We start from the raw sequence: 60,948 nt of genomic DNA on the forward strand, positions 1-60,948 counted from the left end.
AGAGAATAAAAAGTTAAACGAAGCACTGAAATAATGTATTGAATAAATAAAAAACAAACAAACAATATTTTCTGAAATGGAAATAGAAACTAATAAATGGAACTAGTTTCAAGTGAGCCCTGTGATTCAGAGGATGATCTTTTAGCTCTAGCCACTGATGAATAGGTTACAAATGTGTAAATTATTAAATTGTGCAGCAGAGAATGAGCTACAATGTTTAACTCTTATTCATATCTCTGTTCCACTGTAAATTGGAAAAATTACAAGAGAAACAGAAGGACAATAAAGCAATAAAACATAATATAAGTAAAAAAATCATATTGTTGAAATAAATAGAAGCAAATGGAAGATTATTACGAGGTCTGTGACTCAGAGATTGGTCTAATTGCGCTGGGAGTCATGGGAAGCCTCCAAATTCAGCAGCCAAAACCCACTGACCTGCTTCCAGACTGCCACGCATTGTTTTTCCCCTTGAAAAAAGTCTGTTAGCAAGCTCTGACCCACATTACAGTGATGACTGCGCTCTCTCTCTCTCTCTCACTCTCATGCTCTCTCTCTTTTTATCTATTTCGCTCTCTCTCTATTTCTATCTCTTCATTTTAAAGAGAAATTAAATTACATTTCAGCCACCGCTGTTGTTATCTTGTGAACCTCTCTGCAGGACATATTTATTGACATTTTATATCGAATGTCTTTGTTTGTTTCTAAAGCCCAGGCACGTACGTTTTTCCCTTCGCTTTTGAGTTCACAAAAACATTCTATCTTTCACCAGTGAATGAAAAAATAAAGAACCTCAGAGAAAGCAGGAACACGGTTGCTGACTGAATGTTTTAAAGTGTGAATTATTGATAATCCACTTATATCTGTGATTTATTCCACCTACATACTGATGGTTACTGAATGCTGAATGCAGAGTAATACAGGCAGAGGCAGGGCATTTAATACACCTTCAATTCAGTCAAACCTTCCGCCATGAACCTGAACTTATACTAAACTGTACACTGCCCTATTGCAGAGGTGTTAAATAACAAAGCACAAATACTTTGATTTGATTCGATTTATTTGTTTAAATAACCGGAACAGTACACATTAATTAACATTATTATTTCATAATGTAAATGTGCCAGATTTAGCCAGATGGCAAAATTTTTTATTTTCATTTGCTGTCCCTGGGCAAGTTGATGTTCTAAAGGAAACCACCTTAAACAGTAGAAGTAATGCATTAAAAACAATTTACACAATTTACATAAAATACACCTTAAAACAAAGGCAATCCTTATGCTGACAAATCTGTGTGCTCAATAACCAGGCTTTCAAACTCCTGCAGAACAAACCAACAGCTGATAACCCTTTTACTTTAGATGGGAGACAGTTCCAGTAATGTGAAGCACAGAAGGAAAAACATTATGGACAAAAACACTTTTCCCTGGTCGAATAGTAGATTCACCTCTTTGTTACCTTACTTAAGACTTAAGTAGATAAGTTGGTTATCTATACTCCACTGGAGTAATTATTTTTCAGACCACTTTTTACTTCTACTCTTTACATTTTCCCAAAATAATCTAAACTGTCTACTCCTTACATTTAAAAAAATAGCCTCGTTATTTAATTTCAGCTTGTTTTCATTCTGGATTCTCATCGTTCAGTAAAAACCCTATCCAGATAAATCTCTTTCTCCAGAATTTGAAACCGTATTGGTTTATTAATGATGCATTATAAACCTGCACACATCACATCCACACTCCAGCAAGAACATAGCAGACGTCTGTAGTCTAGTATGAAGATGATCTGTGCAGAGACTCAAGAGAACTCGAGATCTCGAAATGTCCCAACTAAGCTTCTTTATTATATTTGCATTGTACTAAAATAATAATTTGCAATGGGCATTTATGAAACACAGAGCCAAGTGCATCCCAACTTTATCAACATTAACATTTTAATATAACATTATAGTCATTATGACTTTTGTTGGGGGTGGGGGTATTGCACTACAGCACTCTGTGACTCAGCTTAAGCTTTTGTCCTTTACAGCTTTCTTTCCTTTACATTACTTTTACTTTTATACTTTAAGTAGTTTTAAAACCAGTATTTGATTTTGGTTTTGTTAAATATCAGACTCAGTTTTTCAACCATCAGCCTGAGACTGCAAAGAATATATAAGGATCTCTAAGAAACTGTTGCTTATTTAAGCCCTTCAAGGACATTCATGAACATTCAGCCTTGTACTGGCTTCTCTGTGGTCCAGAAAAACTAGGGAATCTCTAGTCTCTCTTTTCTCTGTGATTGAGGCCTTCTGCAAAACCAGGGCTTAAGGGTTACCAAACAACCTGGATCAAGTGTGCATGAAATAATATGTTTTGTCGTATATATAGAACTGCACTTCATAATCATGTGTAGAAATGGTTGATATAGTAAACATGTGCAGTGCTTTAGTAAAGGCTTCAGAAAGTATCTGCATCAACCTTCGGACATGTTTTTGATTTACAGAAAAGAGCTATTTTTTATTATTATGTTTATTTTGTATTATTAGTAGTAGGGGCAGCAGTGATATTTGTTCGGTATTGCCTCAGCAGCTACAGGTTAAAACCACATATAAAAGCAATCAAAATGCAGTTTTTTTTTTCTCCCACAGTGAGTGAGTGTGTGTGTGTGTTTGTGTGTGTGAGCGAACTATAGGTCTGTAGGCCTGCAATTTTCTATGAACCATCCCCTCCCTCATCTTTGTTCTTTGAGTATACTGTAGTGTAATCACACTCTGAACCTGCAGTTACAGTGTAAATACAGAGAAAATACAGAGGATTCCTGAAAATCCAGCCCAAGACCAGGTTTTGTTTGTAGTTGGTCTTAGATGGTCTATTATGGTCTTTGAGGGAGATTGAAGCTCTGATCATACAGATGAAAACACAGAAAAATCAGTGTTTTAGGCTATAAGAGCAAGTTGCTGTTGTTTTCTTTGTGGTTGAGTGTGACATCATGCTGTCTGTGCAGTGTTCACACTCACTGTCATTGTGTTGTGTTACATGATATGACGTATACTATATTATTATTACACCCTATATTATATTATACACACATCCTCTGGAAATACGTTATGTAGATATAAGCTTATAACGTACATGAAATACTGTCAGGATGCAGCAAAACATGGAGGCAGATAAAAATGCAAGTAATTTAATAATAGAAATAAACCAAAATTACCACAAAACAGGATAAATGAACAGACAAGCTAACTAGAATAAACACAGCATACATTCAGACTGAAAACAAAGATCTACAATCTAACAGACATAAAATGCACAAGAACTGACATGGGATTGTAGAAACAAAGGGGCTATATATACGGAAGTAGACAGGAAACAGGAAACACCTTGGGACAGGTAACAAGGGGCGGAGTTACAAATGAACACTGGTGGGAGCACTGAAGACAGAGGCAGAGACAAGGAGAACACAGAGCCACGTGCAAGAAAGCACATGGCTGGGAAAACAGGGAGATACACAGAGATAGACCGGGAGAGACATAAAACATGCAGGATGAGAATGTGACAAATAGCCATAATAAAATTTCTATATGAACAGTACCGGTCAAAAGTGCATGCTGAGAAGAGCTGGAGCCATCACCCCCATCATGACCACCTTCTACAGAGGGGCCATCGAGAGCATCCTGACCAGCTGTTTCACCGTGTGGTACGGGTCCTGCACAGCATCCTGCCGCAGGACCCTCCAGCGCATCGTGAGAGCAGCTGAGAAGATTGTTAGCACCTCTCTCCCCTCCCTTCAGGACCTGTACAGCTCCCGCCTCACACGGAAAGCCCTCCGTCTGGCAGGAGATCCCTCTCACCCACTACACAGCTTCTTCAGCCTGCTGCCATCAGGGAGGAGACTGAGGAGTCTCGGGGCGAGGACCAGAGACCAGAGCAGCCCCATCCATCAGGCTGTGAGGATGCTGAACTCTCTTCCTGCTCTACCCCCCATCCCAATCCTGCCCCCAGCACACACTCACTCAGCATCCTGACCCCCCCACTAATAAAGTACAGAAACTCTGCACTACAATGCACAAAGTACTGGTCCCTTTCCAACAGACTCGCACTACACAACACCTGCACTACTGATATACTTGCACTGTCAATACACACTTTAATTCCCCATAAACTGTGAACTTTTAAGAACTTTACGCACTCATTCACTTTACCAGCCTTAAGCTATATACCACATTTGCACTACTGATATATACTATTTATACTGTCATTCCATCCCAATCACCATCAATATTGCACTATTGTCTTACGTATGTTTATTGTGTCTTGTTGTAATGTACATATAGTGTCTCCCACTCTTTTAGATTATATATCTTATTTCTTTTTACTTATATTTATATATCTATTTCTCCCCACACTACTGCACCTTGTTTTTGTCTCATGTATGTCTATTTGTGTCCCTGCTGTATTGTACACATAGTGTCTCCCATTCTTTATATTATATCTATTATCTGTACCTGCTGTAAAATTGGGAAGGAGAGTAATGTAATTTCAATTCTCTGTATGTCCTGTACATATGCAGTATTGACAATAAAACTACTTGACTTGAAATCATCTACCAATATGCTGAAACAATACATCGTTCAAAAGTTGACCTGGCCATGTTTTGAAAATGGGTTTGACAAATGGGTTTGAAAATGAAGCATCGGTTTGGGCTGTGATGGTGTTGCTCTTGAATGATATCTACTGGCACTTCTAAGGGAATCCCTTTTTTCTATTAATGTATGAAACTAGTGTGTAACTGTTCTAGGTACCCCAGAAATGGTTAGCAAATTGTTTGATAAATGGCCAGTTAATGTTGCCACAAGCCAGCTTGACCTATTAATCTTGTTATATAAACCATATTTCAAGTGTTGGATAATGGATATTACAGCTGATTAAAATGACTACAGTGAGTACGGGTGGATCAGGGCTCTTCAAGTTCAAGGTGGTGGTGGTGGATCTACAACACCGTACTTAAAACCCATCCATTTAATGTAGAACATCACAGGGACGGTGGCGCCGGTAGAAAACCGCTTTGAAATGTCAAACATATTTGTGCTCAGGCCTCTATCATGACTCATCCGTCTGCATTTTCACCAGAGGTTGCATGTGCTTGTTTGTGTGTGTGTGTGAGTGTGTGTGTTGAATCTCAGTCCAGTATGAATAGCTCTCCAGGAAGCTGTGAAGCTGTGAAATTACAAAGGGCATTCTCTGAGAGAGAAAGAGAGAGAGATAAGAGAGATAGAGAGAGAGAGAAAGAGAGAGAGAGAGAGAAAGAGAGAGAGCAGAATGAGGATGTGGAGCACTAAAGACACAACTAGTGAAGGTCACTATCCTCCACTACAATCACCTGCATTGAAACTCAATGGAAAATCTACAAATGCAGAATGCCTATATAAAGACTGACAGCGGTTCATGGCCTGCGCTTCTTAATTTGTACCTATAAACAGAAATATTAACATTTATATCTGCATTAATACACACTTAAGCTCTTTATTTTGAAATAATAATAATAACAATAAGAAGAAGAAGCTTGAAGACCAGAACCAGATGGTTCTGAGACAGCTTCTTCCCCCAGGCGACCAGGCTGTGGAATAGCCAGTAAAAAAAGTGTTCTTCCCAATCCACCCCACTGACATTTATACAAACTCTTGCACCATGCACTTTACACAGCATATACAGCATTCTGTCCCCTGTACTTCCCACTCTACTCATTCCTTACCTGCACTTTACTCATAGTTATTCTGTCACACTTGAAAAGCCCTGATCCACCCGTACTCCTCCTAATCAGCTGTAATATCCATTATCCAACACTTGAAATATGGTTTATAGAACAAGATTATTAGGTTAAGCTAGCTTGTGGCAACATTAACTGGACTATTTCCTCACTTCCACACACTCTAGATATCTGCACATCTATAAAGCATCGTATATTTAAATATTCAGTCTTCCTTAGCATATTTTTGTGCATTAACTTTTGGCAGTATGTCTATAGTGTAAGTTATTGTGTGTATTGTTATCGTGAATATTGTGAATCAGACTTAATTTAAGGCACAAGTAAACTGATCAGTACCAGAAGGTGGTGAAGCTGTTTTGTGTTCCAGTAAATCTTCCTGTAGCATTGTTTGACTTTGCAGCAGATTTGAACCTGAACCTTAAACCTCCCACTAAACAAAGAGACGTTGAAACGACATCTTTTCTAGGTCATTTTTGCACGTTTAACTTTGTTCTCCTGAAGGTGCAGACTGTGACGCCAGATGACGTCTTTTTTCCGACATCTTCCGCACGTTCAATATTGACGTCCCCCAGACCTTCATTCTAGTCCAAATTAGGTCTTTGCAGGCATCTGCAAAGTAACGACCTGTAACGACCTAAGGCATCTTTTTTACGTAGAAAAGAGAGTTCTGCAATTACATAATTTGGTCTCTTTGTTTAGTGAGTTGAATAGCTTTCAGTCAAGAGCTCTGCTGAACTGCATCAGTTGTGTTGTGAAGAGGTAAAATTGGTGTACAGTGAATAGTCCTATTTGAGTAATGTTCTAACCTATATTATCTCAAAAACGTCTAAGATAAGATAAGATAAAACGTTTAAGAAATGAAGGTCAGTCAGTCAGAATTTTTTTTTTTAAACTTTGAAAGTCTCCTCAAGTGCAGTTAAAATGACCAGCAAAAACATTATGATGAAACTGGCTCTCATCAGGACCGCCAAGAAAGGGAAGTCCGAGAGTTACCTCTGTTGCACAGGATAATTTCATCAGAGTTACCAGCCTCAGAAACCGCAAGTTAACAGCACCACAGATAAGAGTCTCCTAAATGCTTCACAGAGTTTTTGGTTTGTTTAACACTTCTTTACTTGAAATCAGTTAAAACATGATTCCTGATCTGTTCCATCATAAATGAAAACAAGATGAAGTGAAATAGGATTAACAAGAATATTTTTAAAATATAAGGAGTAGAAAGATCAGATAATGATTCGAAAATGTGAGTAGAAGAAAAAAGTCGTCTGAACAATAATTTTTCCAGTAAAGTATAAATAACCAACATTTCTACTTAAGTAAGGTAAAATGTATTTGTACTTCGTAACTTGACACCTTTAGTTATGAGTCCCTCTTTTAATCTTTTAGGCTGTGCCTTGATGAATCAGACTCAGTTTAAGGCACAAGTAAACACTTGATCCAGTAACTTGGTCACACATAAAAGTTTATCCAATTAAAGTCTATTTAAAACCTCATCGACTGCAGATGGCTCAGTTCACACACTGTAATTGGTGTGATACACTGGTAAGTGAGTGATTTATTTTATATTTTGGGAATTGAATCTGCAGAAAGCAGATGCTTTAATTATTTGGGTAATTACTTAACAGATAATTTGAGCCTCTTTACACCACCTGGGTAAGTAAAATTAGGTTCTGTCAGAAAACACACACTGTAAACTGTTCCTGTAGTTCCTACAGTAAAATCATACAGTATCCACTGTAAACATGTTAAATGCTATGCATCTTGGGATGTTCTATGAAAACAGCTGTCACCTGTATATATAACAGTAATATTTGAGTGAAAATCAGGTGGTTAGATTTGTTTCATGTTTCACGGTGATTTTACTGCTTTGTTTTTACAAACTGACTAAACCAGACAAAAAAACATCAAATCTAGCACAAGCAGAAGTTCCTAAATTTGACCAAATTATAGACTATAAAAAGTAACATGCAATTTACCATTTTATTTACTGCAAAGCATGATTTTATGCAGAAAATTTGAAGTTTCTGCTGGTAGTATTTTACTATTTAAGTACAGGTCATTTTTTCAGTGTATTGGCAACTCTTTGCTGTTACCTAACTATACACTTTAAAAGTTTTTTTTTTTTTTTTACAGTGTGTGATAGCCATTAAGTCCAAATCTTTATACATTTAGAAAAAGAAAATAATACTATTTCATAACTAAGAGAAAAGTCAGAGTAAAAAAAATAACTTTTCAAAACTAGAGCTCAACATATTTTTTCAAAGATATGAAGAAAATTGGAACCCCAATAAACCCCTCTATCACCTAGACCAGCAACACTAGCCTCTATCAGATAAGCAGAATTTTCATCTTAAAACAAAAGAAAATCAAGCTCAACTAACTAACAAATCTCACAACATTTGCTTCAATCTTCCAAGTTTTTTTCCAATCTTCCACTGTGAGAAGTTGATTCTGTGCTGAGTGTTTAATGTGTATGTTTATGGAATTGGTAAAATCTAATTTTTAAATCATTTGGAATAACACTGGAAATACACTGTTAGGGTTAAAGTGGCCAGTAAATGAAAAGGCAAGTTAGATGTCTTTAATAAATTGGCTAGTGAGTCGATGCACAATTTGGGGGTTTCTATTAAAGTGGTCAGTCAGTGAAAAGCACAAGGTAAGCATTTCTAATAAAGTGGTCAGTGAGTGAAAGCACAAGGTAAGTGTTTCTAATAAAGTGGCCAGTGAGTGGATGTGCAAATTAGGGGTTTCTAATAAAGTGGCCAGTGAGTGGATGTGCAAATTAGGGGTTTCTAATAAAGTGGCCAGTGAGTGGATGTGCAAATTAGGGGTTTCTAATAAAGTGGCCAGTGAGTGGATGTGCAAATTAGGGGTTTCTAATAAAGTGGCCAGTGAGTGGATGTGCAAATTAGGGGTTTCTAATAAAGTGGCCAGTGAGTGAAAGCACAAGGTAAGTGTTTCTAATAAAGTGGCCAGTAAATGTATGCGCAAATAATGGGTTTCTAATAAAGTGGCCTATAAGTAGAGTTGCAAATTAGGGGTTTCTATTAAAGTGGCCAGAAAGTGGATGAGAAAGTTAGGTGTCTCTCACCAGTGAGAGATTAGATTAGCGTTTCTATTAAATTGGCCAGTAAGTGGTTACATTAGCGTTTCTAATAAAGTGGGCAGTGAGTGGCTAGATTAGCGTTTCTAATAAAGTGGCCAGTGAGTGGCAGTATAAGATTGTGTTTTTTTTTTCTTTATTATAGTTTAATAAATGTAAATACTGGACTCATTCAGACCCGATGGCTGTATGATGGGTCTGTTGTGTTTCCTGTAATCACTAAGATCTCTGTGGCATTTTTAATAGAGTCAGATGTTGAAAAATGTCCTGAAAGCGAGGCTGTGACGACTGAGGACTCATATGAGACATTAGATCATATCCTCTTCTTTCTTCTTTGGTCTTTTTCTGGCAGGCGGCCTCATTTCCTCACGGTCGATGCTGCAGTATAGATCTACATTTCACACATCCTTTATCCTTCACCTTCTCCGCAGTGTTAACCCCGGAGTCCACCAATTAGATTGCTCTTCATGTGGTCAGTGCAGTTACTCTGATTGCTTACAGAACTCCTGAAGGCTGAGATTGAAATGCTGCATGTTTGTGAATAAAAATGTCTGAAATGCAGTTTTCTCAGTTTTCAGTGATGATTTTTTGTAAGTGTTTATAGAGAGTTTGTGTTTGGCTGGAGTACAGAGAGCTCTCTAAAGGCACGGATGCTCTTGTTGGTAATCAGGTTCCTTTCTTTTTTGGTGACATACAGTATCATCTTTTAGACGATGATTAAAGTGATAATGAAACTATTCAACATTTATTTGCATAAAAATAATGCTATTCTTAAGACAACTGGTAAATTTACTGCTAGTTCCTGTGAAGAACAATTAGGCATTAATTAAAGCTCCACTTGTATTTGCTGTTGATGAATTGTCCTCAGTCCAGGCTAATGTATCATTGTTTTAGATAAAAGCAGTTGGCAACTTAGAAACTTAAGTTAACTCAACCTGCTGCCTTAAAGTTTGAAGTTAAATCAGTTGTATTTATTTTACTTTATTATTTACTTTAATTCAAGGTTTTATGTCTAGTTTCTGCAAGTAGATTTGACTACAAAATAAGTAAAGCCCTATTGGAGTGCACTGGTCAATTACAGATCACGCAGCTAGATATAGGGCGTGTTGGTGTGTGTTTTTGTATCGTGAGGGAGCAAAAAATACACCTTGCATGGCTCAAAATCGACAGAAGGCATGGACTAATTCTCTTAATTAATCATAGTTGTGTTTTAGGTGTAACGTAAAAAAACAAAAACAAAAACAATAAAAATAAAAACAATAAAAATCAGTGTGCTAGTCATCATTCCCTTTAAGAGACAGGTGCACTCTGACTTTGGCTGGTTGGTATCTTAACAGCGTGGTGCTTTCTGTTTCACAGCAGAGGAAACTGACCTGCGCATTCACACTGTGAAGATATGCCAGCTCTTTAATGGAACAGCAATGTTATTTTATTCTTTATTAGACAGTTAACGGGGTGTAAGATAGCAACAAGCATCTTGATGCACCTTGCGCAGGGTGTATGTTAGGGCACATATTGTTTCAACTTAGCTATGCAAGTTTACAATACAGATAACTTAACCTGTATCCACTTTCAGTTATTTGCTTACTTACAACTTAATATATTTTAAGAAGTTAGACCAGTACTGGTTCTGCAGATTCCTGTACAGTCTTGTGTTGTGTTGTGATTAAGCACACTGGATTCAACTCACATGTTAATTGTTAGGTTCAGCAACTCTATTAGACCAGGAATATCAGCAAACTGTGTTGGACCCCACCCCTTCCTTACGCTTGTGTTAAGAAAAGCTTATTGTAAGCTAAAGCCATGTGAAACATTTAAAAATCAAAGTTAAAACAACACACCACTTTTAAAGCTTTTAGAGTTTTTTTATACATAAGTAAAAATCATATATACAGCCATCAACACTGAGGACATGCAATCAACCATATTGTATAAAATATAACAGACTACATGAAGAGAAAGTTGTCTGAGAGAAACAACTACACACAGATGGTGAGTGAGAAAGCACGGGCAGACACACCCAGTATGTAATTCACACAAAACTGATGATGATTCATTAAACAAGCTCTAATGGCTCTTTATCTTTATAAAACTTTATTGTTTCATTGTTTTACAATTAGTATAGTAAAGAGGAAATGGGTTTTCATCCAGTTTTTTAATTTTCTAGTTTTTCATTTCAGCCTTTGGCAAACAGAATTTAGGAAAAATGAAAAAGGGAATTTCAGATTTTGTCAATTTTTGTATCATGTAACACAAATCTGATGGCATAATTGGTCAGTGCATTGTTTATTAATTTAATTTTCTGACCGTTTGAGGCTAAATGCAGAAATATAAAACTGGATGTAAAATGCAGTATGCACTATAGAAGAAATAAGTTTTCATTCCTTTTTCCAATTTTAGTTTTTTCATCTCTGCCCCTAAAAATTCTAATTTCAGTAATTTCATGTCTTTTATTTTCAGATTTTTCAAATTTTGCATTTTGCAAGTTGGATTATACCAGCAGATTTGTGTTACATGACACAAAAATGGAAAAAATCTGAAAATTGAGAGAAGATTCAACTTTTCATTAGGGTTCAAGCACCGAAGGTGCTAAGATTTTTTTTCTTCTTCTTCTTCTTATTATTATTATTCATCTTATCTATTATTCTATTATTATTATTATTATTATTCTGGACCATGCACTTCCGTCTATATAAATTTTTTGCTAATTTGCATAATATGCAAAACCTACTTTTGCAAACTAGTCCTAGGAATTTTGACCAATCCTGGCATGTTTGGTATCAAAACACTCGTGAGAGCATGCGCTTCAATATTCATTAAGAAAAAGTTGAAATATGTAAACAATATGGCCGCCATATGCAAATTAGTCCTTCCTGATATTTGCCCCATTCACTTCAAGAGGTAAATTTGGAGCACTGTTTCTCAGCAACCGTGCAACCTAGCAAGTTGAAACTTTGCATGCAGAATCTATCATACAGCCTCTAAAGGATGTTCAAAGGGCAACTTAATCAATCAACATGGCTGAACACCATCAGCCAATCAGCATTCAGCAGACATTTTGGCAGGCTGAATGTTGCCCAATCTGGATGATATTTGGCAGTTATGTTCAGGTGGAGACACTGTAGTGACCTGCAAAGTGCTGAAACAATCCGCCCACTGGGGGGCGCTGTTCCAAAAAAACGAGTATATGTCAATCATGCTGTACTATTTTGACATCTAATTGTTTTTGCCATATTTAGTACAGTGGCTCTGACAAATTTCTCAATACAACTATGTTTAAAAAGTGCTTTGTTCATTCATAATTGCTAATTGTTTGAAAAGAGCTATATTGAAACTACTCTCTGGATATTTGGCCTATCACCTCCATTTCAGTCTTGCTGCACACTGTAGAGTCTCTAGGTAAATGTTCATTAAAAACATTTGTGAAAATTTCACATACAATACTCTCCAGGCATCAAGCAATCTGTGCGTCCTTGGAATTTCTAACCTAAATTGCTGTAACTCTGCAGTATTTGCTGTAATCTCACAATGTTAAAGACCTCTGTACAATATCACTCTGATGAAGCGCCATTTAATACAGAACTAGATTAAGAATAACTTGACATTACATGTCATATCAGAACATTCACTCCTTTGTGCCTCTTCTCAACATTAATAACAGGTAAAAGACTTTTGATCATTTCTAAATGTGACAGAATGTCTCCAATTGTGTTAGACCTTCTTACACATCACCATCCTATGCTCTAGTAGGCACCATTGTGCTAGTTGGTGCTTGATGAAGCGCCATTTAATTCAGAACTAGATTTATAATAACTTCGTAATTACATGTCATATCAGAACATTCACTCCTTTGTGTTAATTCAAACTTGTTTAGTCAAACATTTCAGCTTGTTCTGCAAAGGTTCAAAGGTCAATCTGAATACCACTTTGTGAACATTCTGGTTGAAGCCACCTGATCAATACCAATAACATGTAGACACCTTTTGACTAGTTCTAACTCACTTAATGAATATCCTACAAACTTCACTAGATTTACATGTGAATTTAAGCACTGATCAGATGAAAAACTTGATAATTTCTAAATGCGACAGGGCATCTCCAATCATATTAGACCTTCTTACACATCACCATTCAATGCTCCAGTAGGCACCATTGTGCAAGTTGGTGCTTGAACCCGATGATTGCCGCTTGCGGCTATATTTTTTCTTGAAATTCTGTTTGCGAAAGACTGAAATGAAAAATTCGATAATTAAAAATTGGATGAAAATTCCTTCTTTGTTTCAAATCTAGCTTGATACAGTCAGAAAATAAAACTGCTAAAAGTTACACTGACTATAATCCAACCAACTTTTGTTACAAGATGCAAAAATGGAAAACTTTGATTTTTTTCCCCTAAAATTCTGATTGAAGGAAAAAAATAAATATTTTAAAAATTGGGTGAAAACTTTTTTCTTATACATTCAATTTTACATTTTTGCATTTAGCCTCAAAAGATCAGAATTTTAAGCTGCTAAAAGTTACACTAACCTGCAGCTAATGCTGCAGGCTGATGATAAGCCACTGTCCAGAGTTTAAACTGGAGTGAGAGAGGGGCAAGCTGTGGTGCTGTTGGTCGGTTTGTGTGTTTTTATTAAAGGTGAGGTGCTAGACTAGTACTGTCTGTATGCATATCAGCTAAATATTGTTACAGAATAAATTAAGATATGATGAGACAGGCCATGCCCCCTTCCTGATATGTCCTGAACAGGGTTTTGAGTAGCTTCCTGCTTTTAGCTGTTTAAACTAGACCAGATAACAGAGCATGCAGCTGTGGGAGGAATGTTTGATGAAAATAGTGCAAAAGTCTAAATAAATTTATTTTCCTCAATTTCAATTATATTTTTTAAGGTGGGTGGTGGGGCTGGTTTCTTAGGGTGTCCAGAACATCTAAACCTCCTAGTACCACCCACGTTTAACAATCAGATCTTTAGTCATCTGTGATGGTAACTGGTTTAGGTATTCCAGAGTTCACAAACACAGTGATCCACATGCTGGACCTGAAAGTGTGTCATTGTATTGGTTTAATTATGATTTGAGCCAGTTTGAGACCTTTTTTCCCCCAAAGCTGTCATTTTTAAGGCAATAGTGGAAAGTCTGAGGCCTGCTGAGGAGAGGAACATTCACTTTTGGCTGGACTCTCTCTCTCTCTCTCTCTCTTTTTCTCTCTTTGCTCCATCCCTCTTTCTCACTCCCACTCTCAGCCTGCACATCTGAAAGGTACCAGAAGGGACATGGTCTCTCCAGCTGTGGCTGCTGCTCTTGCTATGGGCCAGGGCTGAGTGCAGTCTCTGGTTTGGGGCAGTTGGACTTTCACTGCATCTCAGGACGTCTGCTGGTTGGACATACAGTCACTGGAGGAAGAGGTAAGGAAGCCCTATAGGTCTCTCCTTATATACACCCATCCTCTCTTATCTCTCTCTCTCTCTTACTGTTACTCCCTTGTATCCATTTCACTTTTCCAGACACACTCTCTCAGAGCATGTGGACGTCCTCCAGCTGCTGCTGTTGGTGTTTTATTGTGAATAACATGTTTATAGCTGCTATATTAAATCATATATTGTGGAGCATTTGCTTTACTGTGCATGGCCTTCAATGTTACCACATAAAAAAACTCAAGAAATAGATGCTTCTACAGTGTAAAAGCACTCACACATACTTGCACAATCAGTCACAGCTCAGTGCTGGCAGAAAGTATCCGTTTGAGTTCATATTTATATTTCCTTTTTTTTCCAGAGACACGCCCTCTTTTTGGGATGTAAAAAGTGCATCCGGTCAGCATTTCTAAATTGTGTAAAATGTGGAAGATTTTGCATGGATTTCATGTCAGTTTCTACAGTTCTTTAGATGTATACAGTTTTGAATCTGTTTAAGGCTACTTATTATCCTAACTATCAGTCTACATCAGGGGTATTAATTAATAAGAATTAATAGTAAAAAAAAGTGTTCAAACAACTGATCATGTGTACTTCTGATTGGCTGGAATGAAAAGTTTTCATTAGGATACGTTTGACATCTTTGGTCTACATTGTAAAACTGTAGAATGTATTGCTTCTTGGGGTGCCCTATTCAAAAAAAAAATAGCTGTCACCTATATATTTAACAGTACATTTAAAGGAAAAAAAGGTTGTTAGATTTTAGATGTTTTACAGAACTTTAATCACTAGACAAAACACAAAATTTTATACAATTCTGCCGAGTTGTACTGCCTTGCCTTATGTATAATTAGGTCTTGGTAAAGCGCGAAATCCACCAGAGATCCGATGTAAACCTACAGTTACTTACACAACATAGCTAACATTAACTAGCTCTGTAAACAGAGCTGTAAGCTCCATCTCGAATCAGGACTGTCACACAAAAGCTACATCTTTTCTATTGGCCTCTGTCATCCTTTATTTGCAAAATGGCCATGTCACCCTTATCTCATCATCAGTTTAGACTCTTGCCTACTAGAGCTCCCTTTGTTTGGGTATTCAGTTATATTTTATATTATGTTTGACTGCCTGTCTACAGTGTAGTGGGCAATAAGAGCAAGTTACCACTTTATTTATTGCAAAGCATGTGACAAAGCAATGTGTTGTCTTTCAGAAGCGAAACCCAATGTATGTAAAAGCATACTGAGCTGCAAATTGGGTAATTCTAAAACCACAAAACTGTCATGCAACATTTTTGATTCATTTTATTTACATACACTCAGGCCACTAAAGAAAGCCTTTTAAACAGAACAGAGGGGAGAATTACAGACCAGGGGCCTCATATACTAAGACTTGCGTGAACTTCCTACTTAAATGTTCCATACGCTCAGACGTGAAAAGTTCCGTACGCCCAAAAAAATGATTTATCAAAACGTGCATAGGCAGAATCCCACATACTTTCTCTTAGTACATCGCAATCAAATTGAAATCAAGCGCAAATGCACGAAAACATCACACCTGCCATGTCTCCTCCATCAATTACGCAGAGTATAATGTTATATTAATAATAATAATAATAATAATAATAATAATAATAATAATAATAATAATAATAATAATATGCTAGAGTATAATATGCAAGTCAAGAAGGAAAAGTGTTGCAAGACGCGTAGCTTAATAACTAATAATTACCCATGTTTAAATGGATAATAAATGCTTTCATTTAAATGCTTTAAATTAGTTGATTACCAAGAAGCCACACGTCACAAGTTTTCTTATCCTCATCTTGTTTTCTTATCCTCTTATGCTCTTGGAAATCTGAAAAGGCTTATAAGCCAGTCATCATCATAGGCCAAAAAAACATAATTTTCACAGAAATTGCGCTCTCAATGAATTCGGCCACTAGTAATATTTTCCAATAATGCCAACTCTGCCATCTCCAACAACTCCAGGGCAAACTTTTATGCATGTTTATATAATCTAGGCTAAGTGGAAACACGTTAAACGATTATTTCTGTAAGCCAATTAAATTGTCTGATTAATTTACTTTATTTTACCCAATAATGATTAACTACAATGTGTGCATAAAGGATATCTTAATAGTTGTTATTTCAATGCATCGCCTCTAAGTGTCGCCAAATGACAAAAACACAATACATACGCACAAAAAAAAAGACGTACGCCCGAAACAAAAGTGCCGTGGGGGAACGCACTTTCTCACGTTCAAGTCAAATTTAGTACATTTGACCGTGAGCGTGAAATATGGCGTACATAAGGCCCCAGATCCTGAACACTAATATTAGCCCCCTGAGAGGCTGACCAGAGGCTACAAGCTAACAGAATTACTAATCAGACACTAAGGATGCAACTCAATTGTGGATTAATTACTAATACTAAATAAAAGTGTGACAAATTGTTGATGTGAGAATACATTGCATTGTTTTTATGTACAATAGATTGTCAGTATGTGGCATCAAGTAATAATAATGTATTTTTCGCACTATAAGGCGCACTTTAAACCTTTTAACTTTCCCAAAAATTGTCAGTTTGCCTTTATAGTCCAGTGCACCTTGTGTATGAATTTTAACAGTCAGGTTGAAAGGAACAGTAAAGCCACTCCACTAAAGTGCAACATAATACCGGAGTTTTAGTTAAGTTTTCCAGCATTATTAGAATTAAGTGCTAGCTTTTTGCCCATCCAGAGGTGAGTATTATTGGCCTGTAGCCTGCTGCTAACCCTGGATAGCACTGCTGAAGCAGCATTAGCATTACTTGCTAACCACGCTAAGCGCTAGCTCCTTCACTCTTCAGAGGTGAGCAGTATCAGCCTGTAGCCTGCTGCTAACCCTGGCTAGCACTGCTAAAGCAGCATTAGCATTACCCGCTATCGGTTAGCCACTAATGCTAATGCTCCAGCTTCAGTAGAAATCAGGAAATCTAAGCTTACTGTAAATAAACAGAAGCACTTAACTCATCCAAATAAACAGTTTTCAGGAGAGAAATCTGTGTAGATAAACATCCAGCACTCGTTTAACTTATCTGACTAATTTATAGCAGTTTTTGACTATTTTACAACATTGTAATATAATGTGATTCCCACCTCTAATATTAATTATTATTAGTTTTTAAACATGAGTTATGTAGCATAGATATAAGTTTATAAGTTGAGCACTGAACCAGTTGGTTTTTGAGTGTGGTTACAATAGCCATTTTTATCCCACAATGCAGTGGGAATTCATTTTGGTCGCGCTTGGTGTCGCTAGCTATGCTGGTTCACAAGCTTGGTGATGCTGTTAATACTTGTATTTTAGCTTCATCAGTTTGCTTATGATTTTACACAAAACTAAACCAATAAAACTCTAAATCTAACAGCGCTGGTCAAGAGCTAAGCTGGTAAAGCTGGTTTGAGCTGGCCAGGCTTTGTTTCTGAGCAGGGATGTGTGGATTATCTATGTGTGGTTAAAAGACTTTCCTTCAGTTTCTCTGTGGTTTACTTGGCTAAACCAATTCATATAAACAACACATCTACTCAGAGACTTGAAATTTGTCTTTCTGTTCCCACAACAACATTTTTTTTTATGTGGGAAGCTGTACTGATCCTCACTCCAAAATGATGCAACAATTTGAAAATCTTGAGAAATGATAAATAAGTGTTTGTTGAGATGAGCCTATTATTTCTTAGTATGTCCTGCAAAAAGTGCATCTTTTTCCCTGGTTCCTGGCATCGTTTGTTTAAATAATAGTTGTGCTCCCCGACCCCTTACTCAGCACAGCATCAGTGTATATTCTTGATCCAATGTATGTAAAACTGAGCTGCAAAATGGGGCAATCCCAAATCAATGGCGGTTCTAGGGGCTGTGCAACAGTTTCATTGGCCCTAGTTGAAATCTTATAGGCTCCCTGAACTGCCCCTGTCCTGTCACTCATCTGTCCTTTGCCCAATGATCGGACCAATGTAGGTGGATGCAATTCCATGTGATAACACTAGTGGTGCTAATGAGCCAAATAGGAATGTCCAGCGTTATTAAAGCTTATGTGAGAAAATGCAAAAAGGTTTCAAAAATATATAAATTGCTGGATTTTCTCTTATGCTGTGTGTGTTTGAGAGTAGTACAGTCTATGTACAGTAAAAATGTAGGTACAATTGGGAAGGATTTTTTTTATGGAATTAATTTTGTGCAACAAACAAAAATAATCTGCAAATCCGCAGCTTAAATACATAAAGCAAAGCAGAAGCAATGAATTGATTCCAGAAGACGCTACCTGCAAAATCCACAAAAAAAAAACCCACAGACTGTTAAAAACCAAACATATCATTTTCACTGCACAGAATAATAAGGTAAACATGTATATTTAAAAATATATACTTTATATTTTATTTTTTCCAGTTATCAATTAGCAACATACACTTTTTTCTTCCGATTTTTTTGAAGTTTTTGTTTGCAGATTTTATTTCTTTGTGTAAAACTTTTGGCATAACAATAACAGTAATGATTGTACTCTGTAAGCTTTTTAAAATTACACTCAAGTGTTGTTCAAGTGAATCTGTCTATTAAATAATAGCTGGCCTTGCTGTGACTATTGTGGCCTTAATACAGCCTACAATACAGTGGGAACGGAAAAGAGAGCTGCTATTCATGCCTGGAACAATATTAGAAGTAGCAGTAGGAACATTAGCCAGAGAACTCACAGTGGTGTATAATAGCAGAGCAATACTTCATGATTTCCTGTTAGTACAAAATAGGTAAGTGCTTTAATGTTGTGTACTATTTCCCAAACCCACCCTATTAAGATTAATGTATAGTATATACATAAGAGCAGTTCTTCTTCAGTTGTACAGGAGCGGGCGGGGGGGAGGGGGGCTTGTGGGGGGCGGATGCATGCTTTTCTTCTTCAGTAGTTCAACGTGGGGGAGGGCGGCAGGTGTTGGCCGGTGTTAATCTATATTCTGATTGGCTCAACGAGAGTACATTATAATATACAGCCGATGGATTAGCAAGCGTGAGAAACACCATGTGTGGCGTGTGAACTCGTGTGAGAACACTGCATAAGAGTATTAGTGTGCTGTATGCAATTGGGATGCAGCTAGTCAAATCACAGCTGCTGTTATTCCCTTCATACTGCACTTAGATACCTCTGGAGTGTCTAAAAAAAAAGGAAAAAAAACACTATGCTATCTAGATGCAGAGGGGACCCAGACAGGCAGGGCCGGCACTAGCCATTTGGAAGCCCTAACCGCAAAGGCTTTGTGGTGCCACCCCTTCTTTAATAATTTAATAGTGTCATTTGATAACAGTATGATTTGCTGGTTTAATATGGCAGTTTAATACTCCAAAATATGGTTTATGCAAATGCGAATAGACCTTTTCCTTGGCTCGACCTCCAATGACTCCAACATGCTACAGCAATATCATTTGATATTTATATCATTAAATCCAGGAAAGGGTTCTTCAAGGATTTAATGATGTCATTTAATAAACTATTTGATTTTCTCATTTTATAGGAGTCTAAATTCTGGTCAATATACAACTAAATAGGCCATTCTCCTACATTTCTCATCACATTAATTCAAATTCTTACAGTATTATTACATCAAACATACAGAATGAATCCTATTACTACAATGAGTGAAAGTGTTCTTCAACACTTCAGTGGTGTCAATGGAAAATCCTTTGATTTTTTTTTTCATTTTATAGGAGTCTAAATTCTGGTCTATATACAACCTACATCCTGCTGCTCCAAATGTATACAGTAATAGCATTTAAAACATACATGATTAATAATATGGAAAGTGCTTTTAAATACACCAGTGGTTTCATTTGATTGCACTTTAATTTTATTATTTATTAATACTTTTAATTGTGTTTTGTACATGACACAATGTTTAAAATATAGTGAACTTAACCTACAAAACAGGTCTATTTTATGTTTAATAAGAGCAACTCCTATAGGTGTATATTTGTTGATTAGACCTGGTTAAATTGGTTAAAAATGTTTATTAGGCTGTTAAACTCTTTTGAGAAGCGCAGACACTTTCTCCCCCAGCTCCGCTGTGTAGGCTGCTACCGTAAAACAAAGTTTAGCTGAGCACTCGCACTTTCACACAGATTCATTTTTTCTCATCTTACATTTGTATTGTTTATGTGATGGCACCCCTGGGAATATGAGTGTGGCTACCATGACCTGGTACTCCTACTTATTTGAATTATGCTCAATCAGTCCAATGAGGCCCAGCTGGGACCAACCGGGGCTGCATGTCCTTTGCTTGGAATATATCTAATAAATCATGTGCAAGTGCTTCTCTGGACTTATTTATTTTCATCCATATGAGCCATTTATAGAAACACACTCCAACTATTGTGAAGATTGCTGTCAAGCAGCTCTATTTTGCTGTGTCAGATTGAATCAGATAATCTCTACCCACTCAAGAGTCAACAGACACCCAATTACAGTCAGTGATCAGAGGAGTATTTACTACAGATCTTTTACAGTTGAGTTGTAGTGTTTATACTGCATGTGTGGGAGAAAAGAGAGCTGTCTGCAGGAACATGCTAACACGCTTTCATAAATACAGTGCTGTTAACTTACAGTAACAACCCAGACATTAACAGCCTACAGAGAATTCTCCCAGTTCTACTGATTGCCCACAGCAGTGCCTTAAACTTACAATTCTACTATACAAACATAAAATCCAGGTTTTGCTAGTAGATTTTTTCCGATGCTCTGAGCTGGCCTTAGATGGTGGTAAAAATAATACCTGCTCATCCAATGGAAAAATAATTCCACATTGTTAAGCAAGCTGTTTATCTAACGTTTCACATAGTAAACATAGTATATGTTGCATTTAATTTGATGTTTAAGTTTGTTGATGCTAGTCATACATATTATTTAACTTGGGTCATGCCAAAAAAAAATTGGTACCACATTTCTCCAAACGTTTTCCCAATTATTACAATAATAAGTTAGACTGACTGATGTTTTTGTGTCAGTCCTAAAAACATATTTAGTTGAGCTAACATCTTCTTTTGCAATATTTTAATGTAATATTTTTTAAATATCAACGACACACCGTACAGCTTGATTAAGGGCATGTTATTGTGTCTGTTTGGTATTGTAAGAATGGGAAATGTATAGATTGAGCAACTCGACATACACAAAAGTCACATACTAATTATCTTAATTAACCACTAATTAGGGTGTGTTTTAGGCGTAACGTGAAATAAACCAATCAGTGTGTCACTTGCTATTCCCTTTAAGAGCCAGATGCACTCTGAATTTGGCAGACTGGTATTTTAACAGCACAGCACTTCTGCACTTCTCAGCAGAGGAAACTGACCATGTGCACGCATGGTGCACCTGCATTGCCAAGATAGCAATGATCGTCTGACTCGTCGTTGACTGTCAGGGTTCTAATCAGTCAATGACGCACCTGTGTTTTCCGCTGCCAAGATAAGAACACGGCAGAAATGTTCCTATAAAAAAAACCACCTAATTTTTATGCCACCACACCCATCGGCATATAAATATTTATTAACTCACAATGTAGGAGCAAGATGTGAAAACAGACATGTACAGGGTACAAGACAGATAATATTTAATATAGACAAAAATATTATTTATTAAAACCCAGTGCCTAGGGAGCAGTGGAGAAGAGGATAATACCATATTCTTTTGCTTCCATGCCTCCAAATCAAACCAGCAAACTTCCAGTCACTAGCTATCCTTATGTTATGTAATATAATATAATATGCTATAATATAATAACAGACTTGCTCATATATTTTTCATTTAATTTAATGTCTCTTAGTGTTGCATAAACATTTAAAAATGAAGAAACCTATAGCAGTTGGTTCAAAATAACTCTTCACATTGACACATGGTACCATTTACAAATAGCTCCAGAAAAGTTACTATTTTGGAGATATAAAACTTTGCTCCAACACTGACAAACAGTTTCATTTTTAATTGTTCATTTCTTACTTGATTGTTTGATTGAGTCGGACCTGAAACATTACATTCCACTACAAATTACATTTCACACCACAAACATTAGACGCCTATCAGTGGAAAAAAGGATTTTACAGAGAATTTGGGGGCTTTTCTTGGACCTTCCCCTTTTGTGCCCCCATGGTGGAAAAATGTTGCAAAAGTGCTCTTTGGTGTGGCCCAAACAAGACAAAGTGGCCTATTAGCTGACTTTTACATAAGTGGAAAAATAACTAAATTGTGGAAACTTGCTCTCATGGCCTACAACAACAATAACAACATTTACTATTTACAAACACTTTTATTTTTTTTTATTTGATTGAGCAATTGATCTTTCACATCCAAAGCATTTTGTAGCTTTTATGGCACCTCCCATTCTTGAGCCCCATGCTCGAAAAATGTTGAAAAAATACCCTTTGAAGTGGCAAAAACAAGACCAAGTGCCCCATTAACTGACTTTCACATAAGAGGAAAAATAATCAAATAGTAACTTGCTCTTATGGCAAGTTACAACACTGCTCCAACACTGACAAACACTTTTATTTTTGATCTGATTGAGCTGAACCTGAAACACAACACTTCACATCTTCCCACACCAAAAAACTTAGATGCGTATCAGTGGAAAGAAGGATTTTACAGAGCATTTGGGGCTTTTCTTGCAGCTGCGGAACTTCTTGCCTTGATATGGACGCCTTAGAAAGGATTTTTCCTTGTGTTCTCATTCCCCTGTTCTGACGCCAGCATTTTATAACTCTAATCCAGACTTTTGTTTGTCTGAAGGCATCCACATGCTGAAAGAACAGGAGCTGAAGAGTGTTTGTGTGTTGAGAGCTGCTTTCGTTGTTGGCCTTGATTCCAGAATGTTTTCCACATCCAGCCCAACTTGACCTTCATGTTCAGCTCCTTTTCTGGGCATTGGAAGGCCTGCAGGCCGGGCTGGAACATCACTGCGTGTCGGAGTAGTCTGCTGTCTAGAGGTCAATATGGAAATTCATAACTGGTTCAGAACTGAAAGTGGAATAACATCCAATGGCTGTTTCCACACTGCGGATAGAGAGAGAGAGCTCTGGAAACACACCTCCCATCTGGATACTGGAGAAGACCTTTTCCAGAAGTTACTGTAACACACACACACACACACACACATTCACATTTGCTCAATGCCAAACTTCTCTGAGGTTGTTTAAAGTCCTCTGTGACTTTACTCATATGCCTTTGGTACAGTCCATGTCTTTGGGGCTTAAGACCGTAACATGTGTTTACTTCTTTTAGCAGGTGGGACATGATAAAAATGATTTATGCAAACAAAAAGATATGAGACACTTTTAAGATGTATCTGAGAATAAACAAAGCAAAGAGTTGTGAAATTGTTGAAGCTAAAGAGCTAAGCAGCTGAGGTACAGCACATCACTGGTGGACTTTGGGGTTGGGGGGTTAGGGAGGTAGGTTGGGCAACCTCCCTATCTTGTGCCCCCATGTCCTCTGGAGACAAAGTGCCCTATTTACTGACTTTCACATGGTGGGGAAAAAAATAACTAAATAGTAGCTTGCTCTTATGGCCTACAGCAACAACAACAACGTGGCCTGACAGTCAGTCATTATTATTAACAGAAAAATCCAATATCTTGATGGTGTTTCCACTCATCGATGGTGAATAAGAATTGGGTGGACTGTTTCAGTTCAATTTAGATAATATTTACTCAAAATGTGAGGGACATGTAGAGATAAGAAGCTGAGGTTGAGCACATCACTGGTGGACTATGGGTTGGGAGGGCAAGGGGGGGCAACCTCCTCCTCTTGTGCTCCCATGGTGGAAATTATGTTGCAAAAGAGTTGGTAAAAAGCGATGTCACATTTTATTGGTCATTCAATATACTTAACCATTTCTTACTCTGGTATTTGTTTCTTAATTCAGACTAAATGGCCTTGGTTTCCATCTGCCAGACATATAATTTACTAATTACACAAGGTAATTACACACGAAATTTAACACAGCGATTCTGTGATACAAATAAAGTAAATAGTAACCTGCACTAATGGCCTACAACACCAACAAAGCGGCCAGGCAGTCAGTCATTGCTTTAAACAAAAACTGACTAGAAAAAGGAACTTGGTGGGCTGGAGGGACACACAGATTATGCAAATAAATGATGCCAGAAGCCTACTCAGCTTACTCAGTTATTTTTGTTACACATGGTAGCTGAAGATGCTTCCTTTCCCCTGCACCTGTCTACTAGTTATCTCCCAGCTCTGGACTCCATTCCCCAGAATGCACCACACACACATCACACATTCACTGCCTCACATGACCGATCACATGTCAACTCCCATACCGACTGATCACCTGAGTATTGAATTCACCTGTTCCCCTCTCTATATATACCCCTGAACTTTACTCACTCAACTGCTCTACTATAACTATTAGATTTGGTTTTATCTGACTATACAAAGTGTTTACCTTAACCATTTAGTGTTCATTCTGTTTTTGAACTATTTTTGTATTTTGACTATAATATTGCTTTGCCCTTTAAACTGCCCTGCCTTGTTATTGACCTGAACTGTCTCACCATTATGTATGGTATATTCTCTGCCCTTTGTGTTTTCGGGTTTTGACCTTGCCTGTTTTTGACCAAGATTTTGGATTACCCTTACTTAACAAAAATACCCTTTTAATGTATCTGCACTTGTCTCACCCCTGTCTGGCTTTAAAAAAATTTAAACTGTTGACCCAATGACAAATTATATTTGTGATCTGCATGAAACATTTTTTTTTAAGTTTGACATCTTAACAGAAATAGTATTATGCTTTTTTTATTGTCAACAATCTGTACATCTCTATTGCCAAAACTTTTAAGCAGCCCTCTTCAATAAGACTGAATTGAATTGTTTTAGTTTGAATGTGCAAAATAATGTATTTGTGTTGTTTTTTGATGTATAATAGCTAGGATATTGTTTTTTAGCAACCCATTCAGAAGTCATCATTAACTTCTGAAAGCTAGGACCTGAACATTTCAAGCTATTGCACAATTTATGAGGACAAGTACAAATAATGATTACTATAATTTTCTCTTATTTGTACTTTTTTATATTTGTCTCAGTTTTCACTCATGTGAATCCAGTATCCAGTTTTTGAATCTTTCCAAAGAAAAAGCTTTTTTAAAATGGCTCCACTAGCTATAGCTTGCCAGCTAAATTGTTAAAGTAACAACCTTTCAACACTTGGGCTTCATGCTGAGAAGTGAACAGCTTGACCACTGTAGACAAAGAATTGTGAATTTCTAAAACTCAGCATTCCCACAGTGTTGGATCCACTTTAAGACTTTTCTAAGGCACGAAGCTTTGGCAGCATTTATTTGTTCACTTGAACTTTGGATTTTTGGATTCCGACTGATCTTTTTTCATGAAAGGAACAGGACATTTCTGAATTCCGGGCATGTGCAGAGAGTGTGCTGATCTATAGACAGCTTCTGAGTGTTCTACCCACCTTATTTTGAGTTTGTTTGTCTGCATTTGTGTTGAAATTCTCAGAAAGTTCATATTACGTATTTTCCCACTACAGGGCGCACCAGATTCTAAGGTGCACTATCAACCTGATGCTTCACATCAGAACGAGACACACTGATTTATTTTCTTTTTACAACGGCCTTGTAAAAATAAAATGATGAGCTCTGTTCTGATTGGCTAGTTTACAGCACCGCAACAGCTCACAGGAGAGACATGGTATAGCATAGCATGGATTAGCTTTGTTTTTAGCACAGTGACAAGTAACATTGTTTTACTAGATAACTTTTTTTCTTTTTGTTAGAGTAAACTTTTAATCCAATTTTGAATTCAATTTTTTTTTAATAAAGCTCAGATTTGTGAAATTATTATGTAGTAACCACTACAGGAGGCATTATAAAGTTATAGGAAGGAGGACTGAAAGCCAGGACCTGGCCATGTAAGTGATTACACAATTCAAATTATAATAATTATAATTATAATTGTATCATTCTTTCTCAGTATTTAACTTAGACTTGTATTTGAGGATTTGAACGATTTTTCCCCTGAGACTCCTGTTTCCAGTTATTGGACCTTTAACAATGCCTCCTCTAGCTTTAGATTGACAGGCTAAATTGTTATAATTTCGGTCTTTAAACACTTGGGTTCCATGCTGAAAAGGGAACTACTCGACCTGTGCAGACAAAGAATGCCAATTTTCTAAAACTCAGCATTCCCACAGTGTTGGACCCGTGTTAAGACTTCTCTAAAGGGAAAAGGCTTTGGCTGCATTTATTCTGGGACTGAAACACTTTTGTTAAAGAGCCACTAAACCCTAATCCATATTTTTTCCATTAAGAGCTGAAATGTGTTTCTTTGAAGTAATACAACATACCAGACCTGCTTAAAATTTTAAAAAACCTTTCATAACCTTTAAACAACGCTTTTATAATGGTTATTCCTGTGGCATAGCTTCCCTGCAGCATAGCTAGCGTAAAAGCCCAGCGGCGCAGCTTACCAGCAGCGTAGCAAGCACCAGATAATGGCAGCTAGCAAGCTTTAGTTTAACTGACAGATAAATAAAGTTGTTAGCTAGCTAGTTAGCTATCAGACAAACCAAGTCTCCCTGAAGCTGCGGGAGTCTCCCGCATTTCGGTAGTGGCTCCCTGATGCCCGCGAGTCACATATAACACGATAATCGCGTGTGGGAAGGAGAGAGAGAAAACAGAGAGGGTTCTGATTGGCCTGTTCTCTGCAAAGAGTCTGTGAGACAGTTTTTAGTGTGGGTGGGCAGTGTTTCCCCCTCCCCCCCCTCCCGGACGGGATTTGTTCAGTGAGTGAGAGAAAGCAGATCATGGGAGGCAATATTAATAATTATTGTAATATGATATGAAATGTTTTTGATGTTGTGCAATTTTTTGTGATATTGTAACTGTCAAATAAAGGCTTTTTTTCCAAAAAAAAAAGGAAAGCAGAGGCAGGGCCTTCCAAAAAGAAAAAAGATAAAACCTATTTCACGTCTGAATACTCTAAATTTAATTTTGTAAAAAGTAAAATTAATTAATATGAAAGTAAAGTTTCGTTATCCTTTGGTGTGTGTGCAAGTTTTTTTTGTTTCGTTTTTTTTGGCGTGGGGGAGTTAACCTCCCTGAAATCAACTTTTGCAACTTGGGATGTCTGAGCTATGTTAGCTAATGTTAACTACTTTATTTCAGTGGGGAATGTTTATAGATTAGATAATGGTAACTATTTTATGTTAACTACTTCATTTTAGTGGGGAATGTTTTAGCTAGGTTGCTACAGGTCGCTTTAAGCCCAGAGCTAACGATAGCCTGCTACCTTATTAGACGTGCACAAGGCAGGAGGTATCATTTTGTAGAAAAAGCTTTTGGGCCCATACACACACACACACACACACACACACACACACACACACACATACACAAACCAAACACAGATGCTACTTTCAGCCAAGCCAACCATATATTGTACAGTGAGCAATGCAAGCATTCTAAGCTAAGCTAACTTCGCTAGCGTTAGGTTAGCTAGCTAGATCTTTGCAAAAGCAGCCTACATTAGATCACAAATGGTAGCTAAAAATTAAGAGACCACTTCAGTTTCTGAATCAGTTTGTCTGATTTTGCTATTTATAGGTAGATGTTTGAGTAAAATGAATTATAAACTACAGACAACATTTCTCCAAATTCCAAATAAAAATATTGTCATTTAGAGAATTTCTTTGCAGAAATTAAATATGGCTGAAATAATACAAAAAAGCAGAGCTTTCAGACCTCAAACAATGCAAAGTTTTCAGAAATCAATATTTGGTGGAATAACCCTGGTTTTTAATCACAGTTTTCATGCACCTTGGCATGTTCTCCTCCACCAGGCTTACACACTGCTTTTGGATAACTTTATGCCACTCCTGGTGCAAAAATGTAAGCCGTAAGCTTGGTTTAATGGCTTCTGATCATCCATCTTCCCATCTCTCCCAACTCATTGTCAGTGTTGGGCACGTTACTTTGAAAAAGTAATCAGATATAGTTACTTGTTACTTCTCCAAAAAAGTAACTGAGTTACTAACGGAGTTACTCCACTATAAAAGTAATTAGTTACCAGTAAAAGTAACTATCGCGTTACTTTTATTATTTGCCCGTCAAAAAAAGGAAATCAATTATGTATTTACTATTATTATTAGAAAAATAACAAACGAAAATAAACCCAAAATGTTGACAAGAATATAATCTAACGAATTAAAAAAAAACAAAACGAAATTCTCCACACAACCAAAGAAAATTACTAAAACTTGTAATACTGAAAAAAACGGAAAAACGCGTCTGGGGATGAAATTAAACAAACCAAGCCACACTCAAAGGAAATATGTATATATAAACAAAACAAAATAATGGACAAAAACAACAATCTAATGCCCGTTAAAATGGTATTAATATAACAGCTTCTCCAAAAGGGAATAGAGCTTAGATCGGGCGCAAAAAATCCAACCCGACCCAGCCCCAGCCCTTGCACGTTCTGCCCGAGCCCGACCCAACCAGAACCATAAACTGTCTGTTTTCGGGCTGTTTCAATGAGCGAAATATAATCAGAATTATGTTAATTTACACTGTAACATAGAAGCATAGAACTATTATTTAATTAAAATGATTTTTAAAAACAGCTACACACAGTGCTGCAAGTCAAACGCGGAGACATTCACGTGCGCCCAGAGCTAGTTTAATTTTATTTTGTTTTTTTCTGTTCAGTAAGTTTTAATTTGTTTTTAGGGTGGGCTTGCTAGTTTTTATTATTCACACATCTCATCAGAGAGATCAATCTAAAAAACGAGAGAGAGAGAGAGAGGGTGAGAGAGATTTCTGGTATAAGCTACTCACAGGTAAATGTTCTCACACACTGTATCTCCTGTTTCTCTTTCATCTGCCTCGGGCTCATATTGTAATCCCATACATAATTCTGCAGTTTCTCAGTGTTTTTGTCGTATTTTGCGGCTAGCGCGAGCGCTTTAAAGGAGAACTAATGCCACGACCACGAGGCGCCGTGCGCTGCAGCTGCTGTGCCATATCTGACTCCGCTTTGCAAACAGAATCGGCACAACACCGCCCGCTGAAACAGCGCTTATAAATAAATTAAACACTAAAATTAGGGTATTCTATCAGTAATTTCAGTTCGTTTTAGTTAGTTTTATAAACACAATTACCGTTTTTATTAGATTCAGTTAACACAATTTTTTTTTTCACTTTAAGTTTTCGTTATTTGTTCGCTAGTGGAAAATAATAATTGGTTACTTAGCAACATTGTGATTATCACATCAGAGCTTTATATAAAATAAAAATAGGAACCCGATTTCGGGTCGGTCCTCGGGTCTGGTCGGGTTCGGGCAGAGAATCTAAGCTCTAAAAGAGAAAGCAGCAGCACCACAAAAACCGGAGCAGCTAAAAAGAGCTTAACGTCCTTTATTCGGAACTTGGCCTGTCCACGGCAATCACTGAATTGATTAGAGCAGCAAATCGACACAATTGTGGCTCACTTCACCACGCCAAACCACGTAAACCTACAGGTTCACCGGACAGAGGAGGGGTTAACCAGGGCAAAGCGAAGTTAAAAAAAAAAAGTTCATAGAGCGCTAAAGTAACGTGCAGTAACGGGGTGTTGGAAATGGTAACGGCGTTATAGTTACAGCCATAGTAATTAGTTAGATTACTCATTACTGAAAAAAAGTAACGGCGTTAGTAACTCCCAACACTGCTCATTGTTTTAAAGGGTCTCTTATTTTTTTTGCAAAGCTGTATGTATTTTGTTTACTATATTTTTTCTCTACCCCTCTGAACCTGGGACGCTCTCCAATTGACTGGTGGTGGTTTCTAGACTCTGACAGATACTTTAGTGATTAGAACTGGGTTACACTGGCACATCCGGATCTTTGTATTATTTACTACTAAAAATATAATCCTGAATGGTCCTTTAAGGATAAGTCAGGTGTCTATAGTGCACCTAAGAGTCCTATTCAAACACAGTAACCCATAATATATTTCTTGCTAAAAGAAAACAGAAGAAAGCCAGACAGCAAACAAACTCACTGTTGTTTTATCTCCCTGTCTCCAGCAGGTATTTGCTGGTGTGTTCCTTGTCTGGAGGCCCTGCTGTGTTTTGGAAGTGCTGCTAGACCAAGCTGTGGTGGAGGCATACCTCCTAATACTGAAGCACAGCTACAGAGGCCTGAGAGACAGTAGTGGATCTGTGGGACAGCTTCAGGCTCAGGAGATAAACTGACTGTGTGAGTGTGTGAGCGATGAGGCGGCGCTGGCTGCTGCTGTGTGTGGCTCTGCTGGGCTGGACTCTGGTTCTCGGGCAGCGAGGGGCTGAGCCTGAACGCAGGGATGCAGAGGTTCAGGAGGAGCCAGACGGGGAGGTGAGCACAGGTTCAGGGTCGAAGCCTGAGGGGGCGTGTCCAGAGCAGTGCAGCTGTGCGGCCGATGGCGTGGTGGACTGCGCTGGAGTGGACCTGACCGAGTTCCCGCAGGATCTACCGGAGAGCACACGCCAACTTTCTCTGCAGGTGTGTGTTTATTAGCAGACTTCCTGGGTATTATCCTAACACCCATCAGTGTTAAAACATCTACAGAGCTAGGGTTACAATGGCTTAAAAAAAGTATTTATACCCCTTGAACTTTTTCACATTTTGTCACCTTACAACCACAAACTCAAATGTATTTTATTAAGATTTTAAGTAATGGACCAACACAAAGTTGCACATCAAAAGTGTAACATGCAAAAGAACTCATCCTCCCATGTTTGCCCACTCGTCAACCAAGTTGGATGGAGAGTGTCGGTGAACAGCAATTTTCGTGTCTTTCGTGTCACAAAAGCACAATGGGATTAAAGTTTTAAAGGATTAAAGTGAATCTTCTTCCCAGTCTCAATACTTTTGTAGCCTCCAACAGGTTTTTTTCCAGGATTGTCCTGTATCCATCTTCCCATCAACTCTGACCAGCTTCCCTGTCCCGGCTTAGAAAAAAAGTATCCCCACAGCATCCCCATGATGCTGCCACCACCATGTTTCACAGTTTGGATGGTGTGTTCAGAGTGTTGAGCAGTGTTACTTTATTGCCACACATAGAGCTATGCATTTAGGACAGAAAGTTAAACTTTGGTCTTATCTGACCACTCATCTTCCACATGTTTGCTGTGTCCCCTGCATGGCTTGTGGCAAACTGCAGATGGCACTCCTTATGTCTTTCTTTCTTTCTTTCTTTCTTTCTTTCTTTCAACAATGTTTTTCTTCTTGCCACTCTTCCATAAAGACCTGATTTGTGGAGTGCACAACTTTTAGTTGTCTTGTGGAAGGATTCTCCCACCTGGGCTGTGGATTTCTGCAGCTCCTCCAGAGTGGCCATGGGCATCATGGGTACCTTTTTTTCATTTTTGGATGCTGGATTGAACAGTGCTCCTTGAGATGCTCAAAGCTTGGAATATGTTTTTAGAACCTAACCCTGCTTTATTATTCTCCCCACCAATATCTCTGACCTGTCTGGAGATTCTTGGTTTTCATGATGCTGTTTGTTCACTAGTGTTGTCTAACAAACCACTGAGATCTTCACAGAACAGGTGTAGTTATACTCAGACTAAATTATGCACAGCTGGACTCTGAAGAGAAGACTTACGAAGACATCATTCCACTTCACATTATGTGCTACTTTGTGTTGGTGTATCACTTAAAATCTCAATAAAATACATTTAAGTTTGTGGTTGTAAGGTGACAAAATGTGAAAGATTTTAAAGGGGTATGAACACTTTTTCAAGCCACTGTATTTGTCAGAGTTAACAAATCATGGACAGTTTCCACTCCTCACATTGTATTCTCTGTAGTCTCACAGGCCACGCCCCTTTTTTAAACTTAATTTTTTTATTTCTCCATCATTTATTTTAGTTTAGGATTTTTAGGGATGTGTGAGGGTTTAGGTGTGTGTGTTTATGTGTTATATTTGTTTATTTAGATAAGTAATTTTGCGGATGGAGTGTTATTTACTCTTTTGGTGTTGGGTTGGAGGGTGGATAAGGGTTTTCACCAGAAAGCAGACTTTTTACGAGAAAGTCCCTTCTTGGTTGATGGTAGTTCACACTCTCCCCTGGAGGTTTAAAATGAATTCTGGGTGTAAGTAACTTTATATAAGAACATTGTGTCATGTTGCATTTTTCAACCCCCTTATTATTTTCTGTGCACTGTCAACCCACAGTTAGTTTGAACTTAATAAATAAATTTAGACTGTTTTATATGAATTAAATATTTCCAAACATTACTCAACTAATTTGTGTAAGTTGGACATTTGTGGCCAAACATACATGTAAACAGATAATTCTAAGATTAATTAACTTATAATATTAATAATAGTTAATCTGTTGCCATTGACTTCTTTTTTATTGGCTTTTTTAATCTATTTTTGCATCCCCAGTTTCTGACATTAACAATCCATGTGTAGTCATTCCCCAGGCTACCTTCAGTAAATTTGTGGTTAATATATTATGATTAACAGACTGGTCTGTATGTTGTAGGCTGTAAGAGCAAGCTTCATTTTCTGAATGCTATATTTTACTTAAATTAAATTAAAAAATAGACCACTATTTTCTTCAAATATGTTCTGTGATAATATTTCTATTTGGAATTTGGGGGAAATGTTGTCTGTAGTTTATAGAATAAAACAACAATGTTCATTTTACTTAAACATATACCTATAAATAGTTAAATCAGAGAAACTGATTCAGAAACTGAAGTGGTCTCTTAAAATGTTCCAGAGCTGTACATATCATTTTTGGTTTTGGTTTATTCATCTTCTCACACAACATTCAGTGGAGAGTGAAACTGATTTCATGCTTTATTTTCATGAATTACTTTCAGAGTGCATTGCTCTCAGCAGAGACAGTTAATGCTGACTGCTTCAGATTGACCATATTCGAAAAATGATTTCCAAACTTATCCCTAAAATCTCAACAGCTGTCCACAGTTTTAACCAGCGAATATTAATATTTTAATCATGTCTATAAGTTACTGCCTTAGTCTATTTTACATTTAAAGCATGTTTTCTTGGACGTAATCCGATGTGAGATCTAGGACGCTGGATATAATTAAGTTGTTATGCCTGTGAATCTCCATTCTGTTTATTAAATCCTAATGTCAATAAAGTCCAATACAGTGTAGATCAAGAGATAAACTCAAGCAGTGGAATGACAACGTGACCTAAAAAATTAAGAAAACTGTCAATAGATTACACACTGGCTTATTCTTAATTATAGCTCACTCTCCAGCCACATGCCAGCATATACTGGATCTCTTCCATTATTTATGTTAAGGCCCCCTTTACCTCTACCTCTATTACCTGTCAGTTTCCTGGAGAAGCGAATAAAATATATGTTTCTAACTGTTTTTGTTGACTTTTTTTCTCATTTACATTTTTTTTACCAACTTAACCTATATTTTTTGTATCTAATTACTTACATTAATTACCTTTGTTCATAATCTTTAAATTTGACTGCTTCCTGTTGGAGCCATTCCTAAGATTAGTCCTTCTATATGTGGGCGAGCATTACCCTGCTGAATAAAAATATCAATTGGAAGCTCTGCCATTAAAGGCAACACATGTGGCCCCATGATGTTCTTTACATATTGCAAAGCTGTTAGTGTCCCTTGTATCACTAAAAAGGACAATTGTGGCCCCTAGAAGACCTCCATGCTTGAACCGAACTGTCATCAGAGCCCCAACAGAAAGTTTTGTGTTTGTTTATTTGTTCATTATTAATTCTGCCTAATTGACACTAGTTGTATTTCTATTAGTATCTATTAGTATCATTTTATTTCAACCTCTATCAATCTCTTTAATTTGTAAATGCTCGGCTGCACTGAAAATGAGGAATTCCCTCAACATATTTCCAAGTAAAAGGATTCATTGATTGATACTGGTAACTATTTTTTATTTTAAGAACTTTAAATTTACTTCATCTAATGTTATCACATGCCACCCATCTCTTAAACCCATCTCTCTATTTTTTTCTGTATCTGCTTTAGAATAATCAAATTACTGAAGTGACTGTGGAGGACCTCTCAGGACTCCTTCAGCTGGAGACCCTCAACCTGCAGAACAATCGTCTCACAACACAAGGTGAGAAAGACTGGAAGATTGCCAATTTAGGTCTGTCTGACTGACCAACAAAGCTCAGTCTGAACCAACTGCAGACCAGAACATTCTTTCTTACTTGTTCATAGCAAAATCAATTTTGACTGAACCGTTTTATTCTGTGTGAAAACAATATGTCTAAGCTGACTTATAATTCTGCCTGAACTGATTGTTGACCAACATGATTGGGTCTATATTTATTGTATTGTAAATAAATTTAAAAATCTGTCTAAACTGTCTGCAGACTAACAAAACTGTACTATCTAAATTGATAGTAGCCCAAAAGAATTCAGTCTGAACTCACTATAGCCCAACTAATTGACTTGTAGTCCAAAAATAATGTCTGAACCAATTGTAGGCCAACATAATTATGTCTAAACTCACCATAGCCCAAATCAATTCTGACCAAATTTACTTGTACCAACAGAAGTCTGTCTATGTTTATCATACGCAAAGAAAATCTATATTAACTGGCTGCAGACCAACAAAGTTCTATCTAACTTGATAGCAGTCCAATAGAATTCTGTCTGAACTATAACCCAACACAATTCTGTCCAAATCGACTTGTAGACCAAAAATAATGTCTGAAACAATTGTAGACCAACATAATTCCGTCTGAACTTACCATAGCCTAAAAATTACCCCTAAACAAAAGGTAGACCAACAGAAGTCTATCTAAATTGATATTAGCCCAAAAGAATTCAGTCTGAACTCACTATAGCTAATTGACTTGTAGTCCAAAAATAATGTCTGAACCAATTGTAGACCAACATAATTCTGTCTAAACCACCCTAGCTCAACACAATTCTGACCACATTTACGTGTAGACCAACAATAATGTCTGAACCAATTGTAGACCAACAGAAGTCAATATGAACTCACCATGGCCCAAAACAATTCTGTCAAAATTGATTTGTAGTCAAAAATAATGTCTTAACCACTTGTAGACCAACATAATTCCTTCTGAACTTACCATGGCCTAAAAAATATGTCTAAACGAAAGGTAGACCAACAGAAGTCTGTCTAAATTGACTGTATCCTGACTAAATTCTGTTCAGAGTAACTGTAGTGGTAAAAAAAAATGTCTGAATTGAGTGCAGACGAACATAATTCTGTGTAAATTCACCGCAGACCAAATTAATTCTGTTTAAACCATCTGAAGCCCGAGAACATTTTGTGTAAAACAATTGCTGACCAATCGTATTTGGTAAAAGCCAACTGTAGACTGACCATTTTTTTTCTGAACTGACTGTAGCTTCATAAAATTCTGGCCTAGCCCAACTATAGCCTGTCAGATTTATCTCTGAACCTGAAATGCAGTGGTGACATCCCAGCCTGAACAACCTGCGGTGGATAAAACCCTGTGATGACAAATCTGATTGGTTTCCATCTGCAGTTCTCAATCTCAATTCTGCACATTTTGCTCGAAGGAGAACAGAGTGTCCTGTGCTTTTTCACAGCTGAAGGGATGAGGAATTATCTACAGAGTGTTTTGCAGAAGGGACAGTGATCAGTGCTTACATGAACACTGAACCTCCTGAACTAGAATTAGAAATTATAGAAACAATAATTTTTCTGTTTTGTTAAAGAGGTATAGAGAGGAAATGACTGGTAATACCTTTGTGTGTGTGTGTGTGTGTGTGTGTGTGTTCCCAGGCCTTGAAGATGAGGGATTTGAAGTTCTGGAGCAGCTGGGTTACTTGTACTTGGCAAATAACAAGGTGAGTCATATCTACATTCATACAATTGGAGATCCTCTGACTCTCAGATGTACAGCAATCCCCGTCTTCTGATCACTGCTGCCAATTTTAGATGCAGATCACAGTTGGATAAAAGGAAAAAGATCTCTTAATGCTCTACGTCTGGCTTTCAACATCCTAAAGCCTTGAACCTCAAAGGCAGACTTGCATACCTTTAGTGCTACTGTGAATAATAAGCATATTTGAGGCTGCTAGATTATTCATATTTTGTACATGTCTCTATGCACTCATGCAGCTATTTGATTGTGTTTTCGTGCTGTTTTCAACTCTCTGAGCTGAAGTCAAGTCTTCCAGCCCTTTTGAAATTTTAATTTGCAGTTCTGTGTCATTTAAAAGTCTCATTCTGCTAAAATCCACTTTTTCTTGTTCTTTGTGAAATACTATAGGTCTCTCTGAGTTGTATATTCATGCTGCATATGAAACTGTTCTTCAGCCTTCATTGTCTGCAGTAGCTAGAAAAATAAAATCCTCAGAAATACGAGTTGATCAGAGATGTTAGGGTGTCTACGTCAACCAGTGACTTCATGGCCTCGCCCACCTCGGCTCAGGACCGCCCACAGACAGAGCTAAACTCGGGCTACAGCATTAGGAGCTATAGCTAAGGAGGAGCTAACAGCTCTGTTTCTGTTCTGAAGTTAGCGTTAGCTACCTTGTCTAAGTAACTCTAGGTTTACACTATGGAAGCACGGTTTGACAAAGCAGCTCAACTCAACAGAACACCAGTCAAAGCAGGCGGCATTCACATCGGATTTTATGATAAAGAGCGAACTCTGGGGCTTTGACGTGGTGAAACTGCACAAGCACAAGCACCGAATCTCCAAGTCTGAGGTAAGAGTTTAGTAGCCTTAGTTTAGCTGAAAGAAACGTTATCAATGGGAGAGGGGAGGGGGAAGTGTGGCGGGGGGAATCGCGCTGCCGGCGGCATAGTGGTGTCACGGCCGTGGGTAAAGGTGCGCGTCCACTGGCACTTAAACACTTACGCATTCCAATAATTTCAAGGTTAGTTTAAGGGTTAACTTTATCTAGCACTCCGTGCTGTATGTGCTTTATAACTAATCTCTGAAAACATTTTGTAGAGTTTTGGAGCTGTAAAAATGACGGAGGGGGAAGGCCGCTAGGCGTTCTCTGCTGCAGTGCTGTTAGCCAATCAGAGGCGATATATTTGCATGTGCGAGCAAGAGTCAAAACCTGTCCTTATTCAAAGACCCCTATTTCAGTGATCTAAAGCAGGGCTAAATAGAAACACCTGAGCACCTTTTTTTTCCTTTTTAAAAAAACGGCTCACATTCCATTCATTCATACTAGAGACCAGAACTAGACTATTTAAATTGTATTTAAAAACGATGGAATGAGACCTTTAAACATTTCGTTGTAATGCAACCTATGTGTTAATTTGAAGAATAGCCATTTAAAAATGTTAATACGTATATGACAAATATTGAAATACATAATGAAATGAATGTGATCTGTGTTCTGTCTTCTGACATTTTTTAACATGGAACAGATATTTCACCCTGCACAGTTGATGTTGGTCATCCTGTAGTTTTTTTATCAGTGGTCACTGGACGCTGCGCACAGGATGCTGCGGGTGGACCATTCTTAGTCTAGCAGTGATATTAAAGGCCCTATTTTAGTAATCTATAGTGCATTGGTCAATTGCGCCTTATGCAGCTTTTTTTTTTTTGAAATTTAAAATAAGCCAATCAGTGTGCCAGATTCCTCTTCCTTTTAAGAGCCAGAAGTGCTCAGACTTTGGCACGTTGATATGTTAACAGTGCAGTGCTTTTGTGTGTCTCAGCAGAGGAAACTAACCTGTGCAGTCATGCTGTGAAGGCACGCCAGCAGCTCAATTGCAGTTGTTGCCGCCAAGGGTGGCCCAACCAGTTATTAGGTTTAGGGGGCAAACACTTTTTAAAAAGCAAGGTTGGTTTGAACAGATTTTTTTACCCTTAATAAATGAAATTATCATTTACAAACTGATTTTTATATGTACTCAGGATATTGCTGTCTGATGTTAAAATGTATGTGTTAAGCACAGGCTCCCCACAGGGATGTGTTCTCAGCCCCCTACTACCCTGATGACCCATGACTGTTGTGCAAAGCCCAGCAAAAATTACATCATAAAATATGCGGATGATACAACATTGGTGGGTCTCATTCAGGATGGCAAGGAGGAACATTTTTGCAGACTGGTGCAGTAAGAACAACTTGATCCCGAATGTAAAGAAAAAAAACAAAGAATTGATGATTGACTTCAGGAAGAAAACGTCCATGCATACCCCAGTCTACATTGGGGACACCGATGTAGAGATTGTCCCTGATATGAAATTTTTAGGGGTTCACATGGCAAATAATCTCACCTGGTCCTTACACATCTCTTCTATTGTCAAAAAGGCACATCAGTGCCTGCACTTCCTGCGGAGGCTAAAGAGGTCTAATCTCAGTCCATCAGTCCTCTCTACCTTCTACAGGGGGCCATTGAGAGGGTGCTAACCAGCGGCATCTCTCTGTGGCGTTAGAGCAGCAGCACCTCTGATAAAAAGGCACTGAGGAGAGTGGTAATGATAGCAGAGAGGATTATTGGGTCCACGCTGCGACCCCTTGGAGACCTGGCAACACAGCGCTGCCTGATGAGAGCAACTAACATCATTAAAGACCAAACCCACCCCTCCCACGGACTGTTCTCTCTTCTGCCCTCAGGTAGAAGATACCGTAGCCTGACATGTAGAACCACAAGATTCCAGGACAGTTTTTATCCTATGGTCATTAGGCTGCTGAACACCACTAAACTTTAAGCACTACCTAAGGTGCAATATATTAGTGCATATAAGAAGGTGCAATATGATGTGTACGTGTGTGTTTTCTCTCACTCTCCTTCTTCTTCTCTCTCTCTCGTGTCTATTTATTTATCCAGTGTCCTTGTATTGTGTTTTATGTCCGTGACTTCACGATGCAACGTAATTTCGTTCTGCAATGCATCTTGATGTGGTGCTAAATGACAATAAATATTGAATTTAAAATACTTCACGGCACTGTACGTCACCTCTGTTTAAAGTCAAAGCTCCAAAAAACACTTTATAGATTTGGCATTGAAGAGTTTGAAGTAACGTAAGGTGCAAAACTCATTTCTTTGTAGCTCATCACAAAGGCAGTGCCAAAAGGCTTTAACTACACTGAGTTGCTGTACCGCTGAGTGAGTTTGTGAAAGAAAAAACGTTAAGGTCACGGCCTTGAAATAGGAGCTCGAACAAGGACATGATGAATGCTTTGCAGAGCACGCTAAACCTCTGAACGTGTTCCCACGTTTGTTTTAAATTTGACTGATGGGAAATGGAGCTTGATGTTTTTGTTGGGCATTAGACAGCATAGTTTTCCTTCCCGCTCACATCTGCCAGCAGGTCTGCTGTGTACTGCAGCCAAATCGCTTCAGTTCCTCTCAGAGCTCTAAACACATCCAGGCTCTTTTGTAAGGGGCAGGATAATGGTCGGATTTAAAACGATTGTTCAGCCAAAAAATCTAACTTTTAGGTTTTCACCTTATCTCCCCAAACCATGTAGAGGTGTTCAGTAATCGCTGATAGACTTGCTTTATACCGTACATGTGCTTTCTGACACAGCGTGACTCACTGTTCTAGAACATCCCAGCTGAAAAATCAAGCTTATTGCCAAGCATAGACTCTCACATTTTGTACTTCTTTTTTTTTTCTTTTTTTGTCATACTTACATTTTTAGGTTATCGAACAAACTTTAAAACAGTATTAGACAAAGACAAAGAGTAAATACAAAAAACTTTACTTGGATGGTCCATTTAATGATGCTCAACTGACATTCAGCTAACATTCAATGGCATGTCTATTAAATGCAATTGAACTGAATAGTAAGGGTTAGATTTTAGGGTTGATTAAGGGTTAAGGTTAAGTGTAGGGTTAGATTTTAGGGTTGATTAATGGTTAAGGTTAGGGTTAGGTGTAGGGTTAGATTTTAGGGTTAATTAATGGTTAAGGTTAGGGTTAAGTGTAGGGTTAGATTTTAGGGTTAATTAATGGTTAAGGTTAGGGTTAAGTGTAGGGTTAGATTTTAGGGTTGTTTAAGAGTTAAGGTTAAGTGTAGGGTTAGATTTTAGGGTTGATTAATGGTTAAGGTTAGGGTTAGGTGTAGGGTTAGATTTTAGGGTTAATTAATGGTTAAGGTTAGGGTTAAGTGTAGGGTTAGATTTTAGGGTTAATTAATGGTTAAGGTTAGGGTTAAGTGTAGGGTTAGATTTTAGGGTTAATTAATGGTTAAGGTTAGGGTTAAGTGAAGGGTTAGATTTTAGGGTTAATTAATGATTAAGGGTTAGGGTTAAGTGTAGGGTTAGATTTTAGGGTTAATTAATGATTAAGAGTTAGGGTTAGTGTAAGGGTTAGATTCTAGGGTTAATTAAGGGTTAAGGTTATGGTTAAGTGTAGGGTTAGATTTTAGGGTTAATTAATGGTTAAAGTTAGGGTTAGGTGTAGGGTTAGATTTTAGGGTTGATTAAGGGTTAAGGTTAGGGTTAGGTGTAGGGTTAGATTTTAGGGTTAATTAATGGTTAAGGTTAGGGTTAAGTGAAGGGTTAGATTTAGGGTTAATTAATGATTAAGGGTTAAGGTTAAGTGTAGGGTTAGATTTTAGGGTTAATTAATGGTTAAGGGTTAGGGTTAAGTGTCGGGTTAGATTCTAGGGTTAATTAAGGGTTAAGGTTATGGTTAGGTGTAGGGTTAGATTTTAGGGTTGATTAAGGGTTAAGGTTAGGGTAAGGTGTAGGGTTAGATTCTATTTTGAATCATTTACATTCAACATGTAGTTAAGTTGCAGTTAATAGACACTCAGTTAAATGTCAGTTGAGCATCAACGAGGCCATCAAATGGACCATCCAAGTGAAGTGTTACCCAGCTTTTAAATAATGATTTCATTCATTAATGGAAAAAAACTTGATGATCTCCAGGACAGGAAACATATTTTGTGGACTGAAAGGACAAAAAGGTAACATTTTGGGGGGTGTCTGGTGTAAAACTAACATATAATTTAAGGAAAAATAACATCATATTGATGAGACAAACATGGCGGTGGTACTGTGATGGTCTGAGGCTGCTTTGCTGTTTCAGGACCTAAACAACAAGGAGAATATCCGGCCATCAGTTCTCGACCTCAAGCTGAACGGAACTTGGGTTCTGCAGCAGGACAATGATCCAACAAAAAAAAAACCCTGCAAATCCACCTCTAAATGGTTTAAAAGAACAACAAAATGATCTTATTTAGGCAATTTGTGTAGTCACACTTGTAAGCAAACTGATGACTAAATTAACTCTTGGGTAGCATAATATACATTTTCTTTTGGGTTAGATGAATTAGCTGGCATTAGAAATCTGAAAACTGGCCAACCACCTATATCATCCTGGCCCTAATGGTTGACGTGTGTTCAGGACAGTCATGCTGGAATTTACTGTGGACAAAATGAGGACTTAATAAAGGCTGCTACTGCTTTTTTCCCGCTATTTCACATTAATAGCTATAATTCTTTTATTATTAATTATAAATTTAAAATAAATATTTAATGTATTTTTTATATTTTATTTTATATTTTATAAATGTATATACATTTATATATAAAATCTAAACATTTTGTAACACAAAAATACACAAAAAGCTCTACAAACATTTTTAATCTAGGAGATTATAAAAAATAAACGTTTTCTCCTAACAAATTTAATTATTTATATTTTTTGTTTATTTTTTACTTTAATCCATTAGTATTTTTTGTTCTTTGAATGGCCATATATAATATTTATATTGGTAATACTACTGTACATAATGTAATACAAAGTCATTCATTCGACTTTAAAAATTTAAAAATTTAACATCCTGAATAATCAAACCAGAATAGTCTACCAAAATAAGCTAAACCCCATGCACTGATAGCTTATGGCAAAAGCACAACCAGACAGGAAATCAATCATTATTGATCATTATTGTTGGATATACAGTAGAGTTGAACTGTCTGCATGTATTTGAAATTTATGGAAATACAAACAGGATGCAACAATTCAGTTAATTGTCAATAAAGGACATTTCCTTATTTTTATGGAACAGGTGGCAACCTAGACTAGGTCATACAGGCAGTTAGCATGATGCTAACTAAAGGCTACTGGCTTCTATTACTTACTAGCTATGTTATCTCTGTAACTTTAGTTAAAAACAACAGGGGGATGGCTATTTTTGGGACAAGGGCAACTCCTTTTTACAGAATTAATGCTTTAACATGCACACACACACACCCACTCACCCACAAACACAGCACACACACAAACCCTATGGCTGCTAAAATGCCTCATGCCAGCTCTCTCTGTTAATCGCTGTGCTGTTTGTGCCAGGCTGCTGCTGGCTCTGACGCTTGTTTCCTCTTGCCAGATTTATGGCTGGCCGACTTTTAAAGGGTAGCAGCGAGGGGAAAAAGATCCCGCAGGATCTTTGGGGGATTTGCAGAGTGCTAGCTAAAGCCTCACAGACACCCGCTGAGGGGGTAATCCCACACACAGACAGACTCAACAGGGTAGACAGGAAAGGCTATAGAGTAAAGAGAACTGTCTATACTTCTACAGAACTCTCTCTCTCTCTCTCTCTCAGTACAGCCTCTGCAAACATCAGGGCATTGGAATCAGAAAGGGTTTATAAGGAAAAAGCAGTTAAAGAAGTTATAGAAGTGAGGGGATCTGGTAGTCTTGGAAAGAAGGGGTGGGCTTATAGCAGCAATTAAACTGACGTAAACGGTGACGTCATACAAAATCATGCTTTTTTTTTTTATAATACCATAATGTGCTATGCTATATGCTAGGCTGATAAATAGGAGAGTGCTGCCTTTTAAAAGATAATCAGAACAGAAAGATTTTACACATGTCTGTCTTATGTCTATGTCTATATTATGTATACATATACACAAATATCATGCCAGATTACAGATTTATAAAAAAAAAATTATATATATATATATATATTTTTTTTTCACATTAATTAACAAGATTGAAGATTTAAGATTTTTATTGTCACGTCACAGAGTACAGGTGTACATGTGAGTGAAAAACTTTCCCTCCAATTCCCACCAATGTGCAGAGAACAATATTTACAAGAAGAAGAACAAAATATAATATAATATAAAATAAGATATACAGTATCATATAGTACATAAACAGTAACTTTAAAGTTTAAACAATACACACAATACACTCTACAACAATACACATAATAATATGTCATGTGACTAAGAATGTAAAGCATTAAAGTTTCCAGATTAACTTCATGCATTAATGCTTATTTTTTTAGGCAAATATAAAAAAAAAAATTATAAAAATTTATGATGACAAAATGAATGACATTAAGTAAGTTAACGCATGCAGTTAATGTGAAAACTTTAACACCTCTTTTTTTGTAACGTGAATTAATCACATGACAACATAAACAAAATTATGTACGTTAACGCATGCAGTTAATATGAAGTTGAACACAAGTTATACACGTTACAAAATGAACAAAATTAAGTAAATTAACACATGCAGTAAATCTAAAACTTTAGTGTGTTCATTTTTTTCATGCTAAATAATTCAGTAAGTTAATGCATGCAGATAACTGGGAAATTTTATTGTGTTAATTTTTTGAGCGTGAATTATTAAACATGAGAAAATAATCAAAATTGAGTAAGTTAACCCATGCAGTTAATCTGGAAACTTTATCAATTTAATTTTTTTTTAAAGTTTGCTCAGCAGTGGTTTTCATCTTGGCACTCTTTCTTATCGTGGAGTCATGAACGCTGATTTTTGGATGTTGTTGTGGGTTTGACCTCTTGGATGAGTCGTCACTGCGCTCTTGGGGTAAATTTGGTCCATTCCTGGAAAGGTTCAGCATTGTTTAAATTTTTCACCACTTTTTTGTGGTTTGATTTTCCAGACTGATATATCTCAATTACTTACTTTCTCATTTGTTCCTGAATTGATATCGGCATGATGTCTAGCTTTTGAGTATCTTTTGCTCTACTTTGCTTTGTCAGGCAGTGGCTAGAGTTGAGAGTGGCTGTAGTTTCACATTTATTGGAACTGAGAGCTATTTCCTGGGATACTGTGAGGAAACTTGTCTAATTATGTGCAACATTGCTCTTGTGCAGCTCACAGCAGCCCCCAAGCACCTCCCTCCTGCACTGGTCAGCGCCGACTTTGCAGCCAATCAACTCACCAAGATCTTCCCCTACACCTTCGGTCAGAAACCTGTGCTGAAGTATGACAATCACTTAATACCTTCCAGTTATTAAAGAATTTTTACTGTTTTAGATTTATCTCTGCTTTTACATAAGTATTTTTACACACTGTTAAAAAGTGAATTTACAGTATATTAATAAGGATGTTTGTGTGTGGTAAATAGAGGCATGCCTAATTTGTTGTCTGTTCTCAGGTCAGTGTATCTCCATAACAACAAGCTGACGGATGCAGGTTTACCTGAGGGAATGTTTAATGGTTCAGACAACCTGGAGGTGCTCATCATGTCCAGCAACTTCCTGCGCCTCGTCCCCAGGGGCCTGCCCTCTGCTCTCTACCGTCTACATATGAAGGTAACCTCTCGGAACTAGTCTCCCACCTAGAGCTGCAGTAACTTGGTGCTTACGCTCATTTGTCCAATTATTTTAGCTTTTCGCTGAAATGGAAAAGCTGAAAAAACTGCACATTTTTCTGGCAGCTGGGAAAAAAACACAAAAATACTTAACGGAAGAATCAGTAATAAATGTGAGTGTGTGAAGAAGCTACAGGAGTCCAATTTACAAACACTGGATAGAGTTTATAAAGTTTTCTGCCCCACCTGCTCCTCCCCAGACACAAGGCTCATACAGGATGCCAGATTGGCACGCAGTGGCAGGCGACGACGAATGTTACTCTGTAGCTGATCAGTGAAAATATACGTTTCAGTGTCCAAAAATGCCTATAAGTGGGTGGAGTTTAATTAAATCCTTGTGGAGTTGGGCTGTATTTATTGTGTTTTGTATTTAGTATTTTCATCTCATTTGTTTAATTTCAAATCCAAATAAATTCAAATAATGAAGATGTGTCACTGTCCAAACATTAATAGGTCTAACTTTTTTATTTCAAATTTTTCCCATTTTCTCCCCAATTAACACGACCAATTACCCAACCCACTCCTTAGGACTCTTAGGCTAGTGATGCCCCAACACACCAGGAGGGTGAAGACTAACACATGCCTCCTCCGATACATGTGAAGTCATCCACCGCTTCTTTTCGAGCTGCCGCTGATGCAGCATTGCCGAGTAGCATCACAGCGCACTCGGAGGAAAGCGCAGCGGCTCGGTTCCGGTACATCAGCTCACAGACGCCCTGTGCTGCAGACATCACCCTAGGTGATGTGGGGAGAGAGCGCCATCTACCCACCCGGAGGGAGCAGGGCCAATTTTGCTCCCTCTGAGCTCTTTGCTTAATTGCAAAGCTGCATGAGCGGAGGTTCGAACCTGCGACCTCCCGCTCACAAAAATACTTAAGGGAAGAATCAGTAATAAATGTGAGTGTGTGAAGAAGCTACAGGAGTCCAATTTACAAACACTGGATAGAGTTTATAGAGTTTTCTGCCCCACCTGCTCCTCCCCAGACACAAGGCTCATACAGGTTGCCAGATTGGCAGGCAGTGGCAAGCGACGACAAGTGTTACTCTGTAGCTGATCAGTGAAAATATACGTTTCAGTGTCCAAAAATGCCTATTACTACTAAAAGTGGCTAGTGGTGGTGGTACATTATCCAGGTATGATTAACAACCCTTACTGAAGCTCAGTGATTACCTGTTCAGCAGAAAAATAGCCAGCTCGTCCATTTCCATGGCTGGTTAATGAGATACAAAGTCATAGTTATGAGATGGTTAGTCATTCATTTGAGATACTTATTCATAATTATGAGGTGAAAAGTCATCCTTATGAGATACTAAGTCATCATTATAAAATACAATACAAATACTCATCATTGTGAGATACGAAGTCTGGGCGTATTATCTCATAATTATGACTTAGTATCTCATAATTATGACTTAGTATTTCATAATTATGACACAGTTTCTCAAAATAAGGACTTAGTAGCTCATAGTTAATATTTAGTATCTCAAGTGAGGACTCAATATTTTATAATAATTACTTAATATCTCATAATAGGAAACGCCTCAGAAGTCAATGCTCAAAGATTTTTTTTTTTTTGCCATTTCTTTCTAAATATCTTCAGTTGCCATTTTTGTTCACCATTGCCTTCACTAAGGATTCCCTCTATATAGAACCCTTTTATGAAGAACCATTGCCTTTACTAATGAACCATTGAAGAACACTTTTGATAAAGATTCTTATTTTTCTGCTCATTTAGAACAACAAGCTGGAGAAGATTCCGGCAGGTGCGTTTGAGAACCTGTCTCAGCTGAGAGAACTTTACCTGCAGAACAACCTCCTCAGCAGTGACGGCATGGACAACACCACCTTCAGGTCAGAGAAAACCAGCTGCAGCTCACCAAATGAGCATTAACACAACTCTACACACCATCAGCCAATCAGAGGCTCCCAAAGACACTCAGTAGTTAGATCAGGTGAAGTGGATTAAGGCTGGTTTTAAAGTTAGATCTGAAAGGGAAGATAGCTCTTTAGAACAGCCTGTTATGGCAGATGTTTAACACATTTAATGCCTTGCCAAAGTTCCATTTAACTCACATTTGTGTTTGTTTAACTCCATAAATTGTTATGCAATAAAAAGAGTTACAAAATTAATTAGAGAAATATTTGTCAATTGATATGACTGTTTATTATTGAATTATTATTTAGGGGTGTTAAGCTTGTGTTTTTGGTTCCTAATACAGGATCCTAAAACATCCCTGCTTACATCCTGCCAGTGTATTTTTCCATTACATGGAAGCTTTAATTCTGCATTGCAGTTCTCAGTGCATTGCCAGCACAATTTACAGTACATACAATGGTAACTTGCTCTTATAACCTACAACACTTGGCTAGGTAATCAACCATTATATGAAATATAATGGAATACCCAATGGAAGGTTAGGACTGGTGTGGCACGTCCATTATGCAAATAAATGATGCTAAACATTCCACTTTCAGTAATGTGCTAAGATATGTGGATTTTACCTTGGTGTCTCAGCTGTTCAATTGTTTTTTGTAATATTTACTGAAAATATGGGTTAACTTCATCCAAACAAACTGAGGGCAATTTGTTGCTTGAAAGTATTGAGTAGATTCTACACTTAGTTTTTTAGTCTATGTTTGGATAACAGGATGGTTGTCTCCAACCAAAGAAGTGAAATAAGTGGGTGGAGTTTAATTAAATCCTTGTGGAGTTGTGGGCTGTATTTATTGTGTTTTGTATTTAGTATTTTCATCTCATTTGTTTAATTTCAAATCCAAATAAATTCAAATAATGAAGATGTGTCACTGTCCAAATATTAATAGGTCTAACTTTTTTATTTCAAATTTTTCCCATTTTCTCTCCAATTAACACGACCAATTACCCAACCCACTCCTTAGGACTCTTAGGCTAGTGATGCCCCAACACACCAGGAGGGTGAAGACTAACACATGCCTCCTCCGATACATGTGAAGTCAGCCACCGCTCCTTTTCGAGCTGCCGCTGATGCAGCATTGCCGAGTAGCATCACAGCGCACTCGGAGGAAAGCGCAGCGGCTCGGTTCCGGTACATCAGCTCACAGACGCCCTGTGCTGCAGACATCACCCTAGGTGATGTGGGGAGAGAGCGCCATCTACCCACCCGGAGGGAGCAGGGCCAATTTTGCTCCCTCTGAGCTCTTTGCTTAATTGCAAAGCTGCATGAGCGGAGGTTCGAACCTGCGACCTCCCGCTCATAGTGGGTCTAACTTTTAATATGATTTCTGTGTAGAAGAAATAGTCAAAAGTATAAAATGGCCAAAAGCCACATTTACAAATTCTGATAATATTCCAAGTGTAATTATTCCCTAGGATGGTCTGAACGAAGGAATATGACATCAAAGCAAGATATCTTCTTTTAACTTTTTACATACTCAGAATAGAATTAGAGTCTTATAACTGTGATGATAAAAATGATAAAGATGAAGCTAAATGAACTAACTAAGCTTTGATGTCTCTCAGTCATTTGACCAGTCTGGAGTACCTTGACCTGTCCAACAACAACCTAACCGACGTCCCCAGTGGTCTGCCCCGAAGCCTGGTGATCCTCCACCTGGAGAAAAACTCCATCAACCGGATTCCAGCCGACGCCCTGACGCCCATCCGCAACCTACAGTACCTCCTGCTCCACAACAACCGCCTACGCGCCCGCGCCATCGACCGCGACGCCTTCCGCGGCCTGAAGCGCCTGCACACACTCCACATGTACAACAACCTGCTGGAGCGCGTCCCCCGTGGTCTGCCCCGTCGCGCCAAGACCCTCATGATCCTGCACAACATGATCAACGAGATCAGCCGCGATGACCTGATCAACCTGCACACACTGACCGAACTCAACCTCAGCTACAACCGCCTGACCAGCGCAAAACTGCACCGCGAAGCTTTCCGCAAGCTGCGACTGCTGGAGACCATGGATCTGTCAGGAAATAAACTGCAGGCGCTGCCCATGGGGCTGCCCAAGAGCCTGCAGGTGCTCAAGGTGAAAGACAATCAGATCGAGGCGGTGCCAGAGGGGGCGCTAGCCGGCATGGCCAAGCTAAGAGAGTTTTACCTGTCCAACAACCAGCTCAAGATCAACTCCTTCTACCAGGGGGCGTGGCAGGAGCTGAGCTCGCTCACGGTGAGACAAAGGGGTTGGATTAGTGCCCGATCAGTAGTAAACCATCACATTTCAATTTACATTTCAATTCAAAGAATATGAAACTTTTGTGGTAAGTACTAAGAAATTTTAGATTTTTTAGTGGGTCTTGGCTGTTCAGTTTATGTAATATTTACTCAAAATACGGAGAAAACTCAACCCAAACAAAGTGAGTGCAAACTGTTGCTTCAGATTTATTGTGCAGATTTTACAGATGTTACTTTTTACAGCCTATAATTTGGTAAGATTTAGGAAGCTTCTGCATGTGGTAGATTTATGTGATTTTGCTTGGTGTTTAGTCTCAAAACAAAGCAGTAAATTCCTGGGAAACATCTTAAATATAGCTAAGCTATCCATTTTCCCTTTGAATGTTAATGTTAGTATTTGATAACTTAGCATGAATTTGATAACAGCAATAGATTAGTAGTTCTATTGCACAACAAAAGAAACGAAAGGCAAATTTGAGAGCATGGTAAATCTCATTTCACCCCTTGCCCTCTCCCCTACCACCCCTCATCTATCTCCATCATTTTGTGCGTTCACAGCTAGGGGATAGGGGTAGAGGGGCAGGAAGTGTTAGGGCTATATGAAATGCACAATCACAGGTAAGATGCTCCAAACCAAGGAACCCACTTGTTTTATAACATTCATTGCATTATCTTTTATTATCATAGTTTTATACTGTTTCAGTGTATTATAGTCATTTTCTTACCCAATACACAGAAATAATACACAAAAATAAAAAAAATAAGTCACAGGACATGCTTTTATTTTAGGAATGAAAGGAAAACAAAATGCAGAAAAAGAAAAAGACACACATCTGAATGCTACAGCAAGTAATGGGTGGTTGGCCCTATCTTTTAGGTTATGTCTGGATCATGGTTGCCACCTTTAAAAGCCGCCATATTTTTGTTTCTGATATAAAAATGTGTCCTGCGAAGTTTGACTCTGTTAAAAAAGTCCCTGTACATCTCAGTAGCTAGCTAGCAAACTAGCTAAATTTCCCGTTCCACCTTAAATGTTGCAGCAGTTACATTCTGTCTCGAGGCTGTTGCATGATTTAAGGTGGACCATAAGGTGAATCTACATAGCAAATATCTAACTTCAGCTATCCTATCTAATTTTGACTACATATCAGGTTCTTGAAGTGTTGTCCCATTTCTTTCTTTTTCAAGGTAAAAAAGGCACGGGGAAGGTATACAAAACAAATGAGAAAATGAAATGGGCTGAGAGATTTAGTCAAATGAGATCCTGATTTTTGTTGTATCTGGTGTGATACAACATAAGCAAAAAAAAAGTCTCAGTCCAAAAATAGCTGTCTACCAGACAAAAAGAGTTTTTGAAATGAAATAGATGAAATGAAAAATAAATAAAAATAAATCAAAGTTTAAGGAAAAAACAGTGAGGCTTTAAAGTTTTGACTATGCAAGATAACCCGACTGAACTTCCTGCTTTGGCTTTGGTCAGAAAGCTGATTTAAGTGATTTGAAACCCTTCACCAGCATATCTCATCCTCCCCCAGTCTAAACTCCAGTCTGATCTGGTCAATTCTTTTTGTCTTAACTAATGGACCTGAGCACCCGCTGTTCCACCAATCACGAGTGAGTGGTGTACGTCCTTAAGGCCAACCTGACCTAAGATAAAGACTTTAGGTCTTAACTTGTTTGATTAACCTGTACTAATAAAAAAAAACAGGCACCATACATTTCTCTATGTGTTAAGATGTATAGACAATGATTTTGCAGATATTTTTTGCATATATTGTCAGATAGTCCACAGAATACTGATTAAATGTAGAGTATTCATACCAGCTCTGAGAAGAGGCCTTGAAGCCAGTGTCAGCCAAAATAAAACACAGACACATATGATTTTTTTACCCATGGTTTTACCCATACCTATGAACCCCTTTAAAATAATTAATCAAGGATCATAAAGTTAAACTGGATAGCATATTGATTATACTAAATATTAATTGAGATAAAATACAGATTATTTATTTAATAGAAAATAGAACACAGTATGCTATACTGTACTCAATATACTAAAACTTCTCAATATTCTTTCAGACCCATGTTCAGGTTGATCAGCTGTAATGGCGGTAAATTGTATGTTCTAAGAGTCTTAACCTCTGGTTGATGTAGCATAGTGGATAACAACTCCGACTTCACTTTGGCAGACCAGGGTGCAGTTCCTTCATTCTTTCTTTAACTGTAAGATGAAAAAAAATCCAAAATGAGGAAAAGACCCCTAATTCTACATTCCCTACCGATGTAACATCATTCACATATACAGTACACAGTCACTCTAGAATAAAATATCTGCCACATGCTAGAAGAAATGTAAATGTGGGGCATCCTGGATGCATCTCTTCGCTAAAAGTCACTGTCCTAGAAAACGTACGGTACCACTTAGTCATAAATGAATAACATAAAAAGCAGCTAGTCGTTGATGTGACCTGGGAACGGAAAACCTTGAGGTAAAAAGCACATAAAAAGTGCATATAAACAGCTGCAGCTTTTTGGTTTTTCCTAAAATGTCACAAGCCACCACTGCTTGTGATTTTGAAAGGATTTGCTTTTCATTCAAAATATTGCTTTAATCAAATTGCCCCAAAAAAACCCCAAACATTTAAATTGTTTTGTCTACTTTCTCATGATACGGTTACTTAGCATTTGAAGGCTCCCAGTGCTGTTATATCCTGACTGAAGTTCAGCCCTAATTTGGCTTTGCAAATTGGCTCATGACTCATTACCCAATTGTGAATGGAAGATTACAGAGAGAAACTAGATTCAATCAGATGAAATAATCAGGCACGCTGTGAATCACCTAGTGTGGAAAAAACATGTTTGTTTTCCACATCAGTGAAAAGAGAAAGTGGGTGATTTAAGTGCTTTGCCTCTTAATTGCAGAACATAATAAATACAGGAAATGGTGTGTGTTAATGTGTAATGTGTCTCTGTGTTTCTGTATGTGTGTGTGTATATGTGTGTGTGTGTGCCAGACACTAGACTTGTCCAGTAACCTGTTGTCGCACGTCCCCGCTGACCTTCCGGAGTCCTTGGAGTTCATCCACCTGCAGCACAACAGAATCAGCAGCATCCCACCCACGGCCTTCCTCACCACTCCTAACATAAAAGGCATCTTCCTCAGGTCAGAACATACAGTACACACACTCATACAAGCACTCAGCAGAGAATTTCACAAGTCAGACAAAGACAAGCCCAAGTCAAGTCACGACTCAGTATACCATTTATTAAACATAAGTGTTGTGGCATAAAAAGCTCTAATATAATATATATATATATATATATATATATATATATATATATATATATACAGCTCTGGTAAAAATATGAGAACTTCAGTTTCTGAATCAGTTTCTGTGATTTTGCTATTTATAAGTTTATGTTTGAGTAAAATGAACACTGTTGTTTTATTCAAAAAACTACAGACAACATTTCTCCCAAATTCTAAATAAAAATATTGTCATTTACAGCATTTATTTGCAGAAAATGAGAAATGGCTGAAATAACAAAAAAAAAGATGCAAAGAAAACAAGTTCATATTCATAAAGTTTTAAGAGTTCTGAAATCAATATTTAATGGAATAACCCTGGTTTTTAATCACAGTCTTCATGCATCTTGGCATTTTCTCCTCCACCAGTCTTACACACTGCTTTTGGATAACTTTATTTCACTCCTGGTGCAAAAAAATGAGCAGTTCAGCTTGGTTTGATGGCTTGTGATCATCCATCTTCCTCTTGATTATATTCCTGAGGTTTTCAAATTTGGTAAAAAAACAATAAACTCTAATTTTATTTAGGTATTAGGTACACCTAATAATTTTTAGGTGGTCTCTTATTTGTTTACAGAGCTGTATATCTATATACACTCATCATCAAAACAATAGTTGCATCCAGAAGCAAGTGCTGGATTGCAAGACTATGCAGAAGGCAGATAAAGGTTATATGGAGCAATACATGATTTAAAAATTGGATTAATATTGGCAACACTCTCCATTCTAAGACATCTGGCATATGTAATGCAACGTAGATGCACGTAGAGGTTCCTAATGGTGTCTTGCAATAATCCATTCCGTCCATCTAATATTCTGGCGGTGAGGAGCTGTAGTGTTGATAGCTTATTATAAGGGCGATGGTGCAGGCAATGTGGTTGGCCATGGCAAAACATCTGCATCTCTTGAGATGGCAGCAGTTTGTGGGTTAGCATTGTCTTGTTGGAATACCGCACCAGAGTGTGCATTCAAGCAGGACCACATTAATGTAACCTTGATATTGGCAACATTTTCCATTGCGAGACATCGTGTCATAAGGATGCAAATAATATGCCTTTCGTGGTTCAAAACACACAACACTAATTACTAATTACAAATTGTCTTAGTTAATTATGGATGTTTTTTGGTGTAACATGAAATAAACCAATCGGTGAGTAACTTGCCGTTTCTTTTAAAAGTCAGTTGTGCATAGCGCACAAATGTTCTCAAGATAGCAATGAACGTCTGACGGTTGACTATTGTCAGGGTTGTAATTAGTATGTGGTGCTCCTATGTTTTCCATTGCCAACATAGCAATGCACCAAAAGTTTACATGAATACACCTCATTCGAAACAACCACGCCCATCAGTGTAGATATATTCGTAAGCATCTTTGATATTTTAACAATGCAGGCTGTTGGCATGGTGTAAGATAGCAATGAGCTAGGGATAGGGCCCATAGTCTAGGGTGACTTTAGGGTAAAGAACTATATTTTATGTAGCTGGAATAACGGCAGGCTATGCTATGCTGCTTTGGTTACACCTATCGGCAATCCCTGATATTATTCTTACTCAAGCCAATCATTTAGATGTGTTACAAAATGCATAAATAATATATATGATAATAATCTAAAAATGAAAAAAGTAACGTTATGCAACCTTTACACACTGTGTCTGGATAGTGGAAAGACATGTATTGTTCACGTATCTTTCTGGACAAGTGAAAGTCGACTCAGGAGTAAATGTGAAGAATTTTATTTCAAGCCTTATGTAACTTTGTATGCAACTTAAGTTTCTTGTTCTCGAGTTGCTAACTAGAGTGCCCATCTCTGCATAGCTTGTACTGTATAGCTGCTAAATCAGACATCTCAATTGCTCAATTTTAGATTAATTCCCAGATTGATTGAGAAAGCGTGTCCAAACTTTTGACTGGTACTGTAGATGTAAAACCCATGTCAACCTGCAACCCAGCAAGCCCACATGTCACCCATGTGACCCGTGTGAGCCCCACGTGAAAATGTTGGCTGGGTAAAATGGAAAAGTTACAGAAAGTGCTTGTCAGTGTCCACATACTTATGGACCTGAGTGGGTACAATTCATAGCGTGTGTGTTATGTGATCGAACACACTGCTGAGATAAAAAAATATGTTTGTGTGTGTGTGTGTGTGTGTGTGTGTTTGTGTGTGTGTGCTGATAAATGGCTTTTGGATGATATCTCCTCCTCTGAGTACTACATGATCCTCTGAGCATTAAGGCATCATTTAGCTGATAGCTCACTCATCCTTATATAATACCATTGTTTTCCATCCTGATATCTCTCATATTCACTCGCTCACGCTCTCTCTCTCTCTCTCTCTCTCTCTCTTTCTCTTTCCCTCTCTCTGTCTCACACAAACACACACACACACACACACACACACGCTAATGAAGTTGTGTTATGTAAGCTGTGCAGTGGGAGAGATGAGATGTGTTATTTTTCTGCGGCTTGGCTGTAATGACTTGTCTGACTCAGTTGTTTGACTGTACAGCCAGTTGTGTCCCTGTTTATTGAACTGAATCTTTTTCTCTCTTTCTCAGGCTAGAGAAGCTGTACCCAATCTTAAAGTGATGATGCAGTAAAACAGCACATTTTCTAGGTCACATCCAAATCTGTCCTATCATATTTCTCTGATTTTGCTATTAATAGTTTTATGTTTGAGTAAAACGAACATTGTTGTTTCATTCTATAAACTATGGACAACATTTCTCCCAAATTCTATATACAAATATTGTCATTTAGAGCATTTATTTGCAGAAAATGAGAACTGGCTGAAATAACACAAAAGATGCAAATAAAACAAGTTCATATTCATGAAGTTTTAAGAGTTCAGAAATCAAAATTTGGTGGAACAACTCTGTTTTTTTAATCACAGTTTTTATGCATCTTGGCATGTTCTCCTCCACCAGTCTTACACACTGCTTTTGGATAACTTTATGTCTGCACTCCTGGTGCAAAAATTCAAGCAGTTCAGCTTGGTTTGCAGGCTTGTGATCACGCACTGGAACATCTGTTTGCATCCTTTCTCTTTTTCTCTCTTTCTCAGGCTAGAGAAGCTGTACCCAATCTTAAAGTGATGATGCAGTAAAACAGCACTTTTTCTAGGTCACATCCAAATCTGTCCTATCATATTTACTATAACTACACATTAGGGTTTAAAATTACAGCCCCAAATGAGAAAAAAAAATAGATTTTTCACATTAGATTTTGATCGAACCACAAAACAGTTTTGCATTTTGTCTCAGTCTGTTCAAAATGAGACAACAGCAAATTTGGATTGCTTTAATTTTTTTCTGATTTAGCTAGGCTGATTGTCCCGCCCATTCAGCTGCCACTCAGCTGTATATCCCCTACCACTAGTGATGCCACAACTCCCCCACTCTTTATACACATAAAAGGATGTGCAGCAGTGCACAAATCCAACGTTTATATCAACCAGAGACTGTAAAAAAGATGGACGCCGTGTCGCCGTTCCCATTCATTCAATAAAAATAAAGCCAAAATCTTCCTCCATGTTGGCGATCCTGAAACCTGCTGAAATAGAAGTTCCTTATAGTGTCTTTTAATATGCACCGTATAATCTAGTGCAACTTATGTATGAAAATAGACCAGAAAATTTGCCTGATTTACAAAAAAAAGAAGAAAAAAGATGTATAATGACATATTAACATTCATTTTTAAGTTGTCTGACCAGCGGAGGATGGGTCCCCCCTTATACTGTATTAATTAATGTATTGATAGTACATTTGATAGTATAAGGTACTACCTGAGCCCTGGTTCCTCACAAGGTTTCTTCCTTCTCCAGCTCTGAGGGAGTTTTTTCTTGCCTCTGTTGTTCACTGGAGGTTCTGTATTGTATTTTCAATGTTTTCTCTGGTTCTCTGGCGACAAGGCTTCAGCTTTTTGTAAAAAGCGCTATATAATTAAATTTGAATAGATTTAATTTATTTTATATTATGGCATTTTTTTTTCTTCACAAAATTTGCTTGGACCCTTGTGTGGTGTTCATATTTTTGTTACTCGTTTACTTTGTTACTTGTATTTAATTCAGCAAAATTAAGCAATTTTACATTAAAACGCTTTACACATGCTTGCTTCACCTAAATTGCAAGCAATATAAACAGTTTACATGGTTAATATTTGCCCTTTATCTTTCTTATGTTACATTTCTTTCAAAAAGTGCTACTCTTTTTTTTATTAGTTTTTTAATAAAATGTAAAAGAAAATGAATTAAACTCAAGATATGAGTAGAAAATTAGTTTAGTTTCAAATTTACAAATGAAGCAATGTTTATTAGCCCTTGGCCAAACATACTGTATGTAATATAAATGTGTAGGGGGGGGGGGGGGTGTACAGTGTGTGTTTATTGAAAATGTGTTGAGCCAATGCCAATGAGTTTGAGTTAGAAAATTTTTTTTTTTTTATATCATTTGATGAAAAATGAAAACCACACAAGGGTTAAACCATACAGACCAAACCATATCATCCTATATATTGCCTTTGTTTACGATATCTGTCTTTTGCAGTGTTTGATAGATGTTTGACAGTAAGGGTGTGAATATAAAAGAGCGTTTCTGCTTTATGGCAGCAGATAAACACAAACCTTTTGGCATCATGTCTAATGCCAGCCAATAGCCAGCATAAGTCTTAAAGCAGCGGAACAATACTTTTGGGATGAGTTGTGGATCATCCAATGTCCTGAACTCACTAATTGTCTTGTCATTGAATGCAATTAAAATCTTCACAACAGTGCTCCACAATCTCCACAATCAAAATGCTGTCCGTGGACAATAGAGGCAGTTATTTCAACAAATGCAGGACAAACTTTTTTAATAGCCTTGATTATTGCAGGAAACAGTGTTTGATACATGTGTACATATAGTGTATCTGCTGGATCTGTGAGGGCACAGAGGGCTTTCTAACTCTGTGTCCTTGAAAGTGTCGGGAGCGCTTCCGACTGCCTCCATCTCCGCTCGGTTCAGACATGCACACAGTCACAGTGCTTCAATTCAGTCTAATAGGAAATGGACTGATTGACCTCTACAGTTTGAGGCAGCAGCAGAGCTCCTGCGCATGTTCGTTGCTCAGTGGGAGCAGAAAAGAACTAAACATAGCAGCTTTTAAAGCTTTTAAATCATACTGACGCACGCAAAAGTTAGCCTCAGCTTAGTTTCCATCAGGATGGTGATTACTTTATGAAAAGTGCCCAAAAACATCTAGCCAATCACGTCAAAACTTCTTTTAGAATATTAAAGAACATTCAATTACAATGATTAACAAAACTGCCAGTCTTTCTAATTAAATACAAATCATGAACAAACCTCAAAGCATGGAAATAATTAAAAATGAGTAAATATTATAGAAAATGCCTCTAAAAACAGCAACGTTCTGCTAGCTGGAATGACATTTATTTTTTATTTATTATCTGTATAGTAATATATTTGTTAAAACTCTATTTTTTGTAACAACTTTGTGTAACACTTTATTTGGATGGTCTATTATAGATGCCTCATAAATGCTCAACTAACATTTCACTGAATATCTATTGAGTGCAGCTTATCCTTAAGTTAAATGTAAATTATTCTCTACAGATTCTAACCTCATACTTGAGCCTAACCTCAACCATTAATCAACCCTAAAACCTTACCCTAAACCTGAAATCTAACCCTAAACCTGGCCTTAACCCAAACCTTAACCTAAACTCAAAATCTAACCCTAAACCTGGCCTCAACCCAAACCTAAACCTAAACTCAAAATCTAACCCTAAACCTGGCCTCAACCCAAACCTAAACCTAAACTCAAAATCTAACCCTAAACCTGGCCTTAACCCAAACCTTAACCTAAACTCAAAATCTAACCCTAAACCTGGCCTCAACCCAAACCTAAACCTTAAATCTTACCCTAAACATGCCCTTAAATCTAACCCTAAACCTGGACTTAACCCCACCCTTAGCCTAAACCTAAAACTTGGACATAACCCAAACCTAAACCTAACACTTAAATATAACCCTAAGCCAGGCCTTAAAGCTAGCCCTAAATCCGGCCTTAACCCAAACCTTAACTTAAACCCTAAATCTAACCCTAAGCCAGGCCTTAAATCTAACCCTAAATCTGACCTTAACCCAAATGTTAAACTAAACCTTAAATCTAACCCCAAGCCAGGCCTTAAAGCTAACCCTAAATCTAACCTTAAAGCTTACCCTAAACCTGGTCTTAACCCAAACCCTAAATCTTACCCTAAACCAAAAATCTAACCCTAAACCTTAAATCTAACTTTAAACTGGCCTTAACCCAAACCTTACCCTAAACCTTAAATCTGTCTTTAAACCTGGCCCTAAGCCAAACCTTACCCTAAACCTTAAATCTAACCCTACACTTGGCCTTAACCCAAACCTTAACCTACCCCTTGAATCTATCTTTAAACGTGGCCTTACCCCAAACCTTAACCTAAACCTTAAATCTTACCCTAAACCAAAAATCTAACCCTAAACCTGGCCTTAACCCAAACCGTAACCTAAACCTTAAATCTAACTTTAACCTGGCCTTAACCCAAACCTTACCCTAAACCTTAAATCTAACCCTACACTTGGCCTTAACCCAAACCTTAACCTACCCCTTGAATCTATCTTTAAACGTGGCCTTACCCCAAACCTTAACCTAAACCTTAAATCTTACCCTAAACCAAAAATCTAACCCTAAACCTGGCCTTAACCCAAACCGTAACCTAAACCTTAAATCTAACTTTAACCTGGCCTTAACCCAAACCTTACCCTAAACCTTAAATCTGTCTTTAAACCTGGCCTTAACCCAAACCGTAACCTAAACCTTAAATCTAACCCTACACCTGGCCTTAACCCAAACCTTAACCTAAACCTAAAATCTAGATTTAAACCAATATTGCTACTTAAGTAAGGCAACAAAATATTTGTATACCTAAATATTTGACACCTCTGACACAAAAAAAAAACGAACTGTAAAATAATGTTTGCTGAAGTATTAAAGTATTTGTGGTATTTAAGTATTTTAAGGACTACATCCCAAACAGTAAAGCATGGTGGTGGCAGCATCATATTGTGGGGCTGCGTTTAAGGGAAATTGCTGAGGAACTTTCCCCTCTCTCTTTTGGTTGGTAGAATTATTGTTCCTCCTCTCCCCATCACTCAATGTAAGCAATGCTAGGCACCGGGAACCATGGGCAGGACAAATGGATTGACAGTGTCTCTCTCTGTCTCTCTCTCTCTCTGTCTCTCTCTCTCTCTCTCTCTCTCAGGTTTAACCGTCTCTCGGCTGTCTCGGTAGCGGAGGAGTCCTTCGCTCACCTCTCTAAGCTGCAGGTGTTGGACATCGGTCACGGCAACATCACGCCCATCCGCAGCCGGGCGGAGGAGCTGGACGAGGACTACGTAGAACAAGAGGAAGAGGAAGAGTAAAATGAGGAAGGTCAAGAAAAATAAAAACAGGTGCTGCTGAAATAAAGCAAGTCACAGTTTAAAAGAGATTTCTCCTATTTTAACCCCTAGAAGTTAAGAGTTATTGCCAGTAACATTGAACAGAACGGTGCATATTAAAATAATACACCTTAAAATAATATGGAAATCTGATATGTTCTCTCATATCCAGCTTGCATTTGCCACATACTGTATGTACTATATTTGCCAAATTTGACTTTTTTGTAAATATGGGACATATATGTACAAAAAAATAAAAAAAAAAGTACAAATAATTAATATTTACTAATATGTTTACTACATTTTTGTACATATATAATTTTTTTATATTGTATACATGTTTAATCCATTTATTTTGCATATGGGTCCAATATCAGAGTAAATATATAGACCTTTACAGGGGAAAATCCTGTCCTGCTGAAAATGCCAGATTATCACACCAGTAGTTGGCCAGTGTACCAATCCAGGGTGCATGATATTTTTGTCAGTGAGCGTATTTTGAAGCACTATTTTTTTATATACAACTCTGGAGAAAAAAACAGATGGATTCAGTTTCTGTATCAGTTTCTCTGATTTGGCGAACAACATTTCTCCCAAATTCCAAATAAAAATATTGTCATTTAAAGCATTTATTTGCAGAAAATGAGAAATGGCTGAAATAACAAAAAGATGCAGAGCTTTCAGACCACAAATAATGCAAAAAAAAAAAGTTCATATTCATAAAGTTTTAAGAGTTCAGAGTTTCATGCATCGTGGCATGTTCTCCTCCACCAGTCTTACACACTGCTTTTGAATAACTTTTTGCCACTCCTGATGCAAAAGAGCAGCATCTTTCTTTTGATTATATTCCAGAGTTTTTCAATTTGGTAAAATTAAGGAAACTTTTTAAGTGTTTTATTTTATTCCAGAGCTGTGTGTGAATATATGCCAATATATCAGATTTCCATATGGATAAAGAACCTTAACCCTAAGTACAAACAACACATCATCTCTGTCCAATGACAAACAGGTATCTTTAGAACAGTGACTTTACAGGAGAGAGAGAAAAAAAACGTAACTTTTAATGAAATCAGTGTAAAAAGAGTTTATTTCAGGTAATTGTGGAGAATTTCTATTGGTCTATTCAT

At 37.6% G+C, this 60,948-nt stretch overlaps 1 protein-coding gene across 3 annotated transcripts; it reads left to right on the forward strand.

Moving 5' to 3' along the window:
* The first annotated feature begins 13,998 nt into the window (after window positions 1-13,998).
* Window positions 13,999-60,077, forward strand: podn (podocan). Of its 3 annotated transcripts, none has more exons than XM_022664245.2 (10): window positions 13,999-14,259; window positions 30,391-30,844; window positions 34,346-34,439; window positions 36,111-36,175; window positions 44,388-44,497; window positions 44,672-44,828; window positions 46,624-46,739; window positions 48,388-49,045; window positions 52,065-52,213; window positions 59,644-60,077. In XM_022664245.2, the coding sequence occupies exons 2-10, from the start codon at window positions 30,578-30,580 to the stop codon at window positions 59,801-59,803; spliced, it is 1,776 nt and encodes a 591-aa protein (XP_022519966.2). In that variant the 5' UTR covers window positions 13,999-14,259; window positions 30,391-30,577; the 3' UTR covers window positions 59,804-60,077. The 3 variants fall into 3 exon arrangements, with proteins under 3 accessions (XP_022519966.2, XP_049318701.1, XP_049318700.1); XM_049462744.1 differs by having other exon boundaries at window positions 30,394-30,844; XM_049462743.1 differs by lacking the exon at window positions 13,999-14,259 and having other exon boundaries at window positions 30,383-30,844.
* The last annotated feature ends 871 nt before the right edge of the window (window positions 60,078-60,948 follow it).

The sequence above is a fragment of the Astyanax mexicanus genome, chromosome 13, assembly GCF_023375975.1.
Source record: "Astyanax mexicanus isolate ESR-SI-001 chromosome 13, AstMex3_surface, whole genome shotgun sequence".
Taxonomy (NCBI): domain Eukaryota; kingdom Metazoa; phylum Chordata; class Actinopteri; order Characiformes; family Acestrorhamphidae; genus Astyanax; species Astyanax mexicanus.

Excerpts from the sequence above, each read along its gene's own strand:
- podn (XM_022664245.2), top strand. The coding sequence starts at position 30,578 with ATGAGGCGGCGCTGGCTGCTGCTGTGTGTGGCTCTGCTGGGCTGGACT. Across the intron at positions 30,845-34,345 it reads CACGCCAACTTTCTCTGCAG|AATAATCAAATTACTGAAGT; the intron begins GTGTGTGTTTAT and ends TATCTGCTTTAG. Across the intron at positions 44,498-44,671 it reads GGTCAGAAACCTGTGCTGAA|GTCAGTGTATCTCCATAACA; the intron begins GTATGACAATCA and ends GTCTGTTCTCAG.